At 52.4% G+C, this 69,892-nt stretch overlaps 1 protein-coding gene and 1 long non-coding RNA gene across 5 annotated transcripts; one reads left to right on the top strand and one right to left on the bottom strand.

Annotated features, from left to right (window-relative positions):
• Positions 1-31,885: 31,885 nt before the first annotated feature.
• On the bottom strand, positions 31,886-40,392 carry LOC123461639. 3 transcript variants are annotated; one of them, XR_006637764.1, is made up of 6 exons: positions 40,308-40,374; positions 39,147-39,296; positions 36,212-36,300; positions 34,969-35,108; positions 32,042-32,683; positions 31,886-31,942 (listed from the first exon to the last, which is right to left on the bottom strand). It is a non-coding gene; the product is annotated as an uncharacterized LOC123461639 (long non-coding RNA). The 3 variants fall into 3 exon arrangements; XR_006637763.1 differs by lacking the exon at positions 39,147-39,296 and having other exon boundaries at positions 40,308-40,392; XR_006637765.1 differs by lacking the exons at positions 34,969-35,108; positions 39,147-39,296 and having other exon boundaries at positions 40,308-40,392.
• Positions 36,741-60,572, top strand: Pdgfb (platelet derived growth factor subunit B). 2 transcript variants are annotated; one of them, XM_045153106.1, is made up of 7 exons: positions 36,741-36,759; positions 49,085-49,181; positions 51,294-51,383; positions 53,813-54,018; positions 55,366-55,510; positions 58,128-58,278; positions 58,581-60,572. In XM_045153106.1, the coding sequence occupies exons 2-6, from the start codon at positions 49,115-49,117 to the stop codon at positions 58,250-58,252; spliced, it is 633 nt and encodes a 210-aa protein (XP_045009041.1). In that variant the 5' UTR covers positions 36,741-36,759; positions 49,085-49,114; the 3' UTR covers positions 58,253-58,278; positions 58,581-60,572. The 2 variants fall into 2 exon arrangements, with proteins under 2 accessions (XP_045009041.1, XP_004650379.1); XM_004650322.2 differs by lacking the exon at positions 36,741-36,759 and adding an exon at positions 38,665-38,779.
• Positions 60,573-69,892: the final 9,320 nt, after the last annotated feature.

Raw genomic sequence — 69,892 nt, 5'->3', positions numbered from 1 at the left:
GCTCTTCCGAGCTGATCCTCGGGTTTCAGCCTGGAGTCTGCGTAGCGGATGGTGCGGGACCTGGGGGCAGGTGGGTGGTCACGTTGCTGGCAGGGCCTGAGCACCGGCTCCTGGGTACCTGAGCCTCTCCTGGGTTATCTCCTCCTGGGACTGTGAGAAAGGTGAGACATCCTTATCTCCCCCACTTCCCTCTTGCCGATAGTGCCTCAAAGCCCTCTTGTTCGGGGGGCCCCTATTGCTCACCTCGGCCTTGGCCTCGGCCCCCAGGCAGGTGGGGGTACCACCTGCAGCCTCGAGGTTCCCTTCCTCTTGAGGCCACAGATGGGGGCAAGAAGAGGAGAGTGAGTCGGGAAGGAGGAGCTGTAGACCCCTTGCTACCTGCCTGCTCTTTCAGATCATGTCCCGTGAGGGAGACAACCGAAAGGCTGTAAATTCTCATCCCCGGGTGCCTGGACAGAGAGACCAAGTTATGTGCGGTCCCCTCTGGGACATGTGATAGTTCCTGGCTTATGAGCAGGGCTGGGGTCTAGCAAAGGGTCCTGGCAACCAGGATAGTTGAACTGTGGGGCAGAGGGATGATTCTGAGCATCCAGGGCCTTTCAGACTCTTTTTTCTTTATTTTATCAAAAAAAATTTTTTTTTTGTTTTGTTTTTGTTTTTCGAGGTAGGGTCTCACTCTGGCTCAGGCTGACCTGGAATTCACTATGTAGTCTCAGGGTGGCCTTGAACTCACGGAGATCCTCCTACCTCCTCCTACCTCTGCCTCCCGAGTGCTGGGATTAAAGGCGTGCGCCACCACTCCTGGCTAAAACATGTTTTTCTTGACAGCTTCCATAAGTATAGAAAATAAACCCTGACAACTCTCTCCACCTCCACTTTCCCCTTTGCAGCTCCACTCTTCATGATATCCCCCCTTTTCAATTAGTCTCTTTTTAAAAATGTTCTATTTTTATTCATTTAGAGCGAGAGAGAGAGAGAGAGAGAGAGAGAGAGAGAGAGGGAGGGAGGGAGGGAGGCAGGGAGAGAGAGAGAGAGGGAGGGAGGGAGGGAGGGAGGGAGAATGGGCACACCAGGGCCTCCAGCCACTGCAAACCAACTCCAGATGCATGTGCCAGCTTGTGCATCTGGCTTACATGGGTCTTGGGGAATTGAACCTGGGTCTTTTGGCTTTGCAGGCAAGTGCCTTAACTGCTAAGCATCTCTCTAGCCTTAGTCTCTCTTTTATGTTGACGTCATCATCTTTTCCTCCTATTATGAGGGTCTTGGGTAGGTAGTGCCAGGCACTGTGAGGTCATGGATATCCAGGCCATTCTGTGTCTGAGAAAGTGCATTGTAAGCAGCCCTACCCTTCCCTTGGCTCTTACATTCTTCCCACTTCCTCTTCTGCAATGGACCCTGAGCCTCGGAAGGTGTGATAGAGATGCTTTAGTGCTGAGCACTTCCCTGTCACTTCTTCTCAGCATTATGGTGCCTTTTGAGTCATCCCAGAAGTCACTGCCATCTGAAAAGAGAAGCTTCTCTAATCAAAAGGGACAGTAGCATTAACATATGGGTATGAACATTAAGAGGAGTGCTTACTTGGGGCTGGAGAGATGGCTTAGCGTTTAAGGCCTTTGCCTGCAAAGCCAAATGATCCCAGGTCGATTCTCCAATGCCCACATAAGCTGGATGCACAAGGAGGCACATGCATTTGGAGTTTGTCTGCAATGGCTGGAGGCCCTGGTGCATCCATTCTCTCTCTCTGCCTCTTTTTTTTTTTTTTTTTTGGTTTATTTATTTGAGAGAGAGAGAGAGAGAGAGAGAGAGAGGGAGAGGGAGAGAATGGGCACTCCAGGGCCACCAGTCACTGCAAACGAACTCCAGATGCATGTGCCCCTTGTGCATCTGGCTAACGTGGGTCCTGGGGAATCAAGCCTCGAACCTGGGTCCTTAGGCTTCACAGGCAAGCATTTAACTGCTAAGCCACCTCTCCAGCCCTCTCTCTGCCTCTTTCTCTCTCTCAAATAAATTAATAAATAAAATTTCTTTAAAAAGGAAAAAAAAGTGCTTACAGGGCAGTTTGGTGAGCATAATGCATGCATTTAGCCAGACACCAGCAGGTGTTACTTTTTTTTTGTTTTTGTTTTTTGTTTTTTTCTTTCCTTTTTTTTGGTTTATGATGAGGTGGGGTCTCACTCTAGCCAGTCTGACCTGGAGTTCACTATGTAATCTCAGTGTGGCCTCAAACTCACGACAACCCTCCTATCTCTGCCTCCTGAGTGCTGGGATGAAAGGTGTACCACCCGGCCCCAAAATTAATTTAATTAATTAAAAAACAAAAGAAGTAAGCCAGGGGTGGTGGTGTATGCCTTTCATCCCAGCACTCAGGAGGTCAAGGTAGGAGGTAAGGTCAAGGCCACCCTGGGACTACAGAGTAAATTCCAGGTCAGCCTGGACTAGAGTATGATTTTACCTCAAACCCTATTGCTGAAGACTCCACATACTTGGGCTGCAAGGCCACTGAGAAATCCTGCTGGAACTGAGCTGATAACCTCCTCCATGTAGACCAGCTGACAGAAAGCTGGAAGAAGCCATTCTACATGTAGTTCAATGGGAGACAGAGATACCACCAGTGAAGATACTCAACAGCGGACATTGCAAGCCTTATAATTGGCCAGCCAGCCCAAATGAGCCAACGGGTGCAATAGTGGCACATCTGTCATGGTGGAAACCAACTGCCCTCCAATTGGACTGGAGGCCCTCTCCATGGGGGGAAACACATCCCTGATACTGAAAACTTAAAACAGGGGTCGTCATGAGCCCTAGGGGTGTAACATCTGCTGATGTCTGGAAAAATGTATATACTATGCTTCTCAAACTGCCCAGTAAGCACTTCTCTTAATATTTATACATTTATATTAACTCTACTCTCACTTTGGGTAGAGAATCTTCTCTTTTCAGATGGCAGTGACTTTGGGACGACTCAGAAGGTATCATAGTGCTGGAAAGAAGTTACTGGAGTACTGAGTAACATCGCAATCACACCTTCCAAGGCTCAGGGTCTAATGCAGAAGAGGTGGCGGAAAGAATATAAGAGCCAAAGGAAGGGTAGGACTCCTTACAACGTGCTCCCTCCAGACATAAAATGGCCTGGATATCCATGACCTCATAGTGTCTGACACTACCTACACAAGACCATCATAAGAGGAAGAAAAGATCATGACATCAAAATAAAAGAGAGACTGATTGAGATGGGGAGGGGATATGATGGAGAATGGAGTTTCAAAGGGGAAAGTGGGGGGGGGGAGGGAGGGTATTACCATGGTATACTTTTTATAATCATGGAAAATGTTAATAAAAAATTGAGAGAAAAAAAGATCTTACCTCAAAAAGCCAAAAAAAATTTTTTTAATTAATTAATTTTTTTTTTTGAGGTAGGGTCTCACTCTAGGTCAGGTTGACCTGGAATTAACTATGTACTTTCAGAGTGGTCTCTCTAACTCATGGTGATTCTCCTACCTCTGTCTCCCAAGTGCTGGGATTAAAGGCGTGTGCCACCACGCCCGGCTGATTTATTTTGTTTTTGAGATAGGGTCTAATGTTTCTCAGGCTCACCTCCAACTTGCTGTGCTGCTGAGGATAAAGCTGAACTTTTTTCCCCCTTTGCTTGCAAATGAATAAAATTTAAAAAGGGGCAGATAGAGAGCCGGGCGTGGTGGCGCACACCTTTAATCCCAGCACTCGGGAGGCAGAGGTGGTAGGATCGCTGTGAGTTCAAGGCCACCTTGAGATGACAGAGTTAATTCCAGGTCAGCCTGGACCAGAGTGACACTCTACCTCGAAAAACAAAAAACAAAAAACAAAACAAAAAAAAGAGGCAGATAGAGAAGAGAGAAAGAGAGAGAGAGCGCGTGGCCTCTAGCCACTGCAAATGAACTTGACACATGCACAACCTTGTACATTTGGCTTTACATGGGTAGTGGGGAATTGAACTGGGGAATTGAATTGGTCTTTCTTGGCTTTGCCAGCAAGCACCTTAACCCCTAAGCCATTTCTCCAGCCCTTGATGTAGGTAGTGTCAGCCACCGTGAGGTCATGCATGTCAAGGTCTGAGAGACAGACACGATCCTCCCCTTCTTTTGGCTCTTAAATTTTTTTTCTGCCTCCTCTTCTGCAGTGGTCCCTGAGCTTCGGAGTGTGTGATAGAGATGTTTCACTTAGCGCTGACCACTCAACTCACTTCTCAGCACTTCGATGAGTCTCCCATCACACCGTAGTAGTTTAACTGGTTATCTTGAATTTCTTTTTACAATAAACCATCCCCCGCCCCCACCCCGAGGCAGGGTCTCACTCTAGCCCAGACTGACCTGGAATTCACTATGTAGTCTCAGGGTGGCCTCGAACTCACGGCGACCCTCCTACCTCTGCTTCCCAAGTGCTGGGATTAAAGGTGTGCGCCACCACGCCCAGCAGTCAACTCCCTTCTTCAATGCCCCCTTTCACCTTTCACTATTTTTACACCAAACCTCAAGAGGCTTTTGGTAAAGACAGAGCATTTTCAAATCGTAGGCCAAATTTGAGTTGATTGTTACAGTAGCCCTAGGAAATGAATCCAGAGACAAGGAGATTAGACCAGTCTTCAGGCTGCAATGGGCACTTGCAGCAGAGGGCACAGCATATTCCTCATACACTTCACACCTGTTGGCTCAGTTCATCTTCAAACATCCCTCGGAAGGTGCCCCGTATTCTCATTTTGCAGCAGAGGAGACAGACACCGAGATGTTAAGTAACTTGCCTGTGGCCACATGGCAGCCAGGCACACAGTGGCAGTCTAACCAGGCAGGTGGGAGTGGGCTCTATGTGGGTAACCACTGTCTCACTTCATCTTGTCTGTGAACTCTGAGCCCACCTGCCCAGTGCCAGCCCCTTTACAGAAGAGATTTGATTCCATTTTCTTAAAAAAAAAAACAAAACACGGGCTGGAGAGATGGCTTAGCGGTTAAGCGCATGCCTGTGAAGCCTAAGTACCCCGGTTCGAGGCTCGGTTCCCCAGGTCCCACTTTAGCCAGATGCACAAGGGGGCGCACACGTCTGGAGTTCGTTTGCAGAGGCTGGAAGCCCTGGCGCGCCCATTCTCTTTCTCTCCCTCTGTTTTTCTCTCTGTGTCTGTCGCTCTCAAATAAATAAATAAATAAAAATTAAAAAAATTAAATATTTATTTTATTTTTTATTATTATTATTTTATATTTTTTTAAATTTTATTAAATATTATTTTTTTCCCCCTTTACTTACTTTATTTAAGAGAGAGTGAGAAAAGCAGATATAAAGGCTGGGCGTGGTGGCACACACCCTCAATCCCAGCACTCGGGAAGCAGAGGTAAGAAGATCGCCATGAGTTTGAGGCCATCCTCAGACTACATAGTGAAATCCAGGTCAGCCTAGGCTAGAGTGAGACCCTACCTTGAAAAAGAACAACAAGAAAAAAAAAAGCAGATATATAGAGAGAATGGGCACGTCAGGGCCTCCAGCCACTGCGAACGAACTCCAGATACATGCGCCATCCCATTCCCTTGTACATCTGGTTTGTGTGGGTACTGGGAAATCGAACCTGTGTCCTTAGGCTTCACAGGCAAACACCTTAACCACTAAGCCATCTCTCCAGCCTCTTGATTCAATTTTTGTTTGTTTGTGTTTTGGTTTTCCGAGGTAGGGTTTCACTCTAGCCCAAGCTGACCTGGAATTCATTACGGAGTCTCAGGGCAGCCTCAAACTCACGGCGATCCTCCTACCCCTGCCTCCCGAGTGCTGGCATTAAAAGTGTGCACCACCACGCCCGGCTTGTTCTTGATTCATTTTTCAAATGACTCCATGGGGTGGTCTTGCCTTTCTCCATTGTACAGGTAGGGAAACTGAGGCCTAGCAAGTGGAGCCCTTTGTTCAGGATCACAAGGCCAGAGAGGCTTCCCCCAGGCTGCTGCTGCCTCTCTGCTGAAGGGCTGAGACTTGGGACTCATAGCGGCCCTTGGGGGTCGGTGGGGGTCTGCCCTTGGCCCCTCTTTGGCCACATTCTCATTCTCTGTGTTCCCTGAATGAGAATGGCATCCTTGCAGATGTCCCCACACCCCTGCACACCAGAGCCCAAGGGACATCTTGGTCCCATTGTTCAGGCCAGGAAACCACCCGCCCTTCATGGCCAAGGAGGCAAACTCTGGGGGAAGGTTCCTTCCCAGGGAGGGGAAGGCCGAGGAGCTGGCCTTGTGGGCTCGGGACAGAAGACACACACTGCCCTTTAATATTTATCTAGTTACATGGTTGTTTATTTAATGAATACCTATCCAGCGTTATGTGGGTGGCTGGGGAACTGAACCTGGGTCGGCAGGCTTTGCAACCACTGGGAGCTGTCTCCCCAGCCCCACATGTGGCCCTTTAAGGATAAGGAGCTGCCCATTAACTAAACCCTTATAATTCTCTTTAAATTAATAGTAGCTATCCCATTTAACTGGCACTGACTTCACTCTCCGTTGGAGAAACTGCTCCTCTTTTTGAGATGGGAATTGGAGTTTAGGAGATAAATGACCCAGCACACTCCACCCTGGCCTCAGCTGAAACCACAGAGGATTTGGGGAAATGAGCAAGAATGCTGTGCTCTCAGTTAAGCTGATATCCACACAAGGGTGATGGAGAAAGAAACAGAGGACATGCAACACCTACCAAACCAGATACCTGGATGCTCCTAAGTGCTCATCACTGAAGTAGACTTAAAATGCTCCCAGCATGGATCTGGGAATCTTGTGGAAGAGGGGGCAGAAAGATTATTAGAGCCACAACTGGGACATTTTGCATAGAGACATTGCCTCTCTCCCATAACTGACTGCTGCCCACAATACCCATGGGGTTGGCCTGCATCCCTGGTGAGGAAGGCCTCTTCACCAAAGGGGCAGGAAGGAGGGAAAGGATGGTACCAATATGTGATGTTTACATACAAAATATGTCCATTTCTAGTAATAAAAAATATATATATTAAAAAATAAATCATCAGTACAAAAAGGAAAAATAGAAAAAGATAAGGAGCTGGAGCAGAGCTGCTATGCTCCAAAAGTCGCATATTCCTGTTAGAAACTCTTTGAAGAGGGATGAACCCAGGGCCAAAGGCAGGGGCTGATGGCAACAGAGTGGGGGTGAAGGCTGTTGTCAAGGAGTGACACCCCCACTCTGCTCCCACTACCATTCCGGGTCCAGGGGACCAGGCTGGGGACCTCTAGGCTCAATGTCTATGGCCGATGGCTCCTGGACATCGTTTCTGTTCATTCTGAAATGGGGTGTTTATGGGTTCAGGAAACTCCATGTGCCCCAATCCCTGGGTTTGTGTTTTCATTTAATCAAAGAACTGGGCAAATTAAACTGAGAAGGATCATTATTAAATTATTATTATTATTTTGAGGTAGGATCTCACTCTAGCCCAGGCTGACCTGGAATTCACTAGGTAGTCTTAGGGTGGCCTTGAACTCACAGCGATCCTCCTACCTCTGCCTCCTGAGTGCTGGGATTAAAGGCGTGTGCAACTATACCTGGCTCGATTCATTATTAAATTATTATATTTATTGAGGGAAGTACAGAACCAAGGGAAAGGAAATGAACACGTGGTCTGACAGCCCACATGATGGGCCTGGAAAAGCCATAAAAAGAAAGAGAGGAAAGAAAAGAAAGTAAAAAGAGCTCCTGCCATGTGGAGGGCAGGAGGAGGCAAGAAGCCCACGTTGTGCCTGGACTGCAAGGTCACTGAGAAGCAACCAAGCTGGAGCTGAGCTGAAAATCTTCTCTCTATAGACCAGCTGTCAGAAAGCTATGCTAAATGCAGCCCTATGGGACAGGAAAGTCACCAGCAGTGAAAACAATGGACACTGCAAGCCTTAAGCTTGGCCAGCCAGGCCAAATGACCAAAATGGTGCAATAGTGACCTGTCGTTTATGGGGAAAACCAACTGTTTTCTATCTGGACTGAAGGCCTGCTGAGTGGGCGGGAATGCCTGGTACTGGAAAGCCTATGGCGGGGGGGTCATGAGCCCTCTTAGGAAAGCCTGCTCCTGCCTAATGCATACATTATGTTCACTACACTCCCTGTAAGCACTTGTCTTTCTTTCCTTTTTTTTTTTCTTTTTTTGTTTTTTGATGTAGGGTCTCACTCTGGCCCAGGCTGACCTGGAATTCACTATGTAGTCTCAGGGTGGCCTCGAACTCATGGCGATCCTCCTACCTCTGCCTCCCGAGTGCTGGGATTAAAGGGGTGTGCCACCACACCCGGCTTTTTTGTTTGGTTTTCAAGGTAGGGTCTCACTCTAGCTCAGGCTGACCTGGAATTCACTATGTAGTCTCAGGCTAGCCTCAAACTCATGGTGATCCTACTACCTCTGCTCTGGAGTGCTGGGATTAAAAGGCATGCACTACCACACCTGGCTTCTTTTCTTTTTAAGATTTTATTTGCATTTATTTATTAGAGAAGGGGGAGGGAGAGAATGGGCATGCCAAGGTCTTTAGCCATGGCACATGAACTCCAGACACATGGACCACCATGTACATCTGGCTTGCATGGGACCTGGAGAATCGAACCTGGCTTCACAGGCAAGTGCCTTAACCACTAAGCAATCTCTCCAGCCCTGCACTTTTCTCTTTTCTTTTTTTCTTAACGACTTCCATAATTATAAAAAATATCCCATGGCAATGCCCTCCCTTTCCCCACTTTCCCCTTTGAAACTCCATTCTCCATCATATCCCCTCCCCCTCTCAATCAGTCTCTCTTTTATGTTGATGTCATGATCTTTTCCTCCTCTTATGATGGTCTTGTGTAGGTAGTGTCAGGCACTGTGAGGTCATGGATATCCAGGCCATTTTGTGTCTGGAGGAGCATGTTGTGAGGAGTCCTACCCTTCCTGTGGTTCTTACATTCTTTTTTACCATCTCTACAACAGACCCTGAGCCTTGGAAGGTGTGATACAGATATTGTAGTACTGAGCACTCCTGTCACTCCTTTCCAGTACCATGATGCCTTCTGAGTCATCCCAAGGTCACTTCAGCACTTTTCTTATGTGTGTGTGTGTGTGTGTGTGTGTGTGTGTGTGTGTGTGTATTTTTCAAGGTAGGGTCTCACTCTAGCCCAGGCTGAGCTGGAATTCACTATGTAGTCTCTCAGGGTGGCCTTGAACTCACTGTGATCCACTTACCTCTGCTTTCTGAGTACTGGAATTAAAGGCATGTACCACCACATGTAGCTCGTAGCCATATTAATTAATGCTACACTCACTTTTGGTTAGAAAAGCTTCTCTTTTCAGATGGCGGTGACCTCTGGGATGACCTAAAAGTCACCACAGCGCTGAGAAGTGACAGAGGAGTGCTCAGCACTGAAACATCTCTATCACAACTTCCAAGGCTCAGGGTCCATTGAGGAAGAGGTGGCGGAAAGAATGTAAGAGTCAAAGGAAGGGTAGGACTCCTTACAATGCAACAGTTCAGACACAAATTGGCCTCGATATCCATGATCTTACAGTGCCTGGCACTACTTATACAAGACTCTCATAATAGGAGGAAAGGATGATAACATCAAAATAAAAGAGACACTGATTCCGAGAGATAGGGGGGAACTGTAGCCACGTACTCCACTCTTCCCGGTATACAGAGAATGTTGCATCCATTCAACCAGTATTTTCAGGAGCCTTCCAGATTGGTGTTCATTTTACGGAAAGAAAAACTCCCCCTCACCCCCTCCTTGTCTCAGAGCAGCAGGGCTCAGCAGAACTTGGAGGTCCACCCGTGCTCAGGCAGTGCAGACAGCTTGCCCTCTCGTACACAAGTATTTATAATGGTACTGTGGTGGGTGCCGCCTTCCGGCTCAGGTGAGTCAGAGAGACAGCCGATTGGTCTGGGCTGGAAGAGGCTAGCCATTGTAACAAGTTCTGGGGTCGAAGCTTGACCAGCCACATGTCAGGATTAGATTTAAATCCTAGGAAAGACCTCCCTCCCCGGAGGGGCCTAGGTTGTTTGTGGACGGACAGATCTCTTTTAGGCAAGAGAGAAGGAGGCAGGCAGAGCATCCTTTGATCTCTAGCAAAGTGGAGACTGCAAGGAGAGGTCCAGAGACGTTCCTGCTTCTTACTGTCAGGGCCCCAGTCACCCTAACTGCCCAACAAAGCTACCTGACTCTCTCTTAATTCATTCAGAGCACCCCCAGGGATCCTCCTCACAGCTATTTCACTGGGTCTCCTTGTGGCCAGGGATGGTTCTCCACATAGCCTGCTTTAGAGGGTGCAGAGCTGGTGGGAAGGCCCAGGATGCTGTAGAGAGGAAGCTGGGGTTATGGCTAGGATGTGGTCTCCTGGGGCTGCCAGGCATCAGCTATTACACTCTGTCCCTTCCTCTCGAGTGTACAGAGCAGGCTGGTGGAGGGGACTGGGGTGAACCTAGGACAAAACACCGAAGCAGAAGGACTAGATGAGAGGAAGGGTTCATCTTGGCTCATACTCTCAAAGGGAGGCCCCGTGATGGCAAGAGAGGGTGGAAGAGCAGAGACTATGTCACCCCCTTGCCACACAGTGGGTGGAAGACAGCAGTAAGAGTAAGCAGAGAGAGCTCTGACCAGGAGGAGCTGACTGCAGCACCCCTAACCCCGTCCCCAGTAACACACCTCCTCCAGCAAGGCTCCACCTCCCAAACTGCCGCCAGCCGAGGAGGAAGCATTCAAAACACATGTGTTTTGGGAGGACATCTGATTCAAAGGACCACACTGCGGGAGCCATGTCACTGGTGGCCCGGTCACTCTCTTCTGGCTGGGCTCTGCTTCCCCTCTGGGTTAGAGCAGGGCTAGGAGCCAGCTGTAAGCACCCTGGGGTCAGGGAGGACTTCCTGGAGGGGAGGCATCTCAGCTCAGCATCAAGGACGGAGGGGAAGGGCAAAGGCATTCTGGGCCGAGGGAACCCTAGGTCAAAGAAATAGGAAGTCTTCAACCCAACTCCTTTCTCCAGGAGGATGCCTCTGAGTGGCCTCTGCTGTGCAGGACAGTCTGTCCATCTGTTGGCCCTCCTCCAATTTTCCCCAGGACCAGCAGCCAAATGGCCTCAGAAGCCTGGCTGCCTCTTCAAATCCTGCCTCTGTCCTTGCAGTTCCAAAGGACAATGACTGTGCTCAGGAAGGACGGCCAGGGAGCTGAGCACACGGCCGGGTGGCTGCTGGCAGGGTCCAGGCTACAGCTGAGCGCTGCTCCCTGGGAAGTGGCCAGCATGGTCTGGTTAGCAGGGCCCACAAGAAGCTGGAAGTCCAGACTTTGGGGAAACCACTTGTGACAGTTTATATTACCAACTTGACAAGACCCTTAGAATGAGCTGTGAGGGAGTTTCTAGATTAGGTGAACTGAGAAGGAGAGCCCCGCCTTAACTGTGGACCATTTGAGCGGCTATGGTCCTGGATTGCATAAAAAGGAGAGATAAACCACACGTGCACGCCTTTATAATCCCAGCACTTGTGAGGCAGAGGTAGGAGGATCGCCCTGAGTCTGAGGCCACCCTGAGGCTGCATAGTGAATTCCAGGTCAGCCTGGGCTAGAGTGACACCCTGCCTTGGGCCTCCCCGCCCCCTAAAAAAAAAAACGAGAGATGGCTTACCAGTGCCATTCACCGCTCTGCGCCCTGGTTGCAGACTGCAGCGTGGCCACGCGTCTCATGCTCCAGCACCGTCCTCCCTTCCTCTCCCCAGCGCCCTGCCACCTAGAATCGCAAGCTGAAATCACCTTCCTAAGTTGTGGGGTGTTTTGTTGTTTATTTTTTTTGTTTTTCAAGGCAGGGTCTCACTCTGGTCCAGGCTGACCTGGAATTCACTATGTAGTCTCAGGGTGGCCTCAAACTCAGGGTGATCCTCCTACCTCTGCCTCTCAAGTGCTGGCATTAAAGGTGTGTACCACCATTCCCCTCTTTCTTTATTTCTTTTTTTTTTTTTTTTTGTTTTGAGGTAGGGTCTCACTCTGGTCCAAGCTGACTTGGAATTCACTATGTGGTCTCAGAATAGACTTGAAATCTTGGCAATATGCCTTCCTCTGCCTCCCAAGTGCCGGGAGTAAAGGTGTGCACCACCACGCCCAGCCCTAAATTGCTTTTGTTGGTCACAGCAACAAGAAAGGAACGAATACACCAGCCATCCTAGGTTGTTACTATTTTAGTATTGTGTCTGTCTGTCTGTCTGTCTGTCTGTCTGTCATTGGAGATTGAACCTAGCACCTCAAGCATGCTAGACAAGCACTTACCACTATAGCCCACATCCTTTTTGACTTTTAAAAATATTTTATTTGCTTATCAAACTGCCCAGTAAGCAGTTCTCTTAAAGTTCATACCCTTATATTAATGCTACTCTCATTTTTGGTAGAGAATCTTCTGTTTTCAGATGGTAGTGACCTTGGGATGACTCAGAAGTCATCATGGTGCTGGAAAGAAGTGACAGGAGTGCCCAGTACTGCAATATCTCTGTCACACCTTCCAAGGCTCAGGATCCATTGCGAAAGAGGCGGCAGAAAGAATGTAAGAGCCAAAGGAAGGGTAGGACTCCTTACAACGTGCTCCCTGCAGACACAAAATGACCTGGAAATCCATGACCTCACAATGCCTGGCACTACCTACACAAGACCATCATAAGAGGAGGAAAAGATCATGACATCAAAATAAAAGAGAGACTGATTGAGAGGGGGAGGGGATATGATGAAGAATGGAGTTTCAAAGGGGAAAGTGGGGGAAAGGGAGGGCATTACCATGGGATATTTCTTATAATCATGGAAGTTATTAATGAAAATTTGAAAACAAAGTATTTTTATTTGTTTGAGAGAGAGAATGGGCACGCCAGGGCCTCCAGCCACTGCAAAAAAAAACTTCAGACGCATGTGCTACCGTGTGCATCTGCACCTGGCTTACGTGGATCCTGAGGAATCAAACTGAGGTCCTTTGGCTTTGCAGGCAAACACCTTAACCACTAAGCCATTTCTCCAGTCCCCTCTTTTGACTTTTAATTTTGAGATGAGTTCTCACTAAGTTACCCGGTCTGGCTTTGAACCTACTCTGCAGTCTGGGCATGCCTTGAACACTGGATCCTCTTTCCTCAGTCTCTGAACAGCCACAGTTACAGGCTCGTACCACCGTGCCTGACATCACCTAAGTTTAAGGGCTACAAGTGAGGTGATATGCAAATGAACAGCTCAATTTGCCTATAACCAAATGCCAAGGCATGTAGAAATAGAGCTGCTCTCCTTCTTCCCTTCTTGCCTGGTGGTGGAAGTGCCTCAAGGACAAGGGCCCGTCTGCCCAGCTCCCTGTCATGTCTTGGGGCCTAGACTGTGCCTGGCTCCAGTCAGGTTCCCCCTCTGTCAAATTGAATGAGTGAACAGATGAATGAATGAGTAAGCGACTGGAGGGAACGTAATGGGAGGTGGATGAGCTGCAGAGGTAGCAGTATAGTCTTGTGGACTGTCTGAGCGGCCTTGGGCACTGCTTTCACCTCCAGGGGCCCTGAGCTCACTCGTTGGATGGGTGTGGTCACGTCCTCTGGGAGGCAGCTAGGCCAAGGGTTCCAGGGCACATGACTCACTGACCCAGTAATTCCATTCCAGCCAAGGAGTTGCCTCTAACTGTGGAAAACAGAACAAAGATACCAATCAAAGCCCATTATTTATAACTTTGAAAAAACTGGAAATAACTGGAGATGTCCAACAACAAGGGAATGGAATGGCTAAGTCGACCATGGAACTTTCACTTGACAAAATATTGGGCCACCAAAAAACGTGAGGTTGAGAGAGAGGAAAAATAAACACAGTTAGAAAGTAAAACAACCAGAAAAGATTCCTGGGAGAAATGGTGGGTCAGAAAGCAGGACACCATCGTTTCCCCTCCCCCCCCTTTTAATATACAGTATGATCTCAGCCATGCTTAAAAAAAGTTCTGAAACAAAAAACTATGGAAGGAAATACATCAAGCCCTAACAATAACTGCTCCTGGGTCGTGGGGCTATGGGTGGTGATCTTTCTTCCTTATTTTGGCTTTTCTGCATTTTTCAGATTTTCCTAGGTAAGCATGCATTGTATAGTAATGTCATTAAAAAATGGAAATTGGGGCCAGGCCTTGAAAAAAAAGGAAATAGGAGTGGATGGAGATGTAGCTAAGTTGGTAGAGTGCCCGCCTGGCCAGGTTCCATCCCCAGCACCTCATAAACATCACAGGTATGGTGGCACATGCTTATAGTCACAGCACAAGGGGAGGTTGAGGCAGGAGGATCAAAAGTTTAAAGTCACATAGTTTTAGGACTCCATGTGAAAATAAATCTTTTTTTGTTTTGTTTTGTTTTGATTGTTGAGACAGGGTCTCACTCTAGGCCAGGCTGACCTGGAATTCACTATGGAGTCTCAGGGTGGCCTCCAGCTCGCGGTGATCCTCCTACCTCTGCCTCCCGAGTGCTGGGATTAAAGGTGGGCGCCACCATGCAGGTCTATAAATAATTTTTTAAAATATTTATTTATTTATTTGAGAGCAACAGACAGAAAGAGGCAGACAGAGAGAGAGGGAGAATGGGTGCGCTAGGGCCACTGCAAACGAACTCCAGACGTGTCCCTGGCTAACGTGGGTCCTGGGGAATCGAGCCTCAAACTGGGGTCCCTAGGCTTCACAGGCAAGCACTTAACCACTAAGCCATCTCCCTAACCCCAAATAAATTTTTTTAAAGAAAGAAAATGGGGTGGGGGTTGCTGGCGAGATGGTTCAGTGGTTAAAGGCACTTGCTTGCAAATCCTGCTGTGCCAGATTTGATTCTTCAATACCCACAAGAAATCAGATGCACAATGTGGCTCATATGTCTGGAGTTTTTTTTCAGGGCCTGTCTCTCTCTCTCAAATAAGTAAATTAAAAGGTAGTCTTAGAAGCTGGGCGTGGTGGCGCATGCCTTTAATCCCAGCACTCGGGAGGCAGAGGTAGGAGGACTGCTGTGAGTTCGAGGCCAGCCTGAGACTCCATAGTGAATTCCAGGTCAGCCTGGGCTACGGTGAGACCCTATCTCAAAAAAAAAAAAAAAAAAAGTAATTAAAAAAAAAGAAAGAAGCAGGGTGTGGGGGCGCACGCCTTGGGTCCCAGCACTCAGGGGCCCAAGGTAGGACAATGGATCACTGTGAGACAGAGGCCAGGCTGGGACTACAGAGTGAATTTCAGGGCAGGCTGGGGTAGGGTGAGACCTTACCTTGAAAAACAAACCAACCAACCAAAGGGAAAGAAAGAAAGAAACAAAATGGGGCTTTGGGAGAGTTTGGCCCAAGTTCAGTCTGGGTGTTTGAGAGACTGTGGGGAACTGGCCCAGGGCAGGTTCTGGGCATAGAGGTGGTACAGTGTGAAGCCTAGGACTGCCCATGTGCTCCTGGTAAATACTTTGCGCCCCAGTGACACTTCCTGTCCACTGGGGCCAAAGAGCAGGGGCGAGAACCTGGCTTAAAATAGTGGCATGGCCACCAGTTCTAGTGAAGAGCCACTCTGCATTTGGACACTTTGGAAAGATGTCAGCTTTCTGACCAGGGAGTCCCTAGAAATATTTTTGGCACCAGGAGGTACAGATGTTTCTGACTCACTTTGCAAAGTAGAGCTGGGTGATTTCCAGAAGCGAATCACGGTGGGAGGGCGCAGCGTGACGGTGGCCACAGTCAGAACCCTGGGAGCTGGAGCTGCCTCCTCCCCACTGCTCCGTGATCTTGGATGAGTCACTCAACCATCTTTGGCCTCAGCGTCTCCACCAGCATTCTGTACCCAGAGCTCTCCCTGAACACGCGATTTAAGGCGATCTAAGCTGAGCCTCTCCCCAGGCTCTTGGGACAGGGACCCAGGAGTCGTGAGAGGCAGTTTCTTACTGGCTGGGGATCCCAGAAACCTTGCCTGTCTGGTCTGTGACCACATTTCCTGTCATCATCCCCAGGGAGGAGTGTGTGTGTGTTGGGGGGTGTGTTTCCCGGGACCCTGGAAGCTCACTCCACTCAGGGACTGACCTTCCGTTTCCCTCACCCTCGGGTCACAGTCCGTCCACAAAGGGTCCGAGGTGGAGGCCGTCTCTGGGGAGCAGAGACACACCAACAAGGGCCCCGGGTGCGGGCGGCGTGTGTTTTCAGCCAGGGCCACCACTTGTCCCAGCCTTTGTCCAGGTACCGCAGGCACCTCAGAAGCAGTTTGGGGTCACTTCCACCTTGCTCTGTCCCTGGACGCAGCTGAGCACCTCAGATCTAATTATGCCTTGTGAGTACTGAGTACTTTCCCAAGAACCATCTCCAGGAATATCCAGAGGCCCGAGAGACAGAAACTGAGGGTTTTCAGCACCTACGGATGGACAGTAAAACAGGTTGAGAGACATTTAAGAAACTCCCCAAGAGCCAGGGGTGGTGGCATGTGCTTTTAATCCCAGTACTCTGGGGGTCAAGCCAGCCTGAGACTACACAGTGAATTCCAGGTCATCCTGGGCTAGAGTGAGACCCTACCTCGAAAAATGAAAAAGAAAAAAAAAAAAAGAAAGAAACACCCAGATCACACAACTGGCCAGGCCAGGGCTAGGCTTTGAGCCTAGGTTGCCTGGCTCAAGTCCAACCTTGTGACTTGCTCTTCGAGGCAGGTTAGACTCCCGTAGCTGCTGTTTTAGGAAACGAGAAACTCAGCCTAGACCCAAGGCTTCTTCCCAAGGCCACAGCAGATTAGCATGGGGCACAGAGAGGCTGCAGACACCCGCACTGGAGAAGGGGCTCTTTGTATGTGAGCATGAGTGGGACCCCCTGTCAGAGGCACCCCAGGCTTTTGTGCCACCACACTACCCAGGGTATAGGCCTGATTGAATCCAAATCTATACCCGTCCATCCCTTCTCTCACCAAAACCAGAAAAACAGCTAATGGGAAATTGTTTCCTTTTCTAAAAAAATTATTTGCAAGCAGAGAGCGGGAGAGATAGAGAGAAGAGAGACAGACAGAGAGAGCATGGGCATGCCAGGGCCTCCAGCCACTGCAAACAAACTCCAAACACATGTGCCCCTCGTGCATCTGGCTTATGTGGGTCCTGGGGAATCAAACCTGGGTCCTTTGGATTCTCAGGCAAATGCCTTAACCGTTAAGCGGTCTCCCCAACCCGGGAAATTGTTTTCTTGATTGCTCATGTGAGCTGATTACATTATTTTCTTAGGCCTTGGGGTTCAGAGATGAGCAAGACTCACTTCCTGCTCATGGCCAGGAGAGCTGAGGTGTGGTTAGCTGAAAGGGTGTTCTAGGCCCCAGTGGGACTGGCATATGGGAAGTCCTGGGCTTCTGGGAGGTCTGCTGCTGCTGCTGGGTCCCTACCCCTCTGGAAGAATGACGGCACGTAGGGAGGGTGTGCAGTCTAGGAAAGGATGTGGTCACTGCCTGGGAAGGGGAAATGGAGGCTGGGGAGTTGAGATCTCAAGGCAAGAGAGGGGAAGCTGGTTAGTACCCTGGCTTCTCTGATGGCATCTCTCTCTCTCTATCTCTCTCTTTTTCTTTTCTTTCTTTCTTTTTTTTTTTTTTTCCTGGAGGTAGGGTCTCATTCTAGCCCAGGCTGACCTGAAATTCACTATGTAGTCTCAGGGTGGTCTCAAACTCACAGCAATCCTCCTACTTCTGTCTCCCGAGTGCTGGGATTAAAGGTGTGTGCCACGCCTGGCTATTAAAAATATTTTATTTGTTTATTTAGGAGAGGGAGAGAGAATGAATGGGCAAGCCAGGTCCTTCAGCCACTGCAAATAAATTCCAGATACCTACACCACCTCGTGCATCTGGCTCATATGGGTACTGGGGAATTGAACCTGGGTCCTTAGGCTTTTTCAGGCAATGCCTTAACCACAAAGCCATCTCTCCAGCCCTGACAGCATCTCTCTCTCTCTCTCTTTTTTTTTTTTTTTTTTTTTTTGAGGTAGGGTCTCATTCTATCCCAGGCTGACCTGGAATTCACTATGTAGTCTCAGGGTGGCCTCGAACTCATGGCGATCCTCCTACCTCTGCCTCCCGAGTGCTGGGATTAAAGGCGTGTGCAACCACGCCCGGCTCTGATAGCATCTCTTGTCACTGACCTTCTCCTAGTCTTCTTGCTCTTTCTCCAATGAATAACCTGTTCTCACCACAGGTCCTTTGCGCCTGCTGCTCCTTTGGCTTGGAATAGTTGTGGGCCATCCTTTTATTTGTTTATCAGGGTCTTGCTCTGTAGCCCTAGTTGACATGGCACTCAAGATATAGACCAGGCTGGATGTGTCTGTGAGAGCACTTTCAGAGAGAATTAACTGAAGGAGGAAGGCCTGCTATGAAGATAGGTGACACTACCCTCTGGCTGGAAGTGTGTCCTGGAACGTCATGACGTAAGTCACTCAGCTCCACCAGCCCGTCCCTGTCATAATGGACTAAGCCCTGAGAAACCATGACCAAAACAAATACACGAACTTAGCTCACTGCGTCGCCCAGGCTGGCCTCAAATACACTCTTCCTACCCAGCTGAACCCTGAACTCATTCATCAACAATCCCCCTCTTCACCTCTCCTCCCACGTACAAATCTTGGGTAAGCACTAGTCTACTTTCCACTCCCATGAGATCCACTTTTTCAACTTCCCCGTGGAAGTGAGACTATGTGGGTTTTGTCTCTGAGCCTAGTTTATTTCATGTGACGTCATGTCCTCCAGGCTCGTCCACATTGCCACGAATAGAAGAATCTCCTTCCTTTCCGGCTTGCTAGTTCTCTGTGGCCTAGAGGAGCCATGTTATCTCTTGCCAGCCTTCAGCTGACAGCAACGGGGTCCCTGCCTGGGCTGAGGAGACTGGCGCTGTGGGGACATAGGAGCAGAGGCCTCTTCAACACCCATGTCCTTTCCTGTGAGAGAATGGGTGCACCTCTTTTTTTTTTTTTTTTTTTTTGAGGTAGGGTCTCACTCTAGCCCAGGCTGACCTGGAATCCACTATGGAGTCTCAGGGTGGCCTTGAACTCACAGCGATCCTCCTACCTCTGCCTCCAGTGCTGGGATTAAAGGCGTGCGCCACCACGCCCGGTGCGCCTCTTTTTTTAAAAAAATATTTTTGTTTATTTATGTAAAAGGAAAGAGTGAGAATATGAATGGGTATACCAGAACTTCTTGCCACTGAAAATGAACTCCAGATGCATACGCCACTCTGTGCATCTGGCTTTACTGGGGAATCGAACCTGGGCCAACAGGTTTTGCAAAGAAGTGCCTCTAACTGCTGAGCCATTTCCCCAGCCCTGGGAGAACCTTTTTGAGTTTCTTTTTTGTTTATTTGTACATGTGTGTGTGTGTGTGTGTGCGCACGCGCACGTGTGTGCAACTATGCCTTGCCACTGTAAACACGCTTGTGCCACTTTTTGCATCTACATGGTTTGGGAATTGAAACTGGCTAGCAAGGTTTGCAAACAAGCTTCTTTTAACCATTGAGCCATCTCCCAGTCCCTTCTCGTCATGTTTTCTTTATTCTCCTCCTCCTCCTCTTCTCCTTCTCTTCTATTTGTATTTTTATTTACTTATGGTGGGGGGTAGAGAGGCAGAGAGAGAATGGGCAGGCCAGGGCCTCTAGCCCCTGCAAACAAACTCCAGATGCATGGTTCAGTATATACCGTTGGTACTGGAGAATTAAACCTGGGTCCTTAGGCTTTGCAGGCAAATGCCTTAACTGCTAAATCATCTTTCCAGCCCCTCTTTTTCTTTTTTAATTAATTAATTTTTTTATTAACACTTCCATGATTGTAAACAATATCCCATGGTAATGTCCACCTTCCCCCCACTTTCCCCTTTGAAACTCCATTTCCATCATATCCCCTCGTTCTCTTTTATTTTGACGTCATGATCTTTTCCTCCTCTTATGATGGTCTTGTGTAGGTAGTGTCAGGCACTGTGAGGTCATGGATATCCAGGCCATTTTGTGTCTGCAGGAGCACGTTGTAAGGAGTCCTTTGGCTGTTACACTCTTTCTACCACCTCTTTTGCAATGGACCCTGAGCCTTGGAAGGTGTGATAGAGATATTATAGTACTGAGCACTCCGGTCACTTCTTTCTAGCACCATGATGACTTCTGAGTCATCCCAAGGTCACTGCCATCTGAAAAGACAAGATTCTCTACCAAAAATGAGAGAAGTGCTCACTGGGCAGTTTGATAAGCGTAGTATATACATTTAGCCAGACAGCAGTAGACGTTACACCCCTAGGGCTCATAACTACCCCTGTTTTAAGTTTTCAGTATCAGGGATGTATTCCCTCCCATGGAGCGGGCCTCCAGTCCAATTAAAGGGCAGTTGGTTTCCACCATGACAGACATGCCACTATTGCACCCGTTGGCTCATTTGGCCTGGCTGGCCAAATATAAGGCTTGAAGTGTCCACTGTTGAGTATCTTCACTGATAATTTCTCTTTCTCCCATTGAACTGCATGCAGAATGGCTTCTTTTGGCTTTCTGTCAGCTGGTCTACATGGAGGAGGTTTTCAGCTCAGTTCCAGCAGGATTTCTCAGTCAGCTCCCCCACTATTTTTTGATGTAGGATCTTTCTGTAGCCCAGGCTGATCTGGAATTTGCTGTGTAGTCTCAGGGTGGCCTTGAACTCATGGTGATCCTCCTACCTCTGCCTTCTAAGTGCTGGGATTAAAGGTGTGCGCCACCATGCCTCCAGCTATTTTTTGAGGCAAGCTCAACAGACTGGCTTTTTTTTTTTTTTTAAATGCTAGAGAGAAAAGGAGAGAGAATTGGTGCACCAGAGCCTCCAGCCACTGTAATTGAATTCCAGACACTTGCACCACCTTGTTCATCTAGCTTACGTGGGACCTGTAAACATGTCAAATGTCAAACATGGATCCTTTGGCTTTGGCTTTGCAGGCAAGTACTTTAACTGCTAAGCCTTCCCTCCAGTGCTGTTTTTGTATGTGTGTGTGTGTATGTATGTGTATATATATGTATTAGGTTTTTTGAGGTAGGGTCTCTAGCCCAGGCTGATTTGGAATTCACTCTGCAGTCTCAGGGTGGCCTTGAACTCATGGCAATCCTCCTACCTCTGCCTCCTGGGTGCTGGGATTGAAGGCGTGTGCCACCATGCCCGGCTTTATTTTTTGTATTTTTGATGACAGCTGTTCTAAAGTCCCTCGTTCATGTGCTGACACATGTGTTTGGCTTGCTTTCCCCTGGCTGTGACTGCTCTTTCATATACTTCTTGGCCATTTCTCCTTAGAAAAGCGTCTATTCTGATCCTTGCTCTAATTGTGTTTGTTGTGAGACAAGGTCTCACCATGCAGGTAGTGAGGTGGGCTGCTCAAGGCTGACAGGCTTGGGTGCGATGGGTTTCCTGGAGGGCTCAGCCTGCTGGCCCACCGTGGTTGCAGGTTCAAGGGCAGAAGCAAAAGGGTCATAAAGTTGCTGCCTGGATTTTGGTGGTGGGGAAGAGAGAAGCCACCGGCCTAGGTAGAATTTTGAACATTGATCCGGCAGGATTCCCAGTAGGTCACGACCAATTGCTTAGCAACCCAGGCCAAATTTAGTAGCATAGAACAACAGAAATCATCTTATCATTTCTTGAAGCTTCCACAGGTCACGAATCTGGCCCTTCGCTAGAGTATAGTGAAGCATGTGTCATGCAGTCATAGTCATGGTTGGGGGGACTAGGCTGGGGTGGGAGTGGTGACCTCTAGTGTCCACCTGAATGCTTGAGCACCCCCACAGCACGGCTGCAGAAGGGTGGAGGGGCAGATGTCGGAAAGGCAGGCATTCCGTGCGTGGCCAGTCTTGGGGACCAGGCACACCGAGAGTGGTCAGTCTCGGGGACCAGGCACACCATATGCAGTCAGTGTTGTGAGCCTCCAGGGCAATGCTCCCACAGATCCAGGTTCAAAGACCGTGTCATGGACTCTAGCTCTCTCTGGGAGAAACCTCTGCACTGCATTGGAAGACCACTATGTGGGATGGGAGATCAAGCTGTGGTCTCTTCTGGAAGGTGTAGCCTGCTGCTGACTGGGAAACACAGTCTTTTTGGTATGTGTTGGTGACAAGCTGCTCAAGACTCTCTGGTAAGGACAGTTAGAGCTCCGCTTCCACAGAAGCCACACCTCTCATGGGACTGGACTCCGTGAACTTGAGCCCACCATCTCACCTCGCTGGCTGTCCACGGACCAAGGCAATGGCCATGAGTACGACAGGATGATGCCCCCCGGGCAGCGCAGCGAGAAGGTGGGAGAGGTCCGTTCCCATGCGTCCTGTCCCCTCCCCTCCTTTCCCTTGGCTCTCAGGGAGAATGGCTTCAGGTTCGAGGTAGGGTCTCACTCGGGTCCAGGCTGACCTGGAATTAACAATGTAGTCTCAGGGTGGCCTCGAACTCATGGTGATCCTCCTACCTCTGCTTCCCTAGTATTGGGATTAAAGGCGTGCGCCACCACGCCCTGGCAGGCTCCACATCACTCGGGGGGGGGGGAGGGCAGTGTCCCCTGGGCACCTGCTGGGGGTGGGGAATACTGGCCTGGGGAAGGGTGGCACCTCTCCCCTTCACTCTCTCTGTTCTCTTGCACAGGCTGTGCCTGGCCAGCCATTGTTCAAAGGTTTAAAAATAAAGGGTTTTTTGGCCCAAGCCCTGCTGGGGATTGGAGGTGCTGGCACTGGCCCAGTCATGAAGGGCATCTGGCTGGCGGAGGAAGTCTCACCCAGCTCTACCAATGGCACAGTTGGGAGCATGGGGATCCCAGCATTTCTGCCAAGAGATATATGGGCCAGTGAATGGGGTGCCCTTCTCCATCATAGCTGTTCAAGGGTTCTTCTCCCTCACCAAACTCCCAGTACCCTACACCCAACGTGGAGGTCATGACCTCCTCCCAACACCCTTTCTTACCTCCTTCTGATGGCCTCCCAACAATAGCCACAACCCCCAAATCCTGGTGGGGGGCACTGTTATTGTTACCACGAGGCCCGCAAGGAAACCAATTCTCAGAGAAGTTTAGTAACTTGCCCAAGGCCACACGGTTGGTCCTTGAGGGAGCCAGGGTCAAACTGAGAAACTGAGGTCTACTGAACTTCTGAGTTAATGTCCTCACTGGGCACCTCACTACCCCCTGCCACTCAGTGGTGGTGCATATCAATCGTCAGTGTGATAGGATTTAGAGTCACCATGAAAACAAGCATCTGGTCATGTCTGTGAGGGATTTTCTTATTTATTTGTTTAAGAGAGAGGCGGGGGGGAATGAATGAGCACACCAGGGTCTCTAGCCACTGCAAATGAACTCCAGACATATGTGCCCTGGCTTATGTGGGTTCCAAGGAGTCAAACTTAGATCCTCAGGCTTCATTGGCAAGCACCTTAATCACTAAGCTATTATCTTCAGTCCTGTGAAGGCTTTTCTAGATTAGGTTAATTGAAGTGGGAAGGCCTACCCTAAATGTAGATAACACCATTTCATGGGTTGGGATCCTGGACTGAGTGAAAAGGAGAAAGCAAATGGGTGTGGTGGCGCACACCTTTAATCCCAGCACTCAGGAAGGAGGCAGAGGTAGGAGGATTGCTGTGAGTTCAAGGCTACCCTGAGACTACAGAGTGAATTCCAACTTATCCTGGGCTAGAATGAGACCCTACCTCAAAAAAATAAAATAAAATAAAATAAAATAAAATAAAAAATAAAAAGAGAAAGCTAGTTGAGCAACAGCATTCATCTCTCTGCGTCCTGACTATGGAGACACTGTGACCACGCCTTCCCGGCTACGATGGCCTGTGCTCTCAAACTGTCAGCTGAAATGGCCCATTCCTCCCTTATGTTGCTTCTGCCAGGGACTGTCACACCAGCAAAAGGTAATTAGACAGATAGCCCAGTGTTCCAGCTGCCCTGAGCTCCAGTTCCAGGCTGTCTCTCCGGCCAGGGAGGAAAGCTGTAAAGCTCAGCGGTGGGCAGACCCAGCAGGGCCCAGGCGGGGTCCGTGTTCCCGTGTTCGGTGTGTACACAGAGCCCTAGGGCAGGAGCAGGTGGGAGAACAGGTCTCGGCAAGCAGTCACGGCCCATGTGGGATGCACACCCAGACAAGCCTTGGCCCAAAACTTTCTCTTAATCCAGTTCCTAGAGGGTTAATCAGGGTTTCCTCTTCTCTGCCTATAGCAGGATTTAAGTGGGAACCAAGGGGCACTGAGGTTGGGGTGTTCCTGGGTGTTCCCACCTGGGCTTCCACGGCCAAGCAGGGCCCTACCCTCACCCAGTGGCATGGCCTGCCACCTCTCCATTCCAGACAAGATCTGGTGATTCCCTGTCCTACTCCCTGAGGCTTCTGTTGAGGCTGGCATGCTCCTGCTGCTGGCACCAGAAAGTGACATTCCAGAGTCCCCCAAATCCTGGCAGCACAGGGGCACAAGGTCTTGGGGATGGGGTGCTCAGGGTGGAAGTTCAAGGTTGCTGCTGGCAAAGGATGGTACAGGGACCAGGCAGGAGTGGGTCAGGCCCCTCCTACCCACTAGGAACTCGGTCGTAGGGGCTGCCTCGCTCCACCTTAACAGGAACCTATAGAACCAGGGTTGGGGGCTGGGCAGAGGGCAACTGCCCAGTATCTCTTAGTACCTACTATCAAAGCTGTTCCGGGGCTGGGGAGATGGCTTAGCGGTTAAGCACTTGCCTGTGAAGCCTGAGGACCCTGGTTCAAGGCTCGATTCCCCAGAACCCACGTTAGCCAGATGCACCAGGGCGCACACGTCATCTGCAGTTTGTTTGCAGTGGCTGGAGGCCACAGTTGCCCTCTCTCTCTCTATCTGCCTCTTTCTCTCTCTGTCAGTCTCAAGTAAACAAACAAACAAAAAAACAAAAAAAAAAAACTGTTCCAGGGAGTGTTTGACTTGCAGTGTGACTTTGGGCGAGATGGGTGCCCTCTCGGCCCCTCAGGGACTCAGGAGGAACTGTAGCTGGTGAGCCTGATGATGACTCTAGCAGCCAGTTTAGGGTTTCAGCCCTGGCGTCCCCAGTGCATCCCACAGTTAGCATTTCCGCGCAACCTTCATCACTGTTAGGGTTGCTCTCTACTCCCCCCGACCCCGTGCCTGTCCCATCACCTCCCATCTTCCAGCCACACTGGCTTCCTGATGACCAGACCAGTATCTCCCCTCCTGGGCTTTGCACTAGTTCTCTGGCTTGCAGGGTGCTAGCCCACCCAGGCCATCAGCTTCCTGGTCACCCTCAGGTCAAATGTCACCCCTAACAAAAAAGTCTGCTCTGAACCCTTACTTAAGCAAATACCTCCACCCACCCTGTCTATCCATCATACTTCTGATTTGTGTCTTTTATACCACTTAGATTGTTCTGCTCAGTTCTTTAAAAATTTTTTCCTTTTGAAGCTGGGTGTGGTGGCACATACCATTAATCCCAGCACTCACTTGGGAGGCAGAAGTAGTACTGATGTGAATTCAAGGTCACCCTGAGACTACATAGTGGATTCCAGGTCAGCTTAGGCTACAGTGAGACCCTACCTCAAAAAACCAATATAGGGCTGGAGAGATGGCTTAGCGGTTAAGCGCTTGCCTGTGAAGCCTAAGGACCCCGGTTTGAGGTTCGGTTCCCCAGGTCCCACGTTAGCCAGATGCACAAGGGGGCGCATGCGTCTGGAGTTCGTTTGCAGAGGCTGGAAGCCCTGGCACGCCCATTCTCTCTCTCCCTCTATCTGTCTTTCTCTCTGTGTCTTTCGCTCTCAAATAAATAAATAAATAAATAATTAAAAAAAACAATATATGTGTGTGTGTGTGTGTGTGTGTGTGTGTATGCATATGTATATGTATATGGATGGAGAGATGACTTAGCGGTTAAGGCGCTCGCCTACAAAGCCAAAGGACCCAGGTTCAATTCCCCAGGACCCATGTAAGCCAGATGCAGAAGGTGGTACCAGCATCTGGAGTGGTTAGCAGCAGCTGGAGGTCTTAGCATATTCATTCTCTCTCTCCCTGCCTCTTTCTCTCTTAAACAAATCAATAAATAAAAATATTTTAAAATATATTTAAAAAAGCCAGGCGTGGTGGTGCACACCTTTAATCCCAGCAGTTGGGAGGCAGAGGTAGGAGGAGTGCTGTGAGTTTGAGGCCACCCTGAGACTACATAGTGAATTCTAGGTCAGCCTGAGCTAGTGAAACCCTACCTCAAAAAACATTATTTTATATATATATTAAATATATATATATTTAAAGAATTCAAGGTCATCCTTGGCTACATAGCCTAAGCTATATGAGACCCTGTCTCAAAATAATAAAAAAGGAAGAAAAAAAATATTTATTTGAAAGCGTGAGAGAAAGAGGCAGAAACAGAGAATGGATACACCAGGACCTCTGGCCAGAGCAAACAAACACCTGCCTTACATGAGTCCTGGGGAACTGAACCTGGGTCCTTAGGCTTCTCAGGCAAGCATCTTAACCACTAAGCCATCTCTGCAGCCCCTGCTCATTTTGCTTACTTCCCTCTGGACCTTCCCCTCCAGGAGGGCAGAGAGGGGCCCAAGCTCCTTGCTCTCTCCCTGGTGCTGCTTCCACAAGCAGGGCTCTCTCTAAGTCACTTTGGTGAAGTTTCTGGGACTCAGTTGGCTGAGGCAGGGTGATGCAAGAGAGAAGATCCGAGACCTCTGATCCCCATGGCCCATTCCCCAAGAGCAGGAGAGCTCCCTGGACCTGGAAACCCCCTGGGTCTGGCTGCCAGGGCACACTGTACTGGGGTGACCTCATCGCCTTGCAAGGAGGGCAGCAGGGGCAGGAAGCCCAGGGCGCATCGGCCGGGCTAATTTTAGAGCGCTTGATTCAGCCCGGGCGGACAATATTCCTGGAGTCTCCATTGTTTGTGAGGGGCCAGAGGGCAGACTGGCTGCTGCATGGTGGGGCCGGAGCCATGCCAAGCTGTCTGGGCACATGGTGGTGGGGACTGGGGCAAGGGGGCAGGCTTGGGGGCCGAGATGGAGCTAGAACAGAAGCTAAACCAAGGTCAGGGCAAAGCCAGGCTGCGCTCCAAACTAAGGCCAAAGGTGGGAAGTGGGTGGCCCTCAAGTGAAGAGCAGTGCCCACAGCACCAGCCTTCAGCTGGGTGACCCCACAGCCCGGGTGGCCATGATCTCCCACTCCGTTCTACTGCTGTCCTGGCCAGCCGTGGCCCAAGCTGCCTGAAGCCACATGGACACCCCTGTGCCCTGCCTGGGCTCCCCTACCCATGATCCTGCTGCCCCCGCCAGGCCTGGCAGCCCTGGATGGACTGGGAAGGCAGGGATTGTGCAGACCCCATTGTCATGGCAACGTGGAGTCCAGGCCTTAGTGGCTTTGGAGATGAGAACTTGGCGGAAGGTTGGGGCTGGGACTGGCTCTGAGCTGGCCCGCCAGAGCCTCGGACTGGGCTGTAGCCCAGCAAGGTGCCCAGGCCAATCCCACTGCCCGGCCACGGGTCCCTCAGGGTGTCCTGTTTCTGGGCCCACAGAGCAGCCAGTCCGCAGAAGTGGCAACAGGGTTGCCCTCATTCAGGGCTAACCTGGGCAGCTGCTGGCTCCCCCGCAGCCCCGTGTGCCCCACCTTCCTGCCACAGTCCAGGCCCTCTATCCCCTCATCCCGTGAGCTGCATGGATAGCCAGGGATTCATTTGAGCCATCCGCCCACCCTACAACTAGGAGAGGGGGCTGGGACTCTCTACGGATCCACTTTACGTGGTTGTGAGATAGCCACAGGGAGGGGAATCCAGTGACGTTCAGAGCGTGGTCCTGCCTTCCTTCTCCCAGGCTCAGAGAAGGCCTTGGAAATGAAGTCCCCCCCACACCCAACTTCCCCCAGGAAAATGAAGTGAGCTAGGCTGGGCCTGGGTTAGACCACACACAGCCCCGCTGCTACTGTCCCCGGGAACAGCCCTGTGCTCCTGCAGCCCACTGCCCAGCCCCGGGTGGCACCCGAGCCTGCTCACTTTCCTCTTGATTTCACATCATGACTCACGTTATCATGTTCGAAAGGCTGAGTAACCACCTGAGTTATTTATACCACGGCTAAGCAGGCTTCCTTCCCTCCTCCCGGAGCTTGGCTGGCCGGAGGATGGGTGGGGGTTGGGAAGGGGACTAGAAGGAGGCAGCTGAGCACCCCCACACCTCCTCCCCTGGGGCACCACCCCCGTAAAGCACCCAAAAATAGCTGCGATTACCCCAGCACAACAGGCTGGGCCGGACCTATGGCATCGATGCATAGGTGGATGGTGGCTTGGGGAGCGGGGGGAATTCCTTTCCTGAGAGCAAATCACCCGTCTGGAAAAATAAAGAAGGAAAAAGCTGAAAAATTTTTCCTTCCATCAAAACAGGAAGGAGCTGGGGAGGTGGGGGATGGAGGAGAGATGAGCCTGGAGGCGGAGATGCATCCTCCACCCGAGGTGGTCTTCAGGAACCGGAAGCCCCCTGTTCCTGCACACACAGATTCAGCCTGGCGTCAGGACCATCACCATGGGAGCCATCCCTGGCTGCCCCAGGGTGTTCTGGTTTCACTTGGGCTCAGGGCGATGAGCCTTGGTGTGTACATTGATACCCTGGAATACACTGGTCCCCCAAATTCCATGCATTACACAGGCAGGCCCATCCTCCCTGTGCACCCTAGCCAGACCACACTAGGGAAAGCATCTCACTCACCCTGGGCAAGCTAAATCTGTCTTTTGGTGGGTCTGGTGGTACATGCCTGTAACCCCAGCATTCAGAAGGATCAAAGGTTCAAGGCCAGCCTGGGCTTACAAAGCAAAAGACCCTTCTTTGAGCATAAGTCCAACTCCATCTCTAACTGTAAGAAAGTGTTGTGGGAAATCACTTTCTCTCCAGACCTCAGTTTTCTCATCTGTCATAGGGTTATGGTCACTCCCCCACGCTGCTCCCTCCCTGACACCAATCATGTGCCTGGCGAGGCATCCATGGGCCTCAGCAGAGAGAGTTGTTAACCACAGTTCCTCTCTCCTGAGCACCTGTGTTCATTCACAAGGTTAACCCCAATACCATAGCCAAAGATGGTAGGATCTGGAATGAGACAAACCCAGGTCACATGGCTGGGACCCCATGGGCACCACTGTATCCAAGGAAGAATGAAGGAGGTCCCAAGCAAGAGGGAGGAGGAGGAAAAGGGAGGGTACAAGGGAAGCCCATCTTCCTGGAGCCTCCAACTCCCCCTTGGGGCCACTGATGATGAAGGGGCTTTGGCAAGGATATGCTGGGGTACATCTGAGCCCAAGGACCAGTGCATCCTGACTGTGGATGGTACTACTGAGGCCATGTGTTGGGACGTCCAGAGGTGTTTGTATAATCATCTAGTTCTTTCTTGCTCTGCTTACTTAGGCCTGTAAGTCCTCTGACTTGGTGGCAGGAGGTTTTGTGGGGATAATCCAAAATTTTTTTTCTTTTTGTTAAAGAGACACTGAACAGGTGCACCAGGGCCTCCGGACGCTGCAAACAAACTCCAGATGCATGTGCCACTTTGTGCATCTGGCTTTACGTGGGTCCTGGGGAATTGAACTCAGGTTGTTAGGGTTTGCAGGCAAGTGCCTTAACCACTGGGCCCTCTCCAGCCCAAGCCCAAATTCTGATGAAGAGCCCACCCACTCTCAGCTTATGTCTGAACTCCCCGCCACACACACAGATAAGGACACTGAGGCCTTGGCCTTTGCTGCTCCAAGTGCAGGACTCAGTTTTTATTAATTAATTAATTTATTTATGAAAGAGACAGACAGTGAGAGAGATAGAAGAGGGAGAGAATGAGTGTGCCAGGGCCTCTAGCTGCTGCAAACAAACTCCAGATATATGCGCCACCTTGTGCATCTGGCTTTACATGGGTACTGGGGATAAACCCTGGGTCCTGTGTCTCTGCAGGCAAACACCTAAACTAACCATCTCTCCAGCCCTAGGACTCAGTTTTCTTTTCTGAAAAATGGGATTTGCTAGCTATCTAGGCTAGCCAAATCCTTAAGGTCCAGGCTCAGTGCTAGACTGTCTCAAAGGGTAAGGTGAAGAGTGATTAAGGATGATCCCTGCCCCCCCACACATACAAATCTCTGGCTCTCACACACGTGATGTCCACAAACAAGAATATGCATACATACATACACATACATCAAACACATACACCCACAAAAATAAGTTTAAAAAACCTGAGCCTGGGCTGGAGAGATGGCTTAGCCTGTGAAGCCTAAGGACCCTGGTTCGAGGCTCAGTTCCCCAGGTCCCACATTAGCCAGATGCACAAGGGGGCGCACGCATCTGGAGTTCGTTTGCAGAGGCTGGAAGCCCTGGCGCGCCCATTCTCTCTCTCTCCCTCTATCTGTCTTTCTCTCTGTGTCGGTCACTCTCAAATAAATAAATAAATTAATTAATTAAAAAAAAAAAAACCTGAGCCTGGATCCGGGCGTGGTAGCACACGCCTTTAATCCCAGCACTCGGGAGGCAGAGGTAGGAGGATCACCGTGAGTTCGAGGCCACCCTGAGACTACATAGTTATTAGCACCACCCTGTAACCAACTGAGCTAAATGGCCAGCTGTGAGACTACATAGTTAATTCCAGGTCAACCTGAGCTAGAGTGAAAACCTATCTCACACACACACAAAAATAAAACAAAACAAAAAAAACTGGGAGTGGAGAGATGGCTCAGTGGTTAAAAGCACTTGCTTGCAAAGCCTGATGATCAGAGTTCAATTCTCTAGGAGTCATGTAAAGCCAAATACACAACGGGGTACCTGCATCTGGAGTTCCCGTACGGTGGGAGGAAGCCTTGGCATGCACATACTCACTCTCTGTCTGTCTGCCTTTTTCTCTCTGTCTCAAAAAAAAAAAAAAAAAAAAAAGAAAAGAAACGAAAAGAAAAAAGAAGGCCATGGTGGTGTATATTTTAATCCCAGCACTCAGGAGTTCAAGGCCAGCCTTGGACTGCAGAATAAGCTCCAGGTCAGCCTGGGACTGCAGAGTGAGATCCTACCTCAAAAAAAGGGGCGGGGGCTGGAGAGCTGGCTTAGCGAACTGCTTGCCTGAGAAGCCTCGGGACCTATGTTTGACTCTCCAGGTTCCATATAAGCCAGACACACAAAGTGACACAGGCGTGCTAGATGGCACACGCACACGACGTGGTGCATGCATCTGGGGTTCAGCTGCAGTGGCTGGAGGCTCTGGCATGCCCATCCCCCCCCCTTGCTCTCACTCTCTCACATTAAAAAAAGTTCAAGGAATCTTTGTCTACATAGTGAGTAGGAAAAAATCAGTTCGACTTGTTAACAAAAATTCATCTATTCACTCATTCATTCGTCTACTCATTCACAGTGAAAATGAGAGGAAGGTGCAGGGGCAGTTCGTGAAGCGTGCCAGAGGGCAGCGAGAGAACGCAGTCCAGGACTGAACAATGCTGTAGTTTCCTTTTTGTCCCCTGGCAGAGGTGGGAGGGCCTCACAGGGATGCTGGCACCAGGTGACCCCGTCTCCCCTTGGCAGAGCTGCTTAAGACCTCAGTTTCCCCGCTTATAACAGGGCGAGCACACCTTGCTCTTGCAGACACACTGTGCGGCTTAAAAGAGCGACTGTACCAGAGCACTTGGAGTAAGAGCTGCCTGCCATGCAGAGGGCCATGGAGCATTTGTGCTTATGAATATTGATGAGAAAAAATTGTGACTCTTATACTGTGGCTGGCTTCCTACTCTCTTGACAGGCCTACCACATTCCCTGCAGTTACAAATAGTTCCCTTGGGCAAGCTGGTACCCCCACCAAGAGAACTGCCTGCTACCTACCTGCCCCCCTCTGCCTCTTGGCCCAGCCCTTCCAGAATCCTCAGGATACAGAGAAGGAAACTGTTTTATTTATTTACTTGTTTATTTATTTGAGAGAGAGAGAGAGAGAGAGAGAGAATGAATGGGTGTACCAGGGCCTCCAGCCACTGCAAATGAACTCCAGCCACATGTGCATCTGGCTTGCATGGGTCCTGGGGAATCAAACACAGGTCCTTAGGCTTCACAGACAAGGGCCTTAACCGCTAAGCCATCTCTCCAGCCCAGGAAACTGATTTAGACAGCAGGCTAACCCGCCCCCGGCACATCGCCTCCCAGCTGGGAAGCCGCAGGCTCCCTGTCCTAGGCGATGCTGGATCCTCTGAATGCCTCCTGACCCTCGCAGGCTCCTCCGTCAAGGCTCCTGTACTTCTTCTGTACCATGATGTGCACCAAAGCTGGGCAGCTCCGGTCCAGGTCATGGAACGGGGAGATGCCAAAAGCATGGGCCTTGGCTCTGCAATGCTGGGCAAGCTAATGATAGGTCTTCCTGAGCTGCAGGTTCCCCTCCTCCAGGTGTGAAACCAACCAGAGCTTCAGTCGTCCTGGGGGTTCAGGCTGGATGTTTCAATCTCCCCGACCTGACTGTTAAGGGGAGTTAACTATCCTCTCCCATCATGAGACTGTGGGTTCAACTTGACCTTCCAGCAGATGATGCCATAACTTGAGGGCTCAAGGCCCAAGGGGGCCTCTGGCTGGCCTAACCTGGGTCTTGCTGGTCTCCTCCAGCCAGGGAGCGTGAACCTTCACCTATCTCCGGGAGAGGGTGGTGGGATGGCTCACTTCCCTCCCAGACATCTGGTCCAGCTTCGCCAGCCCAGAGGACTCACAGCTTCCACGACAGGTAGATCCAAGCTGCCCGTCCAAACATCCACATCCTCTTCCTTGTCTGGAGCCTGGACAAGCTAAAAATGTTTCAGCTAGGCCCCAGCAAAACAAACACTGGCTTCCCTCACCGGGCAGACCCGAGGGTGCAGGTGGGCTTTCTAGAAGCAGACTAAACCTGGTCTCAGTGTGTTGGTCTGTCTGTCTGTCTGTCTCTTTCTGGGATCCTCTGGGACTTGCAGTACAGGGACCAGAGCCTCACCAAGGTAGAGGGTCTCTAACAAAAAAAGGACAAGCTGCCCCCAGAGATGGTCTATCACTCTTCCAGGCTTGGGTTCTTACTGGTACCCACATGGACTGATGAATAAACTGAGGCTCAGAAATGTTAAGTTATCTGCCCAAGGTCACACAGTGGGACTTTGGACCCAGGTAATCGTTATTTATTTATTTGAGAGCGACAGACACAGAGAGAAAGACAGATAGAGGGAGAGAGAGAGAATGGGCACGCCAGGGCTTCCAGCCTCTGCAAATGAACTCCAGATGCGTGTGCCCCCTTGTGCATCTGGCTAATGTGGGACCTGGGGAACCAAGCCTCGAACCGGGGTCCTTAGGCTTCACAGGCAAGCGCTTAACCGCTAAGCCATCTCTCCAGCCCTGTTTTGTTTTTTTTTAAGAGAGACAGACAGAGAGAATTGGTGCTCCAGGGCCTCAGCCATCACAATTGAACTCCAGACACTTGCGCCACCTAGTGGGCATGCGCGCTTGCCTCACCTTTGTGCGTCTGGCTAATGTGGGATCTGGAGTAGAACACAGATCCTTAAGCTTCGCAGGCAAGTGCCTCGTCTCTCCAGCCCCCAGGTAGTCTTTTGAGAGCCTGACCTCTTGTCCTCTCTGAGTCCCTCTTTCCTTGCCTGCAACATGGGGGCAGGTGATGGGAGTTCCTCCCTTTCCTGGTAACTCCCAGGTGAAGCAGGGCAAGGAGCCGATGGTGGCTACACAGAGCGTGGGTACAGCTTGGCCATTACACTGCACAGGCCTGGAGTGCCAGGCTGTCTGTGGCACAGGTTGGACTGTCGCCACTTCCTTCCCCAGCAGGTGGGAAAAGTAAGCTTGACAGGGATGGTTGATAGTGGTGGAGGTAGAAGAGTTGTCCCTGCAATGGAAGCCACTTCCTTCCTTGGCACTTCTTGGTTCGTACTAGAACCCATGCACAGGCATATGAGGCTTAAAATTATTTTTGTTTTATTTACTTATTTATTAATTTTTTTTTTTTTGAGGTAGGGTCTCACTCTGACACAGGCTGACCTGGAACTCACTATGTAGTCTCAGGGTGACCTCGAACTCACAAGGATCCTCCTACCTCTGTTTCCTGAGTGCTGGTATTAAAGACGTGCGCCACAACACCCAGCAATTTTATTTTGGTCTTTTTTGTTGTTGTTTTATTCGAGGCAGGGTCTCACTCTAGCTCAAGCTGATTTGGAATTCACTATGGAATCTCAGTATTTTGGTCTTTTGAGGTAGGGTCTCACTCTAGTCCAGGATGACCTAGAATTCACTATGTAATCTTAGGGTGGCCTCGAACTCATGGTGATTCTCCTACCTCTGCCTCCCGAGTGCTGGGTTTAAAGGTGTGTGCCACCACACTTGGCTATTTTAATTTGTTTAGAGAGAGAGAGAATTGGCCGGCCAGGGCCTCAGTCACTGTAATCGTCAAACCCAGATGCTTATCCCACCTAGTGGGCATGAGTGACCTTGTGCTTGCCTCACCTTTGTGTGCCTGGCTTACTGTGATCTGGAGACTCTAACATGGGTCCTTAGGCTTCACAGGCAAGCACCTTAACCACGAAACTATCTTTCCAGATTCCCCCCCCCCATATGAGGCTTTTAATGGAGGAGGGCTGAGACTAACCCCAGTTGGAAAAGTCCCCACTTGGGGCAGGCCAACCCTAGACCTTAGAGAGGGCAGCCACTCCTTTTTCCACTGGGCTCAGATGGGTCAGAGTGTGAGGTGGAGAGCTCTGGGGCGTGTTCGCCACCCTAAGGCCACATCTTGTTCCTACCACAGAACCTAATTCCTCAGTGACCCTAGTGCATTTAGATGGGCGCAGCCTTCCCAGGTCCTATCCCTCAAGATTTGCCACTGCGACACTGGGAAGGCAGACATGCCTCAGCTCCCCCGTGCCTAAGCCTCATGCTAGACCTCCGTCACCTTTTAGGAAGGACCTGACATCTCCACTCCAGCCAGGCCAGTGTTCAGAAAAGACAGGGGCCAGGAGACGCTGACTCAACAACTTCTGAGGCTGGGAGCTAAGGCCTTCACGCACCATCAACTCAACCTACAGCTGCTCTGGGATACCTGGGCAACGACGAGACAACACCGTGGGGAACCACGCCATGGGGATCCAGAACCAACGCCAGGCCTGGCAGGCTTCCGGGAGGAGAAATCCACTGAGCAGAGCACGGTGAGAGCACGCTGAGCTGTGCCGAGGTGCCTGCCTGCAAGAGGTGGGGGAGGGGTCTTCTAGCACGGCACTCAGACCCCGGTGCCTGCAGCCCCCGCTTCCTCCGCCTGTCCCTTCTAACCTGCATACGCGCCCGCGTACGTCTGGGCTTCATCCAGCGCCTGCACATATGAGGTGCTCGATGTGACTGCTCTGAACAGCCCTCACCCACCCCCTGCATCTCTGTCAGGCCTGGTGGTGTGCTCCTTCAGCACTTGGTACTGGAAGAGGGGGGGTCGCCTCTGTAGAGGGCAAGCACATCTCACGGGGGCGAGACACCTGCACCCGTATTCATGTAGTGTGGCACTTGTAAATGCATTGGGCAAGGGCTGGAGAGACGGGTCAGTGGCTAAAGGCGCCTGCTTGCAAAGCCTGAAGGCCCAGGTTCCATTCCTCTGTGCCCATAGGAAGCCAGATTCGCAAAGTGGCAAAGCATCTGGAGTTCATTTGCAGTGGTAGGAGGGCCTCTCTCTCATTCTGTCTCTCTTTGCTTGCAAATTTTTTTTTTTTTTCCTTTGGTTTTTCAAGGTAGAGTCTCGCTCTAGCCCTGGCTGACCTGGAATTTACTACTTAGTCTCAGGGTGGCCTCAAAGTCATGGCAATCCTAATACCTCTGCCTCCCGAGCACTGGGGATTAAAGGTGGACACCACCACACCTGGCTAAGAATTTTTTTTTTTTAAGCCCTGTGCAAAAAGTGTCATTGCTGTCATCCCCTGATCCCCATCACTTGCCAGGAGCTAGTACGGCATGGAGGGTTGAGCCTGTGGCTCTGTTGCTGACCACTGGGGTGTGATCTACGGCTCCACTGTTCACTGCCTCTGTGACCTGAGGCAGGTTCCCCAGCCCCTCTGTGCTCCAGTTTCCTCGCCAGTGAGACAAGGACTGACATATCTCACAGAAGCGCCGAGAGGCTACATGGTTACTATGGTTACTATTCTACTCACACCCGCATAAAGGCACAGGGCAAGGTCAAGATTGCCTGGCTGTCTAGTGGAAAGGGGTTTTAAAATCTGTGTCTTTAGACCTAGAATCTAGTATTATCTCCCCCCCCCACCCCAAATCAGGCATCAGGCTTGTGGCCTTGTGCTCCACCTCACCTGTTTATGTATCCATGTGTCCTAGATGGGGGTCCTCCTCAGTGGGACCTGTGCTCCTGGGGATTATCTCAGGTGAGTCCCTGATGGCACTGCAAGGGAGGAAAAACCCCTCACGTATGGAAGTACAGCGAACCGCACCAGTCAGCGCTGATGCACACCTGCTAGCCCTTCGCCACACAGACCACAAACACTTCCATCCTCCTACAATCTTCCAGTGCTGCTCTGAGGTCCCTCCTGCCCTCTATCTCCCGTTCACAAAGAAGGAAGTCCAGGGACCGAGAAAGGCTAAACAACCTTCCCAGAGATTCTTTGGGACTAGAACTTAGGCCACCTGCCCTAGGCTATTGCCTTCGGGTTACTGGGCCACACCCCTCGCTGGTAATACAGGAGGGAGGTGCCTGCAGCCCTGGTGAAGAGGGCCATCGGAGGCCCTCCTTGGTCCAGCTCCACCCTGTCCAGGGACAAGAAGAGTCAGTGGTGTCATTCCGCCTGTGACTGTGGGGGAGCGGGCTGACCTGGGAACCAACCGCAGCTGACAGTACTTGCTGGTGAGGCCAAGGTGCCCTAAAAGCAGGAGGCGATGCAGTGAGTCTTCGGGTCCCGCGGTGGGTGCTGGGCCCGGCGTGCCTGCGTGTGACTGTGACAGCGTGACTGTTGAAGGCAGGGCCACAGCAGTTCCCTGAGCTGGGGGTGGAAGGCATTAACCGTGTGCGCGCCGGCGTGGGTGGGCAGCCCCGGGGGCCTGGAGCCCGTGGGCTGAGGGAAGTAGTAAACACCACGGGGATGACAGCCCTGGGAAGGATGCTTGCGGAGCTGTGGAGGTTTGTGTGACTTTGCAGTTCAACAAATTCAAATTCAGCCCATGCTGGCAGCGCCTGTGGTGTGTGCCAGGGAGCCAAGGAGGAGGAGAGGAGAGCCTGCTTGCAGCTGAAGGGTGCCCGCTACTGGTTTGGAGCATTCAACCTTGGGCTGGCACGTGGCTGGATCATTCAGATATTTAATCCCCACAACACATCTGTCCCCACTTAAGGGACAGCATGGAAGAGCCCAGAAGGGAAGTGACTTGCCCAAGGTGACCCAGGTGCTCAGGGCCAGGGCAGGAACCCAATCCAAGCTGCCAGGCTGCAGAGCCCCGGTCCTTCATTGCCATGTGCCAGGCTGCAAACGTCTGCTGGTTGTGATGGCGGTGATGGTGGGAGCTTCACTCCAGGTCTGGCCCTTGCAGGCCTTCTCCTGACCACGTGGCTCCTAACCTGTCCGAGGTCACTGTGCTGAGAGGTGAGGCCCTTGGGTGGCCTCGATTTCCTTCCCAAGGGGCCGGATTCATAGAATGAGGGGCTGCCCGGCTCTGGTAGAGCCCCAAGCTGCCGCTTTCGCCCCAGGCCCTCCCTCAGCTCCTGCCCCCCTCCGGCGCTGACTCTGGGCCAGAAGGGGAAAGGCTGTCTCCTCCCACCTCTTGCACTCTCCCTTCTCCTTTATAAAGGCCGGAACAGCTGAAAGGGTGGCAACTTCTCCTCCTGCAGCCGGGAGCGGCCTCCCCCGCTGCCTCGCAGAGGGCGACCCTCCGGCCGCCAGCGCCCATCTTTCATTCTCGAGAGATATTTTGCACACACACACACACACACACACACACACAGACACACATACGCACGCAAAAGGAGAAGGGGGGGGGAAAGGCCACCCTCCAGCCTCGTTGCACACAGAAAGCCTGAGTAGACGCAGCCCGCAGAGGACATCCAGAGCGGCGAGCCGGCGGGCAGACCGACCGATCGACCGAGCGACTCGCGCCGCGTCCACCTGTCGGCCCGATCCGGCCCGACCGAGCGCGCAGCGGGCACGCCGTGCGCGCGAAGCAGCCGTGCCCGCCGCCCGGGCCCCGCGCCAGGGCGCACACGCTCCCGCCCCCCTCACCCGGCCCGGGCGGGAGTTTGCACACCTCTCTGGCCGGGTGCTTGAGCCGCCGCTGCAAAGCCAACTTTGGAAAAAGTTTTTTTGGGGAGACTTGGGCTTTGAGGTGCCCGGCCCTGCGCTTTCTGATCTGGGGAGCCTTGCCAGAAAATGTTGTAAAAAAGCTAAGCCAGCGGGCACAGGAAAACGCCTTTAGCTGGCGAGTGAAGACGAGCCATCGACTGCCGCGTTCCTTTTCCTCTCGGAGGTTGGAGTCCCCTGCGCGCCCCCACACGGCTAGACGCCTCGGCTGGTTCGCGACGCAGCCCCCCGGCCGTGGATGCCCGCGCGGGCTCGGGATCCGCCCAGGTAGCGGCCTCGGACCCTGCTCCCGTGCCCAGGTCCTCCCCAGCTCCCCAGCGACGGAGCCGGGGCCGGGGGCGGCTGCGCCCGGGGGCCATGCGGGTGAGCCAAGGCGGCGGCTGCAGCGGCCTGAGCGCCTGATCGCCGCGGACCCGAGCCGAGCCCACCCTCCTCCCCAGCCCCCCACCCTGGCCGCGGGGGCGGCGCGCTCGGTCTACGCGTCCGGGGCCCCGCGGGGCCGGGCCCGGAGTCGGCATGAATCGCTGCTGGGCGCTCTTCCTGCCTCTCTGCTGCTACCTGCGTCTGGTCAGCGCCGAGGTGAGTTGAGACGGCGACCTGGGGCTGCTTCCCTCACCACCTCTTCCACGCCGCCCCCGCCCCTCTTCTCCCCGTAGTGAACTTTGGACCCCTGCAAAGCGCGTGAGCCGGGGCGCCGGGTGGCCCCCGAGGGCTTGGGAGGCGAGGTCGGGGGATGCTGGGCTCTGAGGGGAAGAGGGGCAGTGGGAGCTCTCTTTCCACCTAAATCCCAGAGCCTTTCAAGCGTCCTGGAGGGCGTGTGTGTGTGTGAGGGGGTTGTCCTCTCCCTAGGGAGCCCGAGGTCATAAGCCCCTTCCCGGCCGGGAGATGGGGGGGGGGGTAGGGTGGTGTCTAAGGTGCTGAAAGCAGGGCGTCCTCCCGAGCCCACCTCGGCTTCAGTGTGAGCTTCGGTTCTGCCCAGGACCGAGCCTGCCCTAGAGGTGCGAGCTCGCGCACCTGGGACGTCCACGCCTTTTGCAGAGGGTCGGGGTCCCACCCTGGCTTCTGCATTAAACCAGGGTGGGCACTTCGGGTCGTGCTGGACGGTCCAGAAGCAGAGAGAGGAGAGAGAGAGAGACACCAGACTGAGACAGCGGAGGGGGAGCGGGAGGGAGAGACAGACAGACAGACACGGGTGGGTTCAGACGCCTGTGGTAGGAGGAGGATTGGGGGCTCCTTAAGGAATCCAGCCCCTGGGGCGATGTGTGTCTGAGGCCCCGGCCATACCTGCGCCCGCGCCGGGAGAGAGGAAGGACCTCTCTCCCCCGCATGCAGGGTGCGGAGCGCGCCTCCTGCAGAAGGCAAGCTGCAAGGGAGGTGGGGTATGGCAACGTCTGCGGGAGCGATCAGGTCGGATCGGTGTGTCCCCACCCCTCCCGGCCTCACGTAGCAGTGAGTTGGCAAGTCTACCCGGAATCCAGGTGGGAAGGGGGCGGGGCAGGAGGAGGCGCGAGGTGGAAAGAGACGGGGGCAGCGTGGCGCGCCGGGGTGCTGTCCCGCCTCCGCCCGGCTGCCATCCGGAGCGTGCGCTTGGCCCGCTCCTGGGAGGCCCGGCCCTGTAGCCTCCTGCCCGGTGCAGGAGAGAGGTGGTGGTGGTGGTGATGGTGGCGGCGGCGGCGGCAGCGAAGGGGTTAAGGCCGTGGGCTCCGAGGCCGCGGCCCGGCCTTGGGCCGCCGCCAGCACAGGTTGTTTTGACCACGGAGGAGCCGTCGCCGTCTCCTTTTGTTCTCGGGGCTCCTCGAGGGCCGCCGGCCGCCCGCCCCGGGGCCCCGCCCTTCCGCGGCCGACCCCCACGGCCCGCACCCGGGAGGGAGGACGCCGGCCTCGGCCTGGCCGCCCCGCAGGCCCCCTGGCGGCGCCCCCTCCCCACGCCGCCCGCAGCCCCCCAAGCCGCGGCCAGCTGTTGGGGAGGGGGACGCCGGCCGGCCCCAGCTGCCGCCTCGCCTCGGGACCTGGGGGCTGGCCCGGTGCCAGGGCGTCCTGGGAACGGCGGCGCCCCGCGGCTGCTCTCCGCAGCCCACCCCGCCCGGCCCCCGACTCGCTCACTCACCCCACGCATGCACACTCCTGGCCGGAGGCGATGCTGCGCTCCGGCGGGCGGGCGCGCAGAGCGACGGGCACGCACTACCGTGGCCAGGTCGCGCGCCCGCCGCCACCACGCCCGTGCACACGCGGGACACACGCGCGCGCAGCGCACATAAACGCACGCACGTCCCCTGCACACGCCGCCCGGGTACACGTGCGCGCACACCCACGCACGCACGCACGCACGCCATGCCCCTGTTCACTCAGAGGCAGGTGCCCGCCCGCGCGCAACAGGTGGGCTCACCAGGGCCCCAGGTACCTCACCACCTCTGTAGTCACATTTCCTTCCTGGGGTCTTAGGAGAGAGGAACAACCTTAGGTCAGAGTCCTGCTTCACAGCACCCATGTTGGGGTTAGAGCAGCTTAGGGCCTGTCAAACCTTAATGCTCTAAGCCACCCTCATGTGGCTGACAATGGCGTTTAATTGCCTAAAACCCTTAGGGATGTCCAGACCTTGCTCCGTTCATATAAGCTCCCATTTTGTCTTCCAAGACATGACGGCGGCTGTTCACCTGTTTAGCATGATTTCCTTTCCCAACCCTGATACTTTCCTCTGCGGATGCTGGGGTACGGATCACCCATCTGGATGTGTGACCCCTGGATGAAGTCTCTCAGGCCTCTTACCATTCCTAGCTTCCTACGGTACCCTCATCAGTATGAGCACTTGGGGCGGAGGCTACACCTTAGAAACTCAGCCTTTCTCCTTATTTTGATCACAGGGTCCTCCATACACTACTGTAGGAGGCCCAGTTGCACAAGCATTGGAATCGGGGAACCTGTCCCCATGGGAGCCAGCCCAGCTCCTAATAATCTCCAGTGCAGGAAGACTTTAGGAGAGCTTGCTGCTGGAGGTGGGCCTGGCTATGTTCAGGGGGTCTGAGTAGAAGGAAGCAAGCTGGCGGAGGGTCTGCAGAGGCTACAGAAGTCCCATGTACATCAGCTGAACTGGCTTCCCAGAAGGTCACGTGACGATCTGCCAGGAAGGCGTGGAGGGGCCCCACCGCTGCCAACCACACAGTTTCTTCTTGGTTAGCTAATGGTCCCAGGCAGTGGGAAACCCATTTGCTGGAATCCCTCAGACTTGGAGGTGTGAAGGTCAAGGTCAGACAGAATTTGAAGGCTTTAGTACAAGAGCCAGCAATTATATGTGTGTGGGGGAATGGATTCAAGGTGTTTACTGGGAATTCATGACTTCAGATGCTCCTATGACAACTGTTTCCTATTTTAAAATTTAGTTTTATTTATTTATTTATTTATTTGAAAGAGAGAGAGAGAAAGCCTGGGCACGCCAGGGCCTCCTGCTACTGTGAACGAACTCCAGACACATGCTCCACTTTGTGCACCTGACTTTACGTGGATACTGAGGACTCAAACCTCAGCCATCAGTCTTTACAAGCAAGTGTCTTTAACCACCGAACCATCTCACCAGCCTTTTGCTGGGGGCCGGGGGAGGCGGGAAATGGTCTCATGTAGTCCAGGCTGACCTCTAACTCACTAGATAGCTGACACTGGCCTTGAACTCCTTATCGTCCTGCGTCCACCTTGTGAGTTCCAGGCGGGCTCCACCACTTCCCAGCTCTGACAACCATTTTGAGTTTCTGGTCTATTTCGTTGTCTGTCACCTGCTTTTTCCAATGAAGTACAAACTGGAGAGCGAACCTGAAGCTTGGAAGATAATCATCAGATAAGTGTGGAAGGGACAGTAAGTGGTGGGGTTGGAGGAGGCAGGCCAGTAGTATATAAACACAGCCTTGCCAAGCCCTGGCCCCTGAGGGCAGCCTCCCATGCCATAGTGCACTGCCACCCTGCAGGCATCAGTCCCTTATGGCCTCCCGTCCAGAAACACGGCTAGGATGTGTTTCTCTGCCTTGAGGCTTGGGTTATTATCATGGAGGCCCAAGGGAAGAAGGCAGAAGAGGCAGGCTGCGGAGGCTCCGGGCGTCTCTCCCTGGGCCTCCTCTTCCACCACCTACAATAAGAGCCAGGTTGGATTCGCTCAATGTTCCCAAGACGTTGGGGTGGAACAGTGACTGCAACAGGCCACCGGACCCCTCTTTTCCAGCATTGACATTTTCTCTTGATGCAGCAGAGGTGGGGAGGCTGACGCACGGGGCTGTTGGAGGAGGGGGTGGCTAGGAGAGGGGTGGGGTGTGTGTGTGGGGGGCGTCCCAGGAGCAAAGGAAGGAAGCTGCTGGGTGAAGCTGGCTCTGCATGGCTTCTGTGGTCTGCCCAGAGAGTACTTCTTCAAAAGGCTTGGCTTTGCCATCCCATCTAAATAAGGCCTGAGACAGGCAGGCAGGCAGAGGCCCTAGGAGGCCTTGTCAGCTTGTGTCTCTGCCAGCCGCAGACAACGCCCTGGGTGCTGGGCTGAGAGCCGTCTCCCTCATCCAAGTGGCAGCAGGTTTCTGTGTGTGTGTGTGTGTGTGTGTGTGTTCTGGGCCCAGGTGGAGGGTGGGGTTCGAGCCCCTTTGATCTGTCAGCCTGGCAGGGAGCAGCTAACTTACCTGGCCTCTGCTTACTCGTGCCCTTCCTACCTTTTGCAGCTGGTGTTGGGGGTGGGGCAGGGAGGAGGCTGTTTGCCTTGGCTACCAGGACTGGCTTGGCCCCAATTGCTTCCTTGCCACGCCCTCGCCCTGCCAGGAACCCCAGGCTTGAGATCTGGGGCAACTTCTTCTGGCTGCCGACTCTCTTTCTGTGTATAGGGGGGTCTGGTGGGATGCCTACCTGGAGGCTTCCAGAACCTCTGGCAGTTAAAACCATGTTCCCAGACGCTCACTCTTTCACACCCGGAGGTGTGGGGGGGAAGGCACTGACTGAGAACAGGTGGACCCGCAAGCCCCCCACTGTATTGCATCCCGGAACTGACCACAGGCTGACTGTCCCCACCACCTGACCACCCCCAGTCCCGGAAGGGACCCACCAGCCCACAGGGAACAAGGTGGTGTCAATGCGGGGCTAGGTGCCATTTCCTGTGGCTCGGCCTGGGGAAGGGCAATATTGCAAAGTCACACACTGTCCCATGGACAGGCAGCTGTCCACCCACCCATCGTCATTCTTGAAAATGTTCTGCGCCGCTGGCTAGCTCGCGTGGGCTGCCTGCTGCCCTCGCAGGAGCCCTAGGAGAGGATTAAAGATGATGACGATGACAGCTCACTCAGTCCCCATTATCTGCTGGCATTTATGCCTCCCAGTAACCCTAGTGAGCTATGAGTAACCCCATTTGAAGCACGGAGTCTCGGTTTTCTTCACTTTTGGCAGTACTGGGGTTCACAAATGCTTGTCAAGGGTTCTGCCACACTTTTACTTTTCATTTCTTCTCTTTTTGTTTCTTTTCATTTTTAAGATATTTTATTTTATTTTTAAATTTATTTGAGAGAGAGAGAGAGAAAGGCAGATAGAGAACAAAAGAAAGAATGAGCACATCAGGGCCTTCAGTCACTGCAAACAAACTGCAGACATCTGTGCCACCTTGTGCATCTGACTTACGTGGATCCCAGGGAATTGAACTTGGGTCCTTTGGCTTTGCAGGCAAGCACCTTAACCACTAAGCCATCTCTTCAGCCCTCTTTTCAGGTTTTTTTATTTTTATTTTTATTTTTTTTATATTTTTTCGAGGTAGGGTCTCACTCTAGCCCAGGCTGACCTGGAACTCACTCTGTAGCCTCAAGCTGGCCTTGAATTTATGGCAGTCCTTCTACCTCAACATCCGGAATGCTAGAAGTAAAGGTGTGCCACTACACCTGGCTGGTCTTGAACTTTCAATCCTTCTGCCTCAGCCTCCCTAGTAGCTGGGACTCCAGCTTATGTCATCATTCTGGACTGAAGGGAAGGTTTTGTTTCGTTGAGAGAGAGAGAGAGAGAGAGAGGGCGCGAGCGTGCGCGCGCTGGACGTGATGGAGCACGCCTTTAACCCCAGCACTCAGGAGACAGAGGTAGGAGGATCACTGTGAGTTTGAAGCTACCCTGAGACTACTTAGTGAATTCCAGGTGAGCATGGGTAAGAGTGAGATTCTACCTCAAAAAACCGGGGGGGGGGGGGCTGGAGAGATGGCTGAGCGGTTAAGCGCTTGCCTGTGAAGCCTAAGGACCCCGGTTCGAGGCTCGGTTCCCCAGGTCCCACGTTAGCCAGATGCACAAGGGGGCGCACGCGTCTGGAGTTCGTTTGCAGAGGCTGGAAGCCCTGGCGTGCCCATTCTCTCTCTCTTCCTCTATCTGTCTTTCTCTCTGTCTGTCACTCTCAAATAAATAAATAAATAAATTTTTTTAAAAAAAAAACGGGGGGGGAGGCAGCACAAACACACACATAAGTGTCCCAGGGCCTCTTGACCCTGCAAACGAACTGCAGACACATGCACACCACTTTGGAATCTGCATGTTCGTACTGGGGAATGGAACCTAGGCTGGCAGGCTTTGCAGCAGACACCTTAGCCACTGAGCCATCTCCCTAGCCCCAAAGGCAGTGGTTTTGGTGGTGAAAAGATGTTTGAGTACATTTTTTCAAGGAGTCCCCTGCCGTAGGGACTTCTTGCTGTCCTCCACTATGAGGTTTCTTGACTTTTGGCACTGCTGCTATTTTTTTTTTTTTTTCCGAGGTAGGGTCTCACTCTAGCTCAGGCTGACCTGGAATTCACTATGGAGTCTCAGGGTGCCCTCGAACTCACGGCGATCCTCCTACCTCTGCCTCCCGAGTGCTGAAGTTAAAGGTGTGCGCCACCACGCCCGGCTTAACTGCTGCTATTTGAGACCAGGGATGCTACAGTAATGTGTGACTGCCCTGAAGGCTGTAGGGCATTGAGTAGTGTCCTTGACTCCACATACCGATGCCAGGAGAGACCCCCCCCAAACATTTTAGAAGCCAGGTGTGGAGGTGCACACCTTTAATTCCAGCACTCTGGAGGCAGAGGTAGGTGGATTGCCATCAGTTCGAGGCCACCCTGAGGCTCCATAGCGAATTCCAGGTTAGCCTGGGCTAGAGTGAGACCTTACCTCAAAAAGAAAAAAAACAAAACAAAACAAAACAAAACAAAAAAAAACGGGCTCTAGCAGTTAAGGTGCTTGCCTGCAAAGCCAAAGGACCCAGGTTCAACTCTCCAGAACCCACGTCAGCCAGATGTACAAGGGGGCGCATGCATCTGGAGTTCGTTTGCAGTGGTTGGAGGCCCTGGCGCGCCTATTGTCTCTCTCTCTCTCCCTCTTTCTCTCTGTCAAATAAATAAAAAAAAATTAAAATATAAAAAAAAAAAGATGGGTGTGGTGGCACATGCCTTTAATCCCAGCACTTGGGAGGCAGAGGTAGGAGGATCAGCCTGAGCTAGAGTGACACCCTGCCTCAAAAAAAATAAGGTTTTCAGATGGCATGGTGTCCCCAAGGTGTGCCATGATCGTGTTGAGAACCACTGCTGTGACAAGTGGTAGCGCTAAACAGTCAACAGGAACCCTCAACTGATGCTTGGAGACCAGTGGCATCAGAACAGAGGGGAGGTATGCCAAGCTGCTCTGTGGTGGGCTGGGGGAGAGTGAGCATTCTGCAGCCTGGGAAGGAGGCAGCTCCCACCACGGGCTAGTCATCTAGGCTGTGGCTGCTTATTAATCTCTCCAAGCTTTAGTTTCTTATCTGGCATCAAAATAAATAGTGTCAGCCTCAAGACTGTACTTTGTGGGCTGGAGAGATGGTTTAGCGGTTAAACGCTTGCCTGTGAAGCCTAGAGGCCACGGTTCAAGGCTCCATTCCCCAGGACCCACGTTAACCAGATGCACAAGGGGGCGCACGCGTCTGGAGTTCGTTTGCAGCGGCTGGAGGCCCTGGCGCGCCCATTCTCTCTCTCTGCCTTTCTCTCCCTGTCTGTTGCTCTCAAATAAATAAATAAAAGTAAACAAAAATTTAAAAAAAAAAGATTGTACTTTGTGTAGGAGTGCCTGGCTTGTTTGGCATTTGATAAATGTTTGCTGTGGTGTTACAAATCCAGGAGGAAGGAGCATGCCTGAGAGGACCCCAGGGAGAAAGGTAGAACCCTTTATCTGTTTTTTCCAGTCTTTATTGAGCACCAACAAACACTCTTTCCACCTCCATGGTCTCCATGGGGCCCGTCCCCACTCAGTCAGCTTCGGCAGTCAGCTTTGGGGGCCTGAGTTGATTTCCGTACAGTCTTCTTTGCACTGTGGCCTGGAGCTGAGGGCCTGGGGTATCCACTAGGTCTGACTGAGGGTCGGCTTGCTACAGCCTCCAGGAGGTGAGGGAGATCTTGGCAGAAGCACCAAATGTCATTGGCCCTCCCCTGAAGGGCTAATTAGATCACCACTCCACAGACACTTTTCTTTTTTTCTTTTTCTTCCAAATTTTTATTAACAACTTCCATGATTATAAAAAATACCCCATGGTAATACCCGCCCTCCCCCCACTGTCCCCTTTGAAACTCCATTCTCCATCATGCCCCCTCCCCATCTCAATCAGTCTCTCTTTTAATTTTTATGTCATGATCTTTTCCTTCTCTTATGATGGTCTTGTGCAGGTAATGTCAGGCACTGTGAGGCCATGGATCACAGACATTTTTCATTCCCTTACGTGAACAAGCCACCCTGAGCACCCCAGCTTTATCTTCTGCCACCCCCCCCCCAGGCAGAATTAAAAGGAAGTCAGATGTTTTATGTGCAGGCCCCCCTCAATTCACAGACAATAGCCACTACTGGACAGAGGCAGTGACCCATCTGAGATCACACAGCAGATGCCATCATTATGAGGTGGTAGAATCCCAGGTCTCTGAACTATCAGTTTTGAGTTTGACAAGACTCAGTGGCAATGGCCTTTCCTGGTCTTTGTTCCAGACCAGCCACCAGCCATCTGTCCTGTGCATCTCTGCCCAGATGTGTAGGCAAGATGCTGAGGATGCAAGTCCCCCAATTCTCCTTCCTCAAGCCGCCAATAGCGCTAAGACACTGGACAGGGCTATAAGCTTCAGAATCAGAGTAATCCAAATGCCAGGAAATTAGGGCCTGATTTCAAAGTCGTCATGCCCACTCAGCCTGCTGGTCTACCTCGCAGGTTGACATGTGGGACCAAAGCTGGGTGTGGCTGTACTCCTGTGGAGGTGTTCCTGGACACCAAGACCACTGTCAAGGACCCCTAAAAATTTGCGTCTTTTTTTTTTTTAAATATTTTTATTGGGGCTGGAGAAATGGCTTAGCAGTTAAGGCATTAAATATTTTTGTTTATCTGCAAGGAAAGAGAGAATGAATGAATGAATGAATGAATATGGGCATGCCAGGGCCTCCAGGCTCTGCAAACAAATTCCAGATACATGTACCACTTTGTGCATCTGGCTTTACGTGGTATATTGGGGGATCAAACCCCGGGTCGTTAGGCTTTGCAGGCAAGTGCCTTAACCGAGAAGCCATTTCTCCAGCCCCAGTCCTTTTTTCTTTCTTTCTTTTTTGTTTCTGAGATGAGTCTATGTTGCCCAGGCTAACCTGAACTCCTGGGTTCAAGTAACCTTCCTGCCTGTCTCCTGAATAGCAGGGATCGCAGGTAAGCACCATGCACATGGCACCCACAAGTGTCCAAGAAACACGGCTCTCGGGGAGAGGGCTCCCTTCCCCTCTCCAGCAGTGCCGTGGCAGCATCCCCTCCCTCCTGTACTCAGCCACCCAAGTAGGGCAGGACTTCCTCCCTTCTCAGTCCAGGGAAATTGAGGCACGAGGTGGCTTAACCCAGAATCAGTCTTCTGACACCCTCCCACAGCCTCCCTCAGGCCAGATGGCTCTGCACAAGTGTGCTTGCATGGTCTGAGCCTTCAGGCATGCCGTAGCATCTTGAAAACCTGTTCTTTGCCCCTCCTTTGGCTAGGACCATGCTTCTCATGGAAGTCCCATCTGTCTTCACCTCTTTCTCAGGGCCTTTGGGGTCCTGAGGACCCTGGGGATGAGGCAGTGACCTTCCTCTCAAGCTGTACACATGTGATTGTGGGACCTGTGGTTTCCCTTGAGGAAGCCGGCTTGTAGTGAGGCCTGTTAAGGTTCTTATTAGGTTTCAAGTGTTTGATGACAGGCCAAAGGGGCTCTAAAAATAGGGTTTGGTTAGGCATGGGCATGGGTAAGCTTTCAGGATTCCCGGCTGGGTCTGAGGATTCCCTCCTCTCCTCTTTAAAGGAAACTGAATGGGTAGCACTGGGACATGTGGCATCTTGAGACCACATGGTTCAGCAAGCACTTATTAAGTACCCCTCGGACCAGGAGACTGGGGTACTAGTTTTACTATAATAATTGGAGAAAAGCCTTTGCTGGTAATGAGCTGTGGGGCCCTGGGCAAGGGATGTTTCCTATTTGAGCCTCTGTTTTCTTTCTGTAAAGTGGGGATAATTAGCCCCTCCCGTGTGTGTGTGTGCACGCACACACGTGTTCGTGTGTGCACGTGTGCATGTGTTGGCTGGCCTTAGCTGCCAGGTGTGAAGGGAGAAATTAGATTGTTGGAACATTTCCAGAACCTGTGATCTGATGGGGGAGACAGACGCAGACAAGCTGGGAGAGCTGCGTACACACTTGGATTCTTTGAGGACTGGGTTGGACGTCTTAGCGGTTCAGGCCCCCGAGCTTTTGCGCTTATAGCCTTGAATTCTGCTCGCCCCAGCCCGACTGTCCATTTCTTAGTGACCAAGGGGTCCTGTAGGAACTTTGTATAGGAGAAAGTGTATGGTTGGGGGGAGAGCCACTGCTGGGGAGCTCACTTGGTCTCTGGTGTCTGCCTGGCAGGGGGACCCCATTCCTGAGGAACTCTATGAGATGCTGAGTGACCAGTCCATCCGCTCTTTTGATGACCTCCAGCGCCTGCTGCATGGAGACTCCGTAGGTAAATCACACCCTCCTTCAAAACCCTGTCCGCTGCTGGCCCTTAGGGGAAATGGGAGGACAGCAAGGGCACCCTCCCCTTGGGTGTCAAAGAACTAGGGCCATGGTGCATTCCAGAGCCGGCCCAGCCACACCTGCCCAGGGCAGGACTGAGTAGGCAGGCGGGCTGGTACCTGGGACATGGGGCGTGGCAGAAGAAGCACCCACATATGGCTCTGGCAGTGGGGGGGGGGGAGAGGGAGAAGGGGGTGGGGACAAGGAGAAGGTGCCCAGGGCATGTGCTAAGTACCTATCCAGGTGTGGACCCAGCCGGGTAGGGTGGGGCCAGAGGAGCCATCTCCCTGTCCCTCTGGCTCAGGGCCCAGTTTGCAAGGTCTCTCGGGGACACCTGGCTGGGACCAGCTGGCAGCCCTGCCCATGCCCGAGAGCACGCTGGGCGAGTGGGCACGTGCTCGGTGGCACACACGTGGCTGGGCTGGGAATGTATTTATAAATGCTGTCTTCAGAGCAAATTCCATTCTATTCTAACCTCTGGCCTGGTCCCTGGAGCCCTGGTCAGCAAGCCCCCCCTCGCACCCCCGGGTCCCCTTCCCTCTGGGGTTCTGTCTCTTTGTAATCCTTGCCCAGACGCTATCTACGGGGGAACAGCATTTCCTGCCTTTGTTTCCTCTCTCCGTTGGGCCCCTGGCTCCTTCTCAAAAGCATTCCCGGGCCCTTTCAATCCTGCCTGGACTGGGGGATGGCGAGGCAGGCAGGAGGGGGGCCCCAGCTGGGCCCACCCATTGTTCACCAGGGCCCCCACCCGATGTCTCCCACCCCGTGCCCGCCTGGCCAACCCTGGCCACACAATGGGGCAACTTCCAAATTTAGCCCTTACACTGTTTCTTTCCAAGGCTCTGGGCCGCCCCTCTCACGGACAGCCCTAACACACCCCTGGTGGGGGGCGAGATATCGGACGTGAGGTTTTTCAATAGCAGGCCTGGTTTAAGGCAACCATGTGGCTATTTCTTCCTAATCAACTTAACCTTTCCACAAAGCACATCTCTCCTGGTCGCCTCCCCACCGGGCACATTCCAGAAATGGCAGGGAGGAAGGCAAGGACCAAGAGGGACAGACAGACAGGCTGATGTGGGCGCCACTGTCCCGGCTGGACGGAAGCAGACCAGTCACAGGCTACCCGCAGGATGGTCTTCTCCAAACAGGATTCCCCGGGATCCTGGACAGGGGCGGTAGCCAGCAAGAGCCTTTGTCTTTGACCTGGCTAGTGGGCTGGGGAGGGAGTGTGAGCCTCAAGGTGCCGTGTGGAGCTGGCAGGGGCTTGTCCCCGGCGCCCCCCCTCAGTTCATTTGCTGCTCCTTACCTTTGAAGATAGAAGGGAGGCTGCCCACCTTCAAGGTCAAGTTCAAAGCCTCCTCCCCACCCTCAGCTCCTAATAGGTCTGGCCATCATCTGTGGCGTAAGGCAATGTTGCCAAGGACGGCTGAGAGGAGAGGGGCCTAGCTTAAAGAAAAAGAGCTGTGGTTAGTGCCATAGGAACAGAAGCAAAAACTCGGACAAGCCTAGAAAAAGGATGAGAGCTGGGGGATGAGGAGACATGTTGGGGTGCGTGGCTGGTGCAGGCCCTCCCACCCCCTTCCCTGCCTTGCCTCCCCTTCTCTTCTCTCTTCCCCACCCTCCCCTCAGAGCAGCAGGGCCATTGTCTGGGCTCCAGAGGGGCTGCGTGCAGGGCCTGTGAGCCCCCAGGGGATTCTGGGAATTTCTCCATTCAGCACTTCCGATGGGAACGCTTTGGAGGGCACTGGGAACTGGCCTCCAGCGCTGTGGGTCCCAGCTCCACCCTGGAGGCCGAGGAGGGCCCCGCTGACAGTAGCAAAGGGAAGGGGTTATTTTTAACTCCTTTGACATGAGTTCTAGCCAAAAATGGGGCTAAATATCCCAGAGTGAGGCTGGAGGTTCCCGAAGATGTTGTTTGGGCCCACTGCTCCCACTGAGGCGCCCAGCTGCCCTGGGCTTTGCCTGGATGCCCCTCTTTGGAGCCAGGACCCTCTGGTTTAAAGGAGGCTGAGGGGACGCCCCCTGAGCCGGCAGTGTCTAACCGTATTCTCCTCTACAGATGAGGACGGGGCTGAGCTGGACCTGAACATGACTCTGGCCCGCTCTGGAGGTCAGCCCGAAATCTCATCTCGCGGGAGGAGGAGCCTGGGTAAGACCAATGGTTCCTATAGTGGACCCCCCAAACATGGAAGCCAGGAATGGAAAACCTGGGCACGCAGCCAGCCTGGCTCAGGGGCACCCCGAACTCCCCTTCCCATCCTTAGGGAGTTGAATGAGGAATATGGCCACTCTTACAGTTAACTCATCATGCCCTCTGCCCCACGGATGTCTTCTTTTTTTTTTTTTTCCTTTTGGCATGCGTATGTGTGCCGTGTGCATGTTTGTATTTGTATGTGTAGGGATGCACATGTGTGTGCATGTGCGTGTGGCGGCCACAGGTCAATGTATATATAGGGTGTCCTCCTCAGTCGCTGTCCAAACCTTATTCTTTGAAAAAGGATTTCTAAATCGGGCGTGGTGACACACACCCTTAATCCCAACACTGGGAAGGCAGAGGTAGGAGGATTCCCCATGAGTTTGAGGACCCCCCCCCAAGAGACTACATAGTTAATTTCGGGTCAGCCTGGGCCAGAGTGAAACCCTACCTCAGAAAAAAAATAAATAAATTTCTCTGAGCCTAGAGCTCACTCATCCAGCTGGACTAGCTGCCAGCAGTTCCTAGGGATTCCTCGGCCTCCACCTCCGCAGTGCTGGGATGGCGAGCACACGCCACCATAGCCGGCATGTTACCTGGGTGCTGGGGATCTGAACTCTGGGGTCCTTATGGTTGCACAGCAAGCACGTTACCCACTGAGCTGTTTCCCAAGTTCATCATGTTTTCTAAGTATAGTGCTTTTGTTTATTTTTAAAACTTATTTATTTATGTAGGGGGGGGGAATGGGAGTGCCAGGTCTTCAGCCACTGCAAACCAACTCCGGATGCATGCACCACCTTGTGCATCTGGCTTATGTGGGTCCTGGAGAATCGAACCTGGGTCCTATGGCTTTGCAGCCAAACACCTTAACCGCTAAGCCATCTCTCCAGCCCTTAAGTATAGGGTTTCAAGATCACATGCTTCTTTCTCTCCCCGGCTCCAGATTAGATGTGATTGGTCCATAGAATTGGAAACCAGGGCCCAGAGAGGGTAGAGGAGCAAGGAGCCGCGCGGCTTGGAAGTGGTAGGGCTGAGGGCCCCTGGCAGCTCTTCTCAGTCGAACGCGGTGGTGGCTCTGGTGGGCTTCACTTCTCTTTTGTGGCCTGGGGCTATGTGTGTCAGGGGCAGGAAGCATGGAACAGAGCCCAGGACTGCCAATTGCCCCTTGGCAGAGGCTAGAGGGAGTTAGTAGATTGCTATGCTTCAGAGAAACTTCCCTGGGTGAGACAGGTGCTCTCCTGTGGCCCCCCAAGACTGGAAGTATGGCTGGCAGAAACTACAGGCCCATGAGCAGCACCCTTCCATCTGTAAAATGGGTGGTGTATCTCTTGGAGCATCAGTTTCTCTGCAGGTGACTGAGCATGTGCCGTAGGTGGAGCTTGACCCACCTCCGCCTTCTAAGCTCAGGTTGCAGCAATGCATAGCTCCTCTGTTATCCCATTTTATAGATGCGACCACTGAATCTTTGACAAAAAGGGCCATTTAAGAACAGATTAGGGCCTGGAGAGATGGCTTAGCAGTTAAATGCTTGCCTATGAAGCCTAAGGACCCCGATTCAAGGATCCATTCCCCAGGACCCATGTAAGCCAGATGCATAAGGTGGCACATGCATCTACATTCCGTTTGCAGTGGCTGGAGTCCCTGGTGCACCCATTCTCTCTCTCTCTCTTTCTATCTTTCTGTTGCTCTCAGATAAATAAACAAAAATTAAGAATAGATTAGAGGGGGGTGGAGAGATGGTTTAACAATTCAGTAGCTTGCCTGTGAAGCCTAAGGACCCAGGTTCAATTCTCCAGGTCCCATGTAAGCCAGATGCACATGATGGCGCATGTGTCTGGAGTTCGTTTGCAGTGGCTACAGGCCCTGGCGTACCCATTCTCACACTGTGTGTCTCTCTCTCCTCTCTCTGTTTCTAATCAATCAATCAATAAAAATAAATCTTAAAAAAAAGAGAACAGATTAGAGTGCAAGCCAGCAGGGTAAGAGCCCTTAGAGGGTCACACACTCAGGCAGACCCACAACTGTCAGAACCTGGGCGACAGTAATTCCGAGCCAAGATGAGGGAACAGACATGCACTAAATTTACGACCAGCCACACGGAATGACCTCACTTGATCCTGGCCATGGTTCTTGAGGTGGTGGTGGGGGGTGGGTCTCCTTCTCCTTGTTCCGAGGTGGGGGAAGCGGAGGCTTAGAGCCCTCTAGGCACCTGCCCAGCCAGGTTCCATGGCTGACTGCTCAGAGCCAGGTCTCCAGTGGGTTAAAAGAGGTGGGGTAGGGGGGGGGGTCTCTCTGAGGAAGAGCTTTTTTGGTGTGCAGCGTAGTCACACCCCCCCCCCTTTCCCCTGGAGTAAGGTCCCCATCTGACAGGCCTCCTTCTCCAGGTTCCCTCACGGCGGCGGAGCCCGCCATAATCGCCGAGTGCAAGACGCGCACCGAGGTGTTCGAGATCTCTCGGCGCCTCATCGACCGCACCAACGCCAACTTCCTGGTGTGGCCGCCCTGCGTGGAGGTGCAGCGCTGCTCCGGCTGCTGCAACAACCGCAACGTGCAGTGCCGGCCCACGCAGGTGCAGCTGCGGCCCGTGCAGGTGCGCAGGCCCCGCCCCTCCCGCAGCCGTGCCACGCCCCTCCCGCAGCCCCGCCCCTCCCGCCGGGCCCCTCCCCTCCCGCCGGGCCCCTCCCCTCCCGCAGCCCCGCCCCTCCCGCAGCCGTGCCACGCCCCTCCCTCAACCCCGCCCCTCACTCAGCCCCGCCCCTCCCGCCGGGCCCCGCCCCTCCCGCAGGCCCCGCCCCCCCGGACTGCACTTGGGAACGCAGGCCGCCAGGGTCACAGTCACCAGAAGCCACCGGGCGGGGCTGGGTGTGCCACGTTAGGTAATGGACCTTGCCTACAGGGAACGTAATGCCATCGTGTCCTCCTGAGGGACATGCCTTCGAACATCCGACACTTAGAATGGGCTGGGCGGCTGCTCAACCTCCCCCACAGCTCCTCCCTATTCAGGGGGCCGTCCGGCACTTTGACTCCTGCTAGTGTCTTTTATTTTTATTTATTTATTTATTTTTTTTTTGACAAGGATGGCATAGAGGACGGTCCACGAGACAGGCAGTGCAGGGACCAGGGACCACCCTGGCAAATGGCCCAGGGCTGAAGCCATCTCTTTTGAAGGAGTCGGGTACACATGCTGGTCCGTAGGAGGAACCCAGGGGCTGTCCCGGAGCTCGTGATCTCTCCTGGACGGAGCAGGGCGGGGCATAGGGTGGCCTAGTGTCTTCTGACTCAGGTGGGCAGGTCTCCATCCCAGAGGCCCGCCTCTCCCAAGGACACCTGGGCGCATTGCCCAGGATATGCCGGCTGTGTGGCCCTGCACCCTTCCCTCTGGCCGCGGCCCATGCCTGACCCCTGCCCATCTCCCATCTCGCCTGGCTCTGTTCCTGAGATTACAAATGTTAATTCTACACTTCTCAGCCTACTGTTATGGTATCTCCTGTCCCCAACACTCCAAGCTCTAGGGATGGACAGCTGACAGCCGCCCTCCCCCTTCCCGCCTCCCCCCTAGATAAAGCCTCCCTCACTTCCTTCCAGATAGCCATCTCCACCCTGAGCGGCAGCCCCTGGCCTTGGCCGGTGCTCCAGTGCTCCAGGAATGAGGACACAGCAGTCCCCCATCCCCCCCATACTCAACCCGGAAATGCCTTTCTCCCTCTCTGGGGGGCCAGGGTGGGGGTGAGGGGCTGTGGCCAGGTTGAAGGGCTTGTTTTGATGGAAAAGCTCTGAGGGGCAGAGGGCAAGGTCTTGCTATTGTTTGGTTCAAACCGCTCCAGCCCTGCAGGCCGCTGTCCCAGCTTTTCGGGCTTTCGAGGAAAGATTCCAGTGCTGTGGATGGCTTCGGCGGGGGTGGCGCCCACAGGGATGTTTTGCTGGTTCTGTCCTCCAGGTGAGAAAGATTGAGATCGTGCGGAAGAAGCCCACCTTTAAGAAAGCCACAGTGACCCTAGAGGACCACTTGGCCTGCAAGTGTGAGACAGTGGTACCTGCCCGGCCTGTGACCAGAAGCCACGTGGGGTCCCAGGAACAGAGAGGTAAACACCTTCCCAGGGCTGCTCTGAGGGGCTACAGCAGCTCGGAAGGGGCGGGTCTTAGAAATGGAGACCTGGGACCCGGGATCGCCTTTAATCCCAGCACTCGGGAGGCAGAGGTAGGAGGATCACAGTGAGTTCAAGGCCACCTTGAGATTACATAGTGAATTCCAGGTCAGCCTGAGCTAGAGTGAGACCCTACCTCGAAAATCCAAAAAAAAAAAAAAAGTAAAGAAAAGAAAGAAAGAAATGTAGAACAGGGGCCGGAAGATATTTGTGGGCAAAGTGCTTGTCTCACAAGCATGAGGACCCGAGTTTGATCTCCAGGACCCAGGTACACAACAGACATAGTGGCTTTTGCCTGTGGTCCCAGCAGTGGGAGACAAGACAGGTAGATTTCTGGAGTTGGTTAGCCAGCCAGCCAGCCTGTCCAAGCCAGTGGGAGACTGTCTCAGAAAGACATAGATGGTGTATCTGAGGTCGTCCTCTGGCCTCCACATACACTTGTATACCCACTTCCACACACACATGCATACACACACACATTCATACACACACACATGCATTCATCCAAACAGCAACAAAATGGAGATCAGGCATATCACTGGTTAAATTCATGTGCCTTTCAGTCTCCCTGAGAACAATCTAGATTCTTTCCAAGTAGCTCTTGGTAGGCCCTCTGGCCTGGCCAACAACCAATCCCCTTCATTTACGTCATCCCAGTCTGGCTGGTGGCCTTGAGAGACTGGGTACGGTTCTGCCTCGGGGCCTTTGCCCATGCTCATCCTGTGTGCGCTGCAGTCTCTCCGCTCTTTCTGAGCCCAGCGCCTTCTGGGTTGCAGTTAAGAACAACTTCTTCCTAGTCAGTCTGTCCCGAGGAGCCTGTTTCCAACCCCATCACCCTGACTCCCTGCTTTCCTGAATGAGGGCATGGAGCGGCAGCAGGAGCCAGGGTCTGGGCAAGTGAAGACCTGACGCATGTGGTTCAGATAGTGACAGCTTGCTTTGGGGGATACGGAATCAAGCTGTGTTCTTGTGGCTGTTGAAGGAGGAACCAGGACAAGAGGGAGAACCGTTGGAGAGAGATCTTAGCTCTGGAGACAGCAGTAGTTGGTGATCAGTCAGAGGGGTCTGCGATGGTTGGGCATCTGTCCAGCCAGATGAGACAGATGGGCTTCAAGCAGCCCTTAAATGGGTTTCTTTCCTTTGTCTCACAGTCTCAGCGGCAGCTAGATTTCAGCTGAAAAAGACTCAGAATGGTCTCGTCTGCTTCCCTCCCCCTCATTTGGTTGTGGAGATACCTGAGGCCCAGAGGCACTGAGTCCTTGCCCAAGGTCACATAGCCTGCCCAGGGCAGAAGTGTGGCGGGGTGCCAAGTGTCTTAAGGTTCTGTCCCTGGTCCTTCCCTGACTCTGGGAGCTCTCAGACCCTCACTCGCCTGTCTTAATATTTACAAAAAGGATTTTGTTTTTTGTTTTGTTTTGAGGCAAAGCCAACAAACTGGCCTTTTGTTGTTGTTTTTCAAGGTAGGGCCTCACTCTAGCTCAGGCTGAGCTGGAATTCACTATGGAGTCTCAAGGTAGCCTTGAACTCACGGCAATCCTCCTACCTCTGCCTCCCGAGTGCTGGGATTAAAGGCATGCACCACCATGCCTGGCTGCCTTTCTTTTTATTCATGCGAGAGAGTGAGGGCAAGAGAGAGAATTGGCATGCCAGGGTCCCTAGCCACTACAACTGAACTCCAGACTTGTGCACATGTGCAACCGTGCACAATTGCATCACTGTGTGGCTGGCTTACGTGGGACCTGGAGAGTCGAACATGAGTCCTTAGGCTTTACAGGCAAGCGCTTTAATTGCTAAGCCGTATCTCCAGCCTTACAGAAAGGATTTTTATTTTTATATTTATTTATTTATTTTAGAAAGGATTTTTAAATACTAGAGAACTGACCCTGCAAGTCAGCCTCTCAGTATTATAGACAGGGCTGCTGGAGCATAGAGAGGCTGAGGGACGTTCCAGAGACTGCACAGTGCTCAGGCCTCACCTGCACCCCAGGGCTTGCCACATCCAGTTAGGAATTCTTTGGATGTATCTTCTTTTTAAAAATAGTTAATTAAAAAAATTTTTTTTTGTTGTTTTTTTGAGGTAGGATTTCACTCTAGCCCAGGCTGACCTGGACTTCACTATGTAGTCTCAGGATGGCCTCGAACTCTTGGCTGTCCTCTGACCTCTGCCTTCCAAGTGCAATTAAAGGCGTGCACCACCTTGCCCAGCAATTTTTATTATTATTAATTATTTGCAAGCACAGAGAGAGGAGGAAGAGGGTGTACCAGGGCCTCTTGACAGTGCAAATGAACTCCAGGTGCATGCACCACTTTTTGTGTATCTGGCTTTATGTGAGTACTGGGAAATTGAACCCCGGCCATCAGGCTTTGCAGGCAAATAATTGCCTTTAGCCACTGAGCAATCTCTACAGCCCTCTTTGGATGTGTCTTGCTGCCTTTTCTCCCACAAATGTGTGTGTTAACAATGAAATCATGAACTCAAAACTGAACAAAACTCAGGGTTCAGGTGGACAGCCCGTGATCATCGCATGCTGACCGGCACTTTCTTCTTGAGCAGCCAAGACGCCCCCAGCTCGGGTGACCATTCGGACAGTGAGAATCCGCCGGCCCCCTAAAGGGAAGCACCGGAAGTTCAAGCACACACATGACAAGATGGCGCTAAAAGAGACCCTCGGGGCCTAGGGGCCTTGGCAGGAGAGTGTGGGCAGGTGAGCGCCTGGTGGAGAAACTGGGGCCCCCAGTCTCATGTTTCTTTGCCCCCAGCTGTGACAGGGGACAGGGGTGTTTTCTACTCCCATCTAAGCAAGTTCTTCGCTAGGGAGGGCTCTGGGGGCTCCTGTCCAGCTGTGCCTCACTGTCCCAAGAGGAGGAAGGGTATGTCTCCAGCCTTTCCAGTTCCCTATGACCCCCCAGCCTGGGCCCTATTGGAATCGGGGCATTGGGGTTCTGGGGTAAGGTTGGTCCCAAGGGCTGTTTTCTGACCCCATGTTCCTCTGCTCTCGGCCCACAGGGTTATTTAATATGGTATTTGCTGTATTGCCCCCATGGGGTCCTTGGAGTGATATGTCGTTTCCCTCGTCCGTCTGTCTCGATGCCTGATTCGGACGGCCAATGGTGCTTCCCCCACCCCCACGTGCCTGGCCACCCTCCACCAGCGCTGTCCCTCTTGCAGCCTGCCCTCCCCCAGTTCCAGAAGCAAACGAAGGACTCAACTCCATACTTCTTCCTCCTGCAACCCCAAGAACCCGAGATGAGAGCTCCAGAACATCCCGGGGGTCCTGTGGACCGTGGACTGGCCCCAGGAGCCCAGCACATGGCCTGAGGACCTCGGCACAGGCTGCCTGGTCCCTGGATCTCCGGCCAGCTGGAGGGGGACATATCCAGGCAGGTTGGAGTCCCTTACAGCGTCGTGGCCAGGACCACGCGGGGAGCACGGACTGCAGAACGCCACCCCCACCGCAGTGTCCACACCTGCCGCTCGGCTCCTCTCCCCGTCTCTTCTGCTCGCAGTGGCTTCCTTGCGTTTTAGAAGTCTGAAATCTTGGAAGACATGGGCTCCTCTGTGCAGGCGGCCACGTGCTCTCTCTGATGCGTTAGAGATACAATTTATGTTTGAAGTGAACATAAAAGGTGACTCTCACCTCTTCTCTCTTCTTCACCCCATTTACTTCTTCCTGTTTTCTTTCTTTCTTTCTTTCTTTCTTTCTTTCTTTCTTTCTTTCTTTCTTTCTTTCTTTCTTTTTGTACCTCCACTCTGTGTCTTCCTTCTTCCCATCTTGGTCCTTCTGTCTGCTCCCCCATGGGGCTCTTGGACCCCGTTTGAGACCCCACACGACTGCAGACATTCTTTCTTGGGACAGGAGACCTGCCCATCATATTCCGGCCCCAACCTAGACTGCTACATGAGCTTGTGCAGGACAGGTACTGCGCATGGGCACCACATGCAGGGAGGGCTAGCCACACCCTGGAGGAGGCTGCTTTGTCTGTTTATTATGACGTTCTGGCACGCGTAAGTCGAGTGTCTGAGGAAAGGGATCCTTGTCCTGATTCACACAAAGACTCTGCGGAGTGGCCGTGCCCTGTCCCATCCCGTGGCTTGGAGTTGTCAGATGGAAGTGAGCCTGTGGTGTGTGGGGGGAGGTAATAGCGTGGTTAATCATCTCCACTTCCAAGGCCTGCTGCCCCCGTCCTGTTTCTGGTGGGCATGGGATGCTAGGGAAAGGTCTCTTAAGAAAGGAGCAGAGCCCCTGTGCCCCCCTTCTGCTTGCACAGTCCTCCCCCACCCCAGATCCTTGTGTTCTACCTGGTGGCTCTTGCCAGGAAAACACTAGGAGTGGGGGAGGGAAGGGAGAGCCCCAGAGCCCACCCTGGGGACCCGAGCAGTCCACGCCCACCTCATCTCCCCTGCACTTTCTTCTTCCCCTCCCACATCTGCTTCCTTCAGTTTGTAAAGTCGGTGATTATATTTTTGGGGGCTTTCCTTTTATTTTTTAAATGTAAAATTTATTTATATTCCGTATTTAAAGTTGTAAAAAAAAAAAATAACCACAAAACGAAACCAAATGAATCCGCCGGAGGTCTGTCTGTTGGCATCGCGCGTGACGATTAACCTTTCTGCGTTGGCAGGCTGCGCCGACAGCTTGTTACGTGTTCCTCTCACTCCGGGCGGCCAGGCTTCCTCGCACATCTCCGTGCACACACATACACATACGCAGCACACACGTGCACACGCAGGCACGGCTCCAAGGGAGGCCTCTGGCTTTGGGGATGGAGAGCGGCTCCTGATACATTGGCCCTGGGCCCATTTCTGCTGGTGATGAGAGAGGTTTTTGCAACATGGTCCACACGGAGGGTCACAGATCCGCAGCTTGGTGGAGTGACACGTGCAGGGGCTGGATGAGATCCTCAGGGGCCATAGGAGTCAAATGATGCAGCTCACAGACCTGATCGTGGGGCTGGGCGCTCACCCTTCAACCACTGTGTGGTCTGGAGCCAGTACAGGCCAATCTGGACAGAGCCTCCTGGGAACATGGACCTCCCGGAGAAGATGAGAAAGAACTTGTGGCACCCAAGGTTGAGTGCCTTTTTGTTTTTGTTTTTGGTTTTTGTTTTTCAAGGTAGGGTTTCATTCTAGCCCAAGGCGACCTGGAATCCACTGTGTAGTCTCTGGGTGGCCTTGAATTTACCATGATCTTCCTACCTCTGCCTCGTGAGTGCTGGGATTAAAGGTGTGCGCCCCCACGTCCAGTTCTTTTTTTTTGTTACCTCTCGCTCTCACTCTCTCTCTCTCTCTCTTTCTCTTTGGTTTTTCACCTGGCCTGGAATTCACTGTGTAGTCTCAGGCTGACCTTGAACTCAAAACGGATCCTCCTTCCTCTGCCTCCTGAGTGTTGGTGTTAAAGGTGGGCGACACCACACCCCCGGCAGCGAATGGGTGCACCAGGGCCTCTGGCTGCTGCAAACCATCTTCAGATGCACTCCAGACACACTTTGTGCATATGGCTTTATGTGGGTACTGGGGAATCGAACTCCAGTTGTTAGGCTTTGCAGGCAAGCTCCTTAACTGCTGAGACCCAACCCCCTTTTTTTTTTTTTTTCCGAGGTAGGGTTTCACTTTAGCTCAGGCTGACCTGGAATTCACTATGTAGTCTCAGGGTGGCCTTGAACTCATGGCGATCCTCCTACCTCTGCCTCAAGTGCTGGGATTAAAGGCATGCACCACCACGCCTGCCCCCCCCCTTTTTTTTTTAAATAAAATATTATTTGCAAGCAGAGAGTGAGAAAGAAGGAATGGATGTGCCAGGGTCTTATGATGCTGCAAATGAGCTCCAGACACATGCGCCTCTTGTGCCTCTGGCTTTACATGAGTACTGGAGAATCAAACCCAGGCTGTCAGGCTTTACAAGCAAGCGCCTTTAAGCACTGAGCAATCTCTCCAGCCTTATTTTATTGGTTCAGTGCTGTGGATTAGCCCAGGGTCTTGCATGTGCTAGGCAAGTACTACCCTACTGAATGACAGGCACCCCAACCTCACTTGTCTTTTCTCCTTATGGAGCTTTGGGTGCCCGCCCATAAAACGAGGCCACGTGGGTTCTACATTCCTCCCACAGTATATTGCTGGCAGGAGCCTAGGCAGAGCTGGGACCTGGAGCATCAAAGAGACAGTCTGAATCTAAAGCCACTTTGCCCCTGAAGTTCTGAGCTCCAATCCCTGGATGTGTAAAAGGGAAGCTGGGAGGCCATCTTGGCTGCGATGAAGGTCCCACGTGGCTTGCTCATTCATCCACTCGCACCTCGGTCCCTGCTAACTCCCAGCCAGGATTTCCAGTATAATATGACTTGAGTCCATCTTAATTCTCAGCCTTGTGCCCGAGCAGAGGGGTCTGGCTCAGGGTGGTGAGCTGGGCAGAGCTGAGGGAGGTGACTGAACACTCCTATCCCTGCCTACTGATTCTGATTCTCGGGTCCCCTGTGCACCAGAGCCAGTGCTGGCCAGGTGGAAAAGGAGGCAGCTCCATCAGGAGATGGAGGTCAGAGGCAGCTGCAGGTCCCAGCCCATGCCAGGCGTGGTGGCACATGCCTTTAATCCCAGCACTTGGGAGACAGAGGTAGGAGGATAGCTGTGAGTTCAAGGCCACCCTGAGACTACATAGTGAATTCCAGGTCAGCCTGGGCTAGAGTGAGACCCTACCTCAAAAAAGCCAAACCAAAGCGCTGGAGGGATGGCTTAGCTGTTAAGGCACTTGCCTGCAAAGTCAAAGGACCCAGGTTCAATTCCCCAGGACCCATGTAAGCCAGATGCACAAGGTGGCACATGTGTCTGGAGTTGGTTTGCAGTGGCTGGAGGCCCTGGTGTGCCCATTCTCTCTCTTGCTTTCACTCTCTCCTGTTAAATAAATAATAATAAAGAGAGAGAGACAGAAAACCTGAAAAAATGGCATTCTTCCAAAAACCCCTCTGCTGGGGAAGACACCCTCTTCTTCATACCTTCCTTGTCTCTTTTTCTCTCCCAAGGAAAAGCTAGGTCACCGATCTTATTCACTACTTATTTCTTAGAGCCCAGAAAGTGCCTGGGATGTATACAGCAGGTGCTCAGCAAGGCTGTTGAATTGGTGAACATCACCGTCTGTCATTAAAGGGATGGAGTATGTCTGAGCTAACTCATAACTTGTCTTGCTGATCACACACGCTCTGTAGACTGACGGTGTCACTGATTGTTGACAAGAAATTTCAGTTTCTCACTAGTTCCATGCTTAGCCTTGTGTCTTCCTTGGATGGAAGCCCTGTGGGAGTTGAGATCATGTTACGACACTGTTTCGCTATCATCTCTCTCCAAGTCTGTATTTACCCATTTATCTATCCTTTCACCCATTCACCATCTGTTCATCATCCATTCATCCACTCCACTCATCTATCCACTCTGCTCATCCATCCATTCATCATCCATTTTCTCATTCACCCGTCCATCCACCATTCAAACATAAATCCATCTACCCATCCAACCACCCACACATCCCTTGGCCCATCAGTCCCTATGCCCAACTATCCATCTACCCATCCATCCATTTATCACTCTGTAGTCTCAGGCTGGTCTCAAACTCCCAGCGATCCTCTGAGCATCAAAGGGACTCTGTCTCGCAGAGTGCTGGGATTAAAGGCGTGCGCCACCACACCCAGCTCCATCCATTTCTACCCATCTGCCGCCACTCATTCACCCACCTATCTATCCATCAGTTCATCCACACACCCACCCACTGCTCTATTCACTCATCTACCATTCATCCAGCCATCTGCCATGCCCCGTTTTCAGCCTTTGCCACCTCATTCTACGATTGCCACGGAGCTTAGCACCACAGTGGAGCGAACACTGTTTAGCCACAGAATACCAAGTCCTTGTTCTGGCTTCACTCAATTTTTTTGGTGGTGGTGGTTTTTGTTTTTGTTTTCTTGAGGTAGGGTTTCACTCTAGTCCAGGTTGACCTGGAACTCACTACGTAGTCTCAGGTGGCCTCGAACTCGCTGAGATCCTCCTGCCTCTGCCTCCCGAGTGGTGGGGTTTAAAGGCGTGCGCCACCACGCCCGGGTTGGCCTCACTCCTTACCTTGGTGTGACCTGACAGAGCTATTGCCCAGGTTAGAGACATGAGGACCAAGGTCTGCCCTGGCACATGTTTGGCTAGAGTTGTTGGTTTTCCCTTCTCAGGGACCCACCAGAGGCCGATGACTACATAGTGAGGTGAAGAGAGAAATATGACCTTGAGCACATCCTCTCGGAGGGGTTCAAGGTCACTGCAGCAACACCTGTATTTCTGTTTTGTCGAATTGCTTTGTTCGATTAACCTGGGACTCAGTGAGGTCCAGCCACTACCTTCAGTTCCACTGGGATCAACTGGCTCTTCTGCAAATGCCCACAGTCACTTTAAGGGGTATGCACGGGGCAGGACCCTTCCTCCGTGTCAGGAGTCCCGAGTCTGAGGCGCGGGACTGGGGGAGGCTGTGTGTTGGCATCTGTGGTGAAGGTTCCAGCCACACCTGAGCACCAAGTTCAGGTGCTTCTGGAAGGTCCTCATGGGTTACTAGAGACCTGTGATCCATTAGCCCACCAAGCCTTCTGGTCAGACTCCACTGGGACAGTGACCTGCTACAGCAGATGCCCAGTAGTATGGTGGTCACTACTGCCACCGGGCTTCTGCCATCTGAGGCCTTGCTTCTACTCCAGGAGCTAGACCATTGACTCCTTGATGTGCATGAGACATAAGGCTCTAGGCCCCTCAACAAGGGGTCTTCTATTTTGGGTGCAGAGGTTGGGATTTCAGGCCCTTCCAAAGGCTTGCATTTGGGAGGGAGGTCATCCAGGGTCAGTCCACTCTGTCTCTCTCACACATCTCAATTTCTGTCATGTCTACATCAGTCAAAGGGACCATACTTTGGCCATTACTCCAGTGGGAAGCTATCAGAGCCACCCTACTTATGGGGCCCACACCTCACATCCAGAGCTGCTGGTGAATATAGCTATATTCATAAATATGGTCCGATTCTAACCTAAGCTCTCGCGTCTTCAGAGTGTACTCCCAACCCAGTCATGGACCTCTGGTGACATGTAAAAGTAAAGTCTGTGTGGTGATCATCTTGGGATGGACACTCCGCCCTGCCCCGTCAAGCAGGTTTTTTGAGGTAGGGTTTTGCTCCAGCCCAGACTGACCTGGAATTCACTATGTAGGCTCAGGGCAGCCTCGAACTCATGATGCAACTCCTACCTCTGACTTCTTCTTCTTCTTTTTTTTTTTCAAATATTTTATTCATTTGTTTGAGAGAGAGAAAGAATGGGCAAACAAATGAACTCCAGACACATGTGCATCTGGCTTACGTGAGCCCTGGGGAATCAAACCTGGATTTTTTGGCTTTGCAGGCAAGAGCCTTAACAACTAAACCATCTGCCCAACCTCTGCCTTCTGAATGCTGGGATTAAAGTTGTGTAAAAGTATGCTTAGATTCTTTCTCTTTTTCTCTTTCTTTCTTTTCTTTTCTTTTCTTTTTTTTGAGGTAGGGTCTCACTTGGTACTCTCAGACTGGCCTTGAACTCACAGACATCCTCCTATCTCTGCCTCTGGGTCCCAAATGTTTCACCACAGTCCATCCCACTTTCAGCCTCCCCTTGGGCATCCTGAAGGCAGTGATCGATCAAGTAAGTCACTCCCTTGCTCACCGCCTACCTGTCCCCTGCCTCCAAGAAGAAATGAAGAGCCCTGTGGTCTGCCAGCGCCTATGACCCTATACCCTCGGGCTCCATGGCAAGAAGCACTTGTGGTCTATGCTCCATATGTGCCTATCCCCATACCCAAAGCCCACTGATATCTTCAAGGTCAGCCTGAAGGTCATCATAAAACTGCCCTCAGAGGAATGTAAAATGGTGGAGCCACGGTGGAAAATAAGCACTATGGTGATTCCTCCACAAAAAAATAAAATAAAATAAAAATTAGGGGGTGTTCAGTGGTTAAGGTGCTTGCCTACAAAGTCTAATGACCTGGGTTTGATTCTTGATTCCCCAGTCCCTGCATAAAGCCAGATGCACAAAGTGGCCCATGTGTCTGGAGTTTGTTTGCAGTGGCTGGAAGCCCTGGCGTGCCCATTCTCTCTCTGTCTGTCTCTCTTCCCACTTTCTCTCTTTGCTTGCAGATAAATAAATACAATATTTTAAAAAATTAAACACAGAATTACTATTTGTCCCGGCAATGGTATACACACAAGAGAACACAGAGCAAGATTTGAGGGGGGGGAGTTCGAACACCCTTGATCTCAGATGCAGAGACCTGCCAGTGGAGGTGGGACAAGGGGATGTGGCCCACGCAGCTCCGCGCACACAGGAGTCCCGGTTGCGGTCTGAACCACTCTCTGGTCCCAGACACCCTCTTCTCAGAACCCCTTTCCCTAACCCTGCATGCTCGGAGCTGATGTAGAGCAGGTGTGGGGAGGTCCCTGTGAACTCTGCCCTCTGGCATGTGACGACGCTTCCATGACTGTGACCCGGCAGGTGTCTGAGGACACAGCTTGGGGTGGACGCGGGCGCTGGCTCTCTCACGATCTGCTAAATCGGTCCGTGTAGGGATCAGATGAGCTGACGCAGGGGAACGGCTCAGTGACGGAGCAGCGAGCCGCAGCAGCCGTCCCTGCTCTCCCTCCCTAAGCAAAACGCTCGTCTACACGCAGCATCAGCAGAAAGGCAGATGAATCGTGATTGATAGAACCCCATGGTGGCTATCTGATTCCCCTGGACCAGTGGTTGGCCGAAGTGTGGCCATGTGACTTGACTCTGGCTAATGAAATAGGAGAGGAGGTCTGTTGCTGTTCAGAGGTGGTGACCATGGAGTTATTTCCTCAGCAAAAAGGCCAAGCAGTCCAGGGAGGCAGCATGGTCCTCTTCTCTCTTCCCCCTGCTTTCAATGAAGCTTAGACGATCAACAGCCATTTTGCAGTAAAGAGGCAATAAGAATGATGAAGTTGGGCTGAAGAGATGGCTCAGCAGTTAAGGCACTTGCCTGCAAAGCCTAAGGACCCAGGTTCGATTACCCAGTCCCCACTAAACCATATGCACAAGGTGGTGCATGTGCCTCTAGTTCATTTGCAGTGGCTGGAGGCCCTGGTGCACCCATTCTCTCTATCTGCTGTTCTCTCTCAAATAAGTAAACAAAAACAATAAAATAAGGAAGATTGTTATTTTTTTTTTTTTAAGAATGATGAAGTCAAGGGGCCAGGCACAATGATGCATGTCTGTGATCCCAGCCCTTGGGAGACTGAGGCAGAAGAATCATAGCCAGAATGAACCTTTAAGGGATCAAGGCCAGCCTGAGCTACATAGCAAGACCCTGGGTTTTTTTTTTTTTTGAGATAGGGTCTCACATAACCGAGGCGGCCTTCAAATTTGGTATGTAGCACAGAACGACTTAGAACTTTAAAAAAAGATTTTTTTTGTTTTTGTTTTTAATTATTTATTTGAGAGCAACAGACAGAGAAAGAGGCAGATAGAGAGAGAGAGAGAGAATGGGCGCACCAGGGCCTCCAGCCACTGCAAACAAACTCCAGATGTGTGCGCCCCCTTGTGCATCTGGCTAACGTGGGTCCTGGGGAACCGAGCCTCTAACCGGGGTCCTTAGGCTTCACAGGCAAGTGCTTAACCACTAAGCCATCTCTCTAGGCCAACCTATAACTTTTTATGATTTATTTTTATTTATTTATTATTAGAAACACAGAGAGTGTGTGAGAATAGGCATGCCAGGGCCTACAGCCACTGGACATGAACTCCAGAAGCATACGCCACCATGTGCATCTGGCTCACATGGGACCTGGAGAATCAAACCTGGGTCCTTAGGCTTCGCAGGCAAGCGCCTTAACCACTAAACCATCTCTCCACCCCCCCTTTTTTTTTAAGGCTGGGAAGGGCTGGAGAGATGGCTCCAGGGTTAAGGCGCTTGCCTTCAAAGCCTAAGGACTCAAATTTGATTCCCCAGTATCCACATAAGCCAGATGCACAAGGTGGCATATGCATCTGGAGTTTGTTTGCAGTGGTTGGAGGCCCTGGCGCGCCCATTCTCTCTCTTCCTATCTGTCTGTTTTTCTCTCCCTCTCTCTCTCTCTGAAATAAATAAATAAATAAAATATTTTTTTAAGAAGGCTGGGGAGACGGTTCAGTAATTAAAAGCACCTTCTTGCAAAGCCTGTTGGCCTGGGCCCAATTCCCGGGCACCCACATGATGCCGGATGCAAAGTGTTGCACACATCTGCAAGCCCAGTGCACCTATGACAATGGAAGACAGAGTCAGGAAAACCCGAAGCTCTTAGGCCGGCGAATCTGATTTTGCATTTGCATTCTGGCATTTCCGTTTGTAGCAGAAGAGACCCTGTCTCAAAGAAGATAGCACACGGACACCTCTAGGTTGTCCCCTGACCTCACCCACATGCCTACACACACTCCACGCATACACACACACAAATTAAGTAACATTACAATGCCCAGACGCATGCGCCTCCTTGGGCAGCTGGTTTATGCGGGTCTGGGGAATCAAACATGGGCTTTGCAGGCAAGCGCCTTAACCAATACGCCATTCCCCCCGGCTCTGTTTCTGCTTTTTCTAAAATGTTTAATTAATTTTTTTTTTCCCGAGACATTGTCTTGCCTACTAGCTGAAGTAGGCTCAAACCGACAATCTTGCCTTGGTGTTGGGAGTACTGGAATTCGAGGCACGGAATTACAAGCCCAGCTTCTATCTCTGCTCTTCCTTAATCTTGTCGTAGCCTGGCTGAGGTGGTCCAGGCAGTCATTCACCCCAAATATCAGTAGTTTCAGGAGCTCTTTAGTGTGCCAGGATCTGGGCTGGACGCCTGGGCATGCCCTGAATCCCCATGCAGAGGAGTTCCTATGCTAGTGAAGGTGAGGGAACCTGTGGACCCGGGAGAAGTGCGCACCTCACCCAGGAGGATTAAAGATGGCCGTGGGGGCAATACTTTAATCCTAACACTCAGGAGGCAGAGGTAGGAGGATTCCCGTGAGTTTGAGGCCATCCTGAGAGAGCACAGTGCATTCCAGGTCAGCCTGGACTAGGGACACCACTTTGAAAAACCAAAATATAAAAAAAGATGACCTACTGTGTGCCATATGCAAGATATCATAGTTGTCCACAGGGAATTTCACCTAGTGCCTAGTAGGGGTGCCCGGGAGTGTTTGGCACCTCATTTCTGTGGGTCTATGGGTGTGGTGGGAACCTTTGCACCTGTGCATGTGTCTGTGTACTTTTGGCAGCCTGTGTGTGGTGTGTGTGTGGTGTGTGTGTGGTGTGTGTGTGTGTGTGTGTGTGTGTGTGTGTGTAAGGAAGGAGACCTCCCAGAGTCTGCTTGCAGTGGCAGCAGAGGTGTGGAGGCTCCCCCACTTCTCCTGCCCCCCCCCTGGCTGGGGGTGGAGTGGTGGGAAGACCGGCTGGGCCCAGCTGGAGCCGTTTGCATTTCCTGGGTGACTGACGGGCAGGGAGCAGGAGCCGGCTGCCTTCCCATGACGGATGCTGGAATGTTCCCGCTAATGAAGGCGCAGGGCTCAGCAGTGTGGCCTCCCCCAGCTCTGCTCCACGACCACCTGTCGGGGCCTGGGAAGCTTCCAGACCGACTCTGACCTGCTCTCCACTCTGCCTTGCGGAGTCTCAGACCAGGCCCAGATCACCCTCTCCTTAGGAACAAGGGACCCGTGGGAAGGGCTTGGAGTGGGGGGCAGGGCACTGCGCGGCTTTCCCTGCCAGGGGCCTGGGCAAGGGGCAGGCCAAGGAGGTGGCCTAGGCACCTTCAGCCTGTCTGAACATAGCCTCAGGGCATCCTTTTTCTCAGTCAGGGTAGAATAGTGGTGACCCAGATGGGGAAACTGAGTCACAAGGTTTGCCGCTGATTCGCACAGGTTTCTCACTAAGATGGTACTACAGTTAACCCCTTCCGGTGGTCTTGACTCCGAGTACTGAGCTCTCTCGGCCCACCAGCCACTCTCCCCGTCCCATCACACCATGGAGTTTCTGTCCTGGGTGGGATTTAGTGCTGCAGGTGATGACCTTTGGGTCTGGGTTCCAGTCCAACCTGTCAGGCTTCAGCCTCCCTGCCTGGGCACACATATGGGTGTGTTCCATTTGTTTATCATTTATTTGTTTATTTATTTAAGGCAGGGGAAGAAATGGGGGAAGAGAGAGGAAGGGAGGGAGAGAATGGGCCCACCAAGGCCTGTAGCTACTGGAAACAAACAAACTCCAGATGCATGTGCCACCTTGTGCATCTGGCTTTACGTGGGATCTGGGGA

The sequence above is a fragment of the Jaculus jaculus genome, chromosome 6 (assembly GCF_020740685.1).
Source record: "Jaculus jaculus isolate mJacJac1 chromosome 6, mJacJac1.mat.Y.cur, whole genome shotgun sequence".
In the NCBI taxonomy this organism is placed as follows: Eukaryota; Metazoa; Chordata; class Mammalia; order Rodentia; family Dipodidae; genus Jaculus; species Jaculus jaculus.
Note: the sequence above shows the minus strand (reverse complement) of the source record. Positions and strands in the feature narration are given on the sequence as shown.

Bases quoted from the DNA above. Each gene is read 5' to 3' on its own strand.
- Pdgfb (XM_004650322.2), top strand. From the start codon at position 38,717: ATGAATCGCTGCTGGGCGCTCTTCCTGCCTCTCTGCTGCTACCTGCGT. The intron at 38,780-49,084 runs GTGAGTTGAGAC...TCTGCCTGGCAG, and splicing joins TGCGTCTGGTCAGCGCCGAG to GGGGACCCCATTCCTGAGGA. The intron at 54,019-55,365 runs GTGCGCAGGCCC...TCTGTCCTCCAG, and splicing joins TGCAGCTGCGGCCCGTGCAG to GTGAGAAAGATTGAGATCGT.